Source organism: Gorilla gorilla, chromosome 8 (genome assembly GCF_029281585.2).
Source record: "Gorilla gorilla gorilla isolate KB3781 chromosome 8, NHGRI_mGorGor1-v2.1_pri, whole genome shotgun sequence".
Lineage (NCBI taxonomy): Eukaryota > Metazoa > Chordata > Mammalia > Primates > Hominidae > Gorilla > Gorilla gorilla.
Window position 1 is genome coordinate 20,757,495 of NC_073232.2, and position 71,422 is coordinate 20,828,916.

At 48.0% G+C, this 71,422-nt stretch overlaps 1 protein-coding gene across 3 annotated transcripts; it reads left to right on the forward strand.

The window, feature by feature from the left end:
- Nucleotides 1–13,142: 13,142 nt before the first annotated feature.
- Nucleotides 13,143–34,728, forward strand: ECHDC3 (enoyl-CoA hydratase domain containing 3). Of its 3 annotated transcripts, none has more exons than XM_004049056.5 (5): nt 13,143–13,497; nt 18,099–18,220; nt 20,229–20,326; nt 26,134–26,334; nt 33,879–34,728. In XM_004049056.5, the coding sequence occupies exons 1-5, from the start codon at nt 13,148–13,150 to the stop codon at nt 34,197–34,199; spliced, it is 1,092 nt and encodes a 363-aa protein (XP_004049104.5). In that variant the 5' UTR covers nt 13,143–13,147; the 3' UTR covers nt 34,200–34,728. The 3 variants fall into 3 exon arrangements, with proteins under 3 accessions (XP_004049104.5, XP_063565949.1, XP_063565950.1); XM_063709879.1 differs by lacking the exon at nt 33,879–34,728 and adding an exon at nt 26,867–28,614; XM_063709880.1 differs by lacking the exon at nt 26,134–26,334.
- Nucleotides 34,729–71,422: the final 36,694 nt, after the last annotated feature.

The window sequence follows — 71,422 nt, forward strand, 5'->3', positions numbered from 1 at the left end:
TTTTTTTATAGAGTCAGGGTTTCGCCATGTTGCCTAGGCTGGTCTCGAACTTCTGGGTTCAAGTGATCCTCCTACCTCAGCCTCCCAGAGTGCTGGGATTACAAGCGTAAGCCACCACACCCAGCCAATAGGTAATTTCTAAGCCAGTCACACCCTTTCTCTTAAAAACACCTAGAAGCTATCAACTGTGTTCCTATCCTTTTACCCAGCAACAACACTTCCAGGAATTCACCCAAGAGAAAGATCAGAGATGTGCAGAGCGATTTATGTAAAAGTTTGTCCACTGAGGTAGGAAATATTTTCCTGCAAATGACCTGAAAAGCATCACTCTATTTTATCATATAGTTTTATCATTTAGTGTCATGGAAGGATTAATAATGTCCTGGGGGAAAAGCAGGTTACAAAGCACTACACTATCTTATTCCACGTTTATATTATATGTTATAAAATATATACATTTAAAAAATATGTGGAACTTAGATATAAACTAGGGCCTCTCTGTTTTTCAAATCTAGTTATACTTGGTTCCATCCCTCCTGACCAATTCCATGGATTGTGCAAGTTCAAAGACTTTCTGGGGATGCCCATGATTTGCACGTGTGGGGACTGGAGAGAAGACGTGTTAATATGGCTGTAGTATGTTGACCGAGACATAAAACTCAACCCCGTCTTTAACGTATACAAATATATGATTATGTACAGACGCACACACACACAAGCACGAAGCATCTGGGTGGGTGGACAGGTGGAGAAAAGAAAGAAAGTTTATATTTCAACTTTGTAAACCACTTGAAATTGCACCTTACACTTGTTCCCTACATGCCTTTGAATTTTGCCAACTTCTTCGGTTTATTCAACATGAAGTTCAGTTTGTTCAAATAAATAGACATGGAAATTCTAAAATGTAAAGGTCTTACAGTAGCACAGGAAAGCAAATGGGTGTCAGGAAAGTCATGGCTTGACACGTGTAAATTCAGCCTGTCAAAGTGCCCCAGGTAGCAGCATATGTGGCTGCTGTTGTACAGACAGCCTCGTATTAATTATATTTACTGCTTTGCACATTTAGACCAAGAATTTTTAAAACTCCGTTTAGCCCAGCTGACGAAGCTGTCACAGCCCATTTCTCACATAATGTCCCATCATTACAAATAGAAAGATGGCCGGGTGTTGTAATCCCAGCACTTTGGGAGGCTGAGATGAGAGTATTGCTTAAGCCCAGGAGTTCAAGACTTGCCTGGGCAACACAGTGAGACCCTCCTCTCTGCAAAAATAATTTAAAAATTAACCAGGCATGGTAGTCAATGCCTATAGTCCCAGCTACTCGGGAGGCTGAGGTGGGAGGATCACCTGAGCCCAGGAGGTCGAGGCTGTAGTGAGCCATGATCATGCCATTGCACTCCAACTTGGGTGACAGAATGAGAACCTGTCTCCAAAAACAAACAATCAAAAAGAAAGATTACATTCAAAAATAGAAATAAAACTCTAATTCAAGCAAACTAATGAAAGAGATTTGCCACCAACACCTGCGATTGAAAGAGAATAGTAAGAGATTCGGGTTTTTTTGTTTTTGGTTGTTTTTTTTTTTTGAGACAGAGTCTCACTCTGCCGCCCAGGCTGGAGTGCTGCGGCACGATCTCAGCTCACTGCAAGCTCTGCCTCCCGGGTTCACGCCATTCTCCTGCCTCAGCCTCCCAAGTAGCTGGGACTACAGGCACCCACCACCACACCTGGCTAATTTTTGTATTCTTAGTAGAGACAGGGTTTCACCCTGTTAGCCAGGATGGTCTCCATCTCCTGACCTCATGATCCACCCGCCTGGGCCTCCCAAAGTGCTGGAATTACAGGTGTGAGCCACCGCACCCGGCTGGTAGGAGTTTTTATTACACGTAAGACAGGTCTTCAAAATACCACATGTACTTTAAGAAAAAGAAAAATCAGAGGATCTGATGGGGGAATTGAAATCCTATTGCCTGTTCCCAACATACATTTCAGCATTTTCTCAACTAAATGGCAATTTCTCTGTGAACGGCGGGGCAGGGGGGCGGGGGAAGGGGGGAGCTGGAAAAGCACCCCCTGCAACCCCCAGCCCTTCCTCCCTGGGAGGTCCAGGATTGCAGTATCACATTCACTTCTGTGGTCGCAGGGCCCTCACTCAGAGAAAGCATGTGTTGCCTTTTCCCTCTGAACAGAGGCTGTCTCTGCATTTAATGTACTTACTCTCTTACGTCGCCCATTAAATCATCCTTTACATTTCTTTCCTGTGTCATCCACAGCTGGTCAATATGACCAGTGAAACAGAATTCAAAGACGCCCCATCATCTTCAAAACAGCTTAGACACGAATCCAAACGGATACAGTCCAATACAGCTTTGCTTGTTTAGGTCACCCTCATGTGTCTCTAGAGGGAACTACTATTTCAGGTCTTTGAAACATCACCATCACTTTGAATCCACACTGCATAAGCAATTTTTGTCTACTTACAAAGAGCACCTGATGCATCTGAAGCGCCGCGGTGGCAGACACAAAAGTGACTAGGGCATTGATCCTGCCCTCAAGAAACTTGTGGTTTAACAGGGAAGAAGAGACATGTAGAAAGAAACTTAAAGACGGCAGAAAGCAACAAATGCCCTTCCTTGCCACAGCGAACATGTTAGGAACGGGGGAAGAAGGCAGAATTAATTCCAGCAGTGAGAGCATCTGAAGAGGCTCCCTGGATGTGGCATTTGATGTGGGCTGAAGACTGGGCCTGATTTAGGGCCATTCATTCACTCATGAAATAGTTTAAGCAGCAGTAAAATCATGTCATCAAGGCAGAAAAGTGCGGGACCTACAGATAAAATATAAGGAGGTTTGTGTTTCTGAAGCATGGAATTGTGAAGGGTGATAATGTGAATTTGGATTTGAAAGAAAGGTCGGGGCCTTGTGTATCAAAGGAAACAAACTGTGCTTCTCCAGGTGACGTAGCAGGAGCCAGAGAGGGTGTTTGAGCACAGAAGTGAGCTCACATATTCTTTTATGTATTCAACAGTGTCATTCAACACATAGGAGTGTGGCTATCTGTGCCAGGTACAAGGCGTTGGGTACACAGTGGTGAGAAAAACACACGGGTCCTGATGCCACAGAACTTACAGCAGAGTCAGGAGAGAGATGATAAAGAAACATGCACACTTACAAAGCAATACCTGGCCGGGCGCAGTGGCTCACGCCTGTAATCTCAGCACTTTGTGAGGCCGAGATGGGTGGATCGCCTGAGGTCAGGAGTTCGAGACCAGCCTAGCCAACATGGTGAAACCCCGTCTCTACTAAAAATACAAAAAATTAGCCTGGCATGGTGGCGGGCTTCTGTAGTTCCAGCTACTCGGGAGGCTGAGGCAGCAGAATGGCTTGAACCCGGGAGGCGGAGGTTGCAGTGAGCCGAGATTGAGCCACTGCACTCCAGCCTGGGCAACAAGAGTGAAACTCCATCTCAAAAAAAGATAGTAATACCTGATTTAAAATGATAATTAGGCAGAGGAAGAAAAAAAAGCAGAATCCTATTAGAGAATAATGAGGGGCTGGGAACTTAATTGAGATTGGGAGTTACAGAAGACCTCTCCAAGAAAATAACATTGGAACTGAGACCTGAAAGTTACATGAGTGATGTGGAGTAAAGTCTTGGGAGATGAACCGTCCATGCTTGTGTGAAGGCCCTGAAGAAGGAAGGAGTTTGCAGGGCTCAGGAGACTGGAAATTTTTGCCAGGAGCTAGGAACGAGGGGTTGGGAGACGTTGGTCAAAGGGTACAAAGTCCCAGTTATGCAGGATGAATAAGTTCTGAAGACCTAACATACAGCCCAGTGACCATAGTGAATAACACTGAATGAACAGTATACTCGAAATTTGCTAAGAGAAGAGATCTTAAGTGTTCTCATAACACACAAAACATAGCAACTGTACGAGGTGATGGGTATGTTAATTAGCCTGACTGTGGTTATACATTTATCAAAATGTCACACTGTGGCTGAGTGCAGAGGCTCATACCTATAATCCCAACATTTTGGGAAGCTGAAGCGGGTGGATTGCTTGAGGCCAGGAGTTTGAGACCAGCCTGGGCAACATAGCAAGACTCCATCTCTACAAAAACTACAAAAATTAGCTGGGTGTGGTGGCACATGCCTGTGGTCCCAGCTACTCTGGAGGCTGAGGTGGGAGGATTGTTTGAGCCCAGGAGGTAGAAGTTGCAGTGAGTTGAGATTGCAATCCCTGCACTCCAGCCTGGGTGACAGAGTGAGACCCTGCCTAAAAAAAAAAAAAAAAAAAACACTGTACTCCTTGAATCTGTGCCATTTTTGTTTGTCAATTATATCTCAATAAAGCCAAAAAAAAAAAAAGGGACTAGAAGAAGGCTGGTGTGAGGGGAGGGTAGGAGCAAGGAAGAGGGTGGCAGGGGATGCTCAGAGACAAATGGGCCCCTGTCACGGTGCATGGCAAGGAGCCTTAGTGTTCAGTGTCATAGGGGGCTATGGAGCAACTTGATCCCATCTGCAATTTAGAAACAACACTCTGGGCACAGCATGGAGGATGCCCTGGAGGGGACATGGACAGCTCTGGGACATCCATTAAGAGGCTTCTGCAGCTGCCAGGTGGGACTGTGGTGGTTGCAGCAAGGCAGGCATCAATGGGGTGGAGAGAAATGCTCCCAGAAGGTGAATGTGGTCACGGCAGGGCTTAGAGGAGAGAGCCTGGAGGCAGAGAGGCCAAATTAGGAGGCCACGGCAATTGTCTTAGTGGGGTACAGGAGCGAGACACGAGAGGGAAGGAGGGCCAGCATGTTGTTTGGAAAACACCCCAGCCAACTCCTGGGGTGGTGAGGCCCCTGTTGAGGGGGGAAGGCACAAGTCAGAAAGGCACTCAAGGGGACACAAAAGCTTTGAGCCTGCATGGTTTTAGCTGGCCACAGGATCAAAATGTGACCAGGTGAGGGCAGAGGATGGGTTTGCACTGGGACCTCTCAACATTGGGGAGTAAAGACATGACTCAGACGGAGAGATCCAGGAGCAAGAACTCAGTCCAGACGCAGGAGTTCATTAGACTGCGATTCTCCAACTCCCGACCAAGCTGCATTTCACTTGGGGAATGGAAATGTCCTCTCGTGTCCCTGCTGGGGTGGGGCTGCAGAGGAAGGACCGAGGGTATCACTGGGGGTGGGGAGGAGATTGAGGAGGGGAAATGCAACATAAAGTCACCCAGAGCCCAAGGAAGCTCCAACTAAGACACACAGAAATGCACATGCAGATTAACTTCCACCTATTTTGACATTGTATTAAATTATGTTATATAATCATCATAATAACAGCTAAAGATTTGCTCAGTTTCTTTGATGTGCCAGTTCATATTATATATCCATGTATGTGCTAGGCTGTTCTTGCACTGCAATAAAGAAATACCCGAGGTAGGGTAATTTATAAAGAAAAGAGGTTTAATTGGCTCACAGTTCTGCAGGCTGTACAGGAAGCACAGTGCTGGCATCTGCTCAGCTTCTAGGGAGGCCTCAGGAAGCTTCCGGTCATGGCAGAAGCTAAAGGAAGAGTAGGCATGTCACCTTGTGAAGCAGAAGCAAGAGAGAGAGACTCGGGGAGGAGATGCCACACACTTTTAAACAACCCGATCTTGTGTGAACTCAGAGTGGGAGCTCACGCATCGCCAAGGGGATGGCCCAAGCCATTCATGAGGGACCCACACCCATGGTCCCACCTCCCACATTGGGTATTACATTTCAACATGAGATTTGGGTGGGGACAAATATCCAAACTATATCAATGTACATGCATACATTATGTAACATTTAATATAACAATAGCATAACGGTGAAACAGCAAAAGAGCTAACATAACTAACTCCATTTGTTTAAGGGGACTTCACCCCTTCCTGCACATAGTCTAGGATGATTTTGAAGCACTGAGATAATACGTAAAAACAGCAATCGTGTTGTTTTCGAAACTAACTCTGAAATTAAAGGGAAAGGTTATAAACAACTAACTACGTTTTATTAAAAATTTATAGGAGTATTGTGACCTGACCAAGGACAAGGAAGTTCCCAACCTCCTGGGACCCTTGCTTGTACCCAGATGTCTGTGGTTGTCAGTCACACCTTGGTACCAACCCCTTGCTCTTCCCTCTGCCCTTAACATAAAAAGAGCCTAAAATTTGTGCTGACTTAAGATGGTACTTTAGGATGCTAGTCCACTATCTTCTTGATTTTGCTGGCTCTCTGAATAAACCTGCCTTTCCCTCCACCAACCCTTGTCTCTCGAGTCTGGCTTTTGAGCAGTAAGCAGACCAACCTGGGTTAGGTTACAATAGCAAACATTTCTATCGAGCTCGCCCTGGCACAGTTTTAAGTTACTTACATTTATCAACGCACTCATGAGGTAGGTGGTGTTACTATCACCATCTTACAGGCAAAGGAACTGAGACAGAGAGGTTAGGTAAAATGCTCAAGGTCACACAGCAAGTAAGTGTTGAGGCCAGGATCTGAGCTTGGCTCATCAACACGATTCTATCTTACTTTACACATCATATAATAATCTTAACTCTTGGTGTAAAAATGATGGCAGCAGTGGCCCACCTGGAGCAGCTGCTGCTAAGATGCCAGCTACAGCAGGGGAGTTGCAGCTGGGGATGCATGCTCCACAGAGCCAGTGGGAGCTGGGAACAGGCAGGAGCCATGCCCCCTTCCAAGCTGCCTCCTGGGCACAGCTGCATCTGCCCAGCCACAGCTGTGGACCCAGGCATCCCTGTGCTTTCAGGAGCCTGGGAAGCCCCCCTGCCCCCACAGGCTCAAAAGTGTCTGCTGCTGCCACCTGGCTTTTCCCTGCTCCTGGTGCCCACTTCAATTTTGGAGCAAAGTTGAGACCGAGCCCAGGCAGTGTCATGACCTGGCCGGGTGTGTGCACACTCAGGGCAGTGCTGACATGCCAGCCTCCTGCCACCTCAGCCTCCTCCAGACTTTGAGCACTGACAGGCTGTGGGAGGGAGGCTAAGGAGAGCTGAAGGCAGCTCAGTGCGGGCTGGCAGGTGCCCCTTGGCACAAACAGTCTGGGTGCTGTGGATGCCATGGATGGCAGGTTGATGGCAGCAGGAGACAGGTAGGTTCCTAGGTGGAAAGGAGTGGGTCCCTGGTGAAACCCCACTTTCAAGCCAGGGACGGCCTGATGCCTGGGGCCTAGGCTATCAATTCTGTGGATGGGAGCAAGAACTTATGGTGCTTTTCCTGGGCCCAGCCATGGCTGCCCATGCACCACTCAGCACACACTTCCTCCCCTCTGAAGTCCATAAAAACCCCAAACTCAGCCAGGCCCCAGCAGATGACAGGACAATCTGCCTGCAGATAGGAGCTACACACTCCAGGTCTCCTCTCTGCTGAGGGCTTGAAAGCCAACGGGTCAACCTGTCTGTGGAAAGGACCTACCCACTTTGAGTCTCCTGAGAGCTATACTGATGCTCAATAAAGCACCTCTCTGCCTTGTTCACCCTCTAGTTGTCCATGTACCTCATTCTTCCTGGATGTGGGACAAGAACCCAGGACCCACCAAATGGTAGGACTGAAAGAGCTGTAACACAAACAAGGCTGAAACACACACCCCTGCTGCCTCCCTTACCCCATTCACCACATTGCAGGCAACAAGAAGGAGAGAAGAAAGAAGGAGAGACCATCTGCAGCCCTTCAGGGAGCTCAGACCTAGGAGCTCCCCAGGCCAGGGCTGTGATATCCTCTTTGGGGAGTTCCTGGTATCTCCAAGCTTCCAGATGCCACCATGTTTCCTGGTGCTCACAGTGGAAGCGACCTGTGGTACGCCTGGTCCAGCCACAGCCTCACAGGGAGCTGGCACCTGTGCTGGTTCCTGGAGCTGCCCACTGCACTGCAGTAGCCAGCGTGCTTGGCTGTGCACAATGGCCGGACCCTGTGCTTACTCGTTCATGCACCCCTTGCTGCTTCACACCTGGATTGCCCTTGGCAGGTGCAGGATCCAGGCCAGTAGCATGAGCTGAGCGCAACCTGCCAGGCTGAGTGGGCAGAAAGAGCCCAGCAGGCCTAAGAAAAATTCAGGCAAAGGTGCCACTGGCCACAGAGGTTTCTGGATGGGAAAGCAACACCCCAAGGATCCTGTGGCAAAAATAAGTAGCTCAGGCCAAAATATTTAGAGTCCATCCTTGACTCCTCTCCTTCTACTCTAGACCCAATCCATCTATAAATCCTGTCCACTCCACCTTCAAAGTATATCTAGAATCAACTGCTCACGTGCACCCCACCAATGCCACTCTGTCCAAGACCATCCACTGTCATGTGGATGAGTGCCACTTCCGTGCAGCTCGTCTCTTGGTTTCAGCTCTTTGCCACCTACAATTTATTTTTAACATGGCATTCAGGAGAATAATTTGAACACGTAAGTTGGGTCATGTCCCACCCGTGCTAAAACTTCCTGTGGTTCTCTCTCTCTCTCAGAGTGAACAGGCCAAGCACCCATCCTCCCTCCCTCTACTCACCCACCCTGACCTCTCGCTGTTCCCTGACCTCACTGGGTCCTCCTGCTTCTCAGCATCTGTGCTCGTTCCCGCTGCTTGGGCGGCTGTGGCCCTAGATACTTGTGTGACTCACTCCCTCACTTCCTCTGGTGCCTGCTCAGACATGAATTTATCAGTATTTCCCCAACTCCCCCACCTTGCAATAGGGTCGCATCCCTCTCCCTCTGCCCCGACCTCCTCCAAGGTTCTTCAGAGCATCCCTCACCATCTGACACATCATCTACTCTGTTTATTTTCTGCTTCCCTGCACTAGAACTCAAGCCTTCTGAGAGCAAGGACTTGCTTTTGTTCCCTGCGATAACCCCAGTGCCTAGATCTGTACCTGGCACATAATGGGCTCAACAAATATTCTTTGAAATGAATGATAGTATTATTCTTCTCATTTGACAGACAAGGAAACAGGCACAGAAGTAACATGCTAAGGTCATCAACCTAGTAATATAGCAATTACCAGGAGCTGAGCCTGTCCCATCCCCTTCTCTCACTGACCTAAGTGTGAAGTCATTCCCCTCCTTCCAGTCAGGAAAAATGCCCTCCCATCTCCCACCCCACCACCACTACAGGAACTCTTCTGCAGAGGCTGTCTGGAATGTTCAAGCAAGTATCACTCTTTATGGTAGAATGTTTCATTTGACTGAAGGTTAACCTGATCAGTGTCAGAATGGCAACTACTTTTCCTTTCTCCTTGAATTATTATTTTTTTTTAGAGACAGGGTCTTGCTCTGTCACCCAGGCTGGAGTGCAGTGGCACAATGACAGCTCACTATAACCTCAAACTCCCGGGCTCAAGCAATCCTCCTCACGCAGCCTCCCAAGTAGCTGGTATTATAGGCACAGGCCACCATGCCCAGCTCATTTTTTTTTTTTTTTTTTGTATTTTGTAGAGTTGGGGTCTTTCTGTGTTGCCCAGGCTGGTCTCAAACTCCTGGCCTCAAGTGAGCCTCCCGCCTGACACTCCTGAAGCACTGGGATTACAGGTGTGAGCCATCATGCGTGTCCTCTTCTTGAATTATCGAAATGTAACTGAACCTTCTCTTTGTGTTGCAGGATTAAAATTATTGTGAGATGCAGGTCATGTAGCTAAGATGCCGTATTAGTCCATTTTCATGCTGCTAATGAAGACACACCCAAGAATGGGTAATTTATAAATAAAAAGAGGTTTAATGAACTCACAGTTCCATGTGGCTGGGGAGGACTTGCAATCATGGCAGAAGGCAAAAGGCACATCTTACATGGTGGCAGACAAGACAGAATGAGAACCAAGCAAAAGGGGTTTCCACTTATAAAACCATCAGATCTTGTAAGACTTATTCATTACCATGAGAACAGTATGAGGGAACCGCCCCCATGATTCAATTGTCTCCCACCGGATCCCTCCCACAACACATGGGAATTATGGGAGCTACAATTCAAGATGAGATTTGAATGGAGACATAGAGCCAAACCATATCAGATGCAGATGCAGGAGGTGTAGAAGATAGGGGTGAGTGGGTATCAGCCCCTGCTGTGGCTTTGGGACTTGGCTTGATCCTTGGTCTCCTGCTCTGTCCTCATTGAGGGACAATGAATGGTGATTAGCAGCCTGGGTTCTGCAGCTGCCCCACAGCTGTCCTTCTTTAACAGCAGTTAACGAATCCAACATTAAACATTCCTCTCCCAAGCGACTTCTTGCCCCCCTAGATGGTGTCTATCACTGTCACTATGACGATCCTTTAACTTTTCAAGCTCATTTAAAGTGTTATCTGTAACCAGGATGCCATGAAACACATACCTCTTCATCAGTTTACACAGCTCTTCCAGACCTTACCTGAAGTTACTGAGTCTGTTTTGATTTTTTTTTTTTTTTTCGAGACAGAGTCTTGCACTGTCACCTAGGCTGGAGTGCAGTGGCGCAATCTCTGCTCACTGCACCCTCTGCCTCCCAGGTTCAAGTAATTCTCCTTCCTCAGCCTTCCAAGTAGCTGAGATTACGGGCACGTGCCCCCATGCCCAGCTAATTTTTGTATTTTTATTAGAGGCGGGGTTTCACCATGTTGGCCAGGCTGGTCTCGAACTCCTGACCTCAGGTGATCCACCCACCTCAGCCTCCCAAAGCACTGGGATTACAGGTGTGAGCCACCACGCCCAGCCGAGTCCGTTTTGTTTAAGGCATGTGAGCAAACCCAAAAATCCATGCCAAGTGGGGAGCAAAGGAAGCTCATTTCACCCCCACACCCCCATTTATCTTCTAAACTAATTTTCACCCAACTCAAGGTCTGGGTCCTTGTGAAGACATTTAAGTTTGCAAGAGGCACGTGGGTAATGACTGGTGGATTATTAATAAAATACAGAATAATAAAACCAGGACATGGCCAAGCATCTGCAGCTGTGTGGACCAATGAAAATCTGAAATCTTTCTGGCTTATGGGCACTTGATCCTCCTTTGGCTTTGTGGGCTGCGGGGACAGATGTGGAGTGGAGGATGAGGGTGGGAAACTGGAATCTGATCATGTTACATGCCCAAGGGCTCTCACTGAAAGTAGGCCCCACAATCTTCCCCATTGCACCTCTGAACCATGTCATTACATGTCTACCTTAGAAAGGCCTGAAATTAAAAAATAATAATAAATAAAAATAATAAATAAAAAATAAATTCAAAAACCACTCCATAAGAAGCTGAAAATCTGTACTTCACATTTCTTTCCCTGAGCCCTGAGGTGGTCTAAGTCTTCCTTCATTCATTCCCACGGCTTCCCGGGAACCGTGTTTTCATCCTGCGTTATTTCTGCAGTGTTCCATCAGGCATCTGCGGGTCTTTAAAGGAAATGTGAAAAGGTAGCAAAGACACATCTGTGCAGCAGAGACATGTGGCACAGGAAAGAAGTGCAGAAATCAAAGCCAGGGAGAAGCCTGCTAGCCACCTAGAAATCAAATTGTGTCAGGGAGAAGACCTGCGTGGAAAATAGATTAGAAAGGCACTGAACAAGAGAGAAGAAAGAAAGGCAGCCCCTGCAAAAGTTAATGAGAAGCAGAGGAGGCCAGGAGAAGCAGCCTGAATTTGAAAAGAGTCCTGCACTGCTTGAGGAAGGACTCAAGATTCAGTAAGTTCTATCGACTTCTGCCTGGGTAATGCGGTGGCCGTCCACCTGCATGTCCCTCTTTGCTCACCACGCTCAAACTGGGGCTGCAGGCTCTGAAAGAAAACCAGGGAGGAGGCAGACATGAAAGGAATGGGAACGCAGGCCTAGGACTTCAGATGAGAGGGGACCCTCCATCCACAGCGCCATCCTTCATCTGACCTCCAGCCCCGTCCTGACTCTGTAACTACTGGGCCTGGTGCCAACAGGGCTGGTGAAATTGGGGGGAACTGCGATAATGATACCTGCCTGGACGACCCCGAACGTTGAAAGAGACGGCATAGGTACAGGAACTGGTAGAGTGGGGCTCCACAAAGAGCGACCTGTTATTATTAAATCAAATGTAGAAGCAGGTGGAAGGGGCCTCTGAGCCTTTCCATTTTCTTTTGAGACAGAGTCTCACTCTGTCGCCCAGGCTGGAGTGCAGTGGCACAATCTCAGCTCACTGCAACCTCCACCTCCCGGGTTCAAGCGATTCTCGTGTCCCAGCCTCTCGAGTAGCTCGGTCTATAGGCGCGCGCCACCACGCCCAGCTAATTTTTTATATTTTTAGTAGAGACGGGGTTTCACCATGTTGGTCATGCTGTTCTCGAACTCCTGACCTCAGGTGATCCACCTGCCTCGACCTCCCAAAGTGTTGGGATTACAGGCGTGAGCCACCGCGCCCGGCCGCCTTTCCATTTTCATCTGCGCAGTCCAGGCTCGGAGTGCTCTCGTAGCTCCTTCGTCTTCCCGAAACTCCGTGTATCAGTTCCCTCTTGCACCAGCTCCCCTGTGGAGTGGGGCCTCCTCATCTCCTCCCAGGCAGCGAAAGTCATCTTAGTAAGGGTAAGCAGTGACCCTAAGCCCTGGGGGCGGTCACTTTTATCAGGCTCTGCGACCCCCGTGCTCCCCCGTGCTCGGCCTCGTCGGTGGCACTTGGCATGACTGCGAGGTCAAGCTCAGGTGTTCTAGAAATTTAACTTTATTTTGTTTATGAACTCACTTTCCATTTCCAGATACCTGGAGGCAGAAACTTAAAGTGTGGACCCCCAGCGTCTGGATGAGAGGACACAAAGCATTAAAAAGTCAACGTCCGCGCAGCCAGGCCCCCCATGTGCTCGCCCTCCAGGCTCGGGGCGTTTCCCAGGCAGGTAGGGGAGCGGTTGCTAACAGTGCAGCGCCAATCACCCCTGACGCTCGTTTTCCTAATGCAGGCAAACGCCACATTCCCGGTGTTGGTGCAAAAAGAAATCATCCTACTCCTCCCCTAGCTTAAACTTTCCCACAGGCCTTGTCAAACAACCCCTGGAGCCGGCCTGCAGGTTTTCAATCAGCGCCTTTCACCGTGCGGGGCGCGGCGGGGAGCGGCGAGCAGGGGGAGGGTCTCGTGGGGGCGGGGCGTGCCGGGGCGGGGCGTGCCGGGGCGGGGCGTGCCGGGGCGGGGCGTGCCGGGGCGGGGTGGGGCGTGCCGGGGCGGGGCGTAGTATGGACTGGGCCTGGCCTGGGGCGTCCCCGCGAAGCCTGGGCCTGTCAGGCGGTTCCGTCCGGGTCTCGGCCACCGTCGAGTTCCGTCCCGGCCCTGCTCACAGCAGCGCCCTCGGAGCGCCCAGCACCTGCGGCCGGCCAGGCAGCGCGATCCTGCGGCTTCTGGCCATCCCGAATGCTATGGCCGCCGTCGCCGTCTTGCGGGCCTTCGGGGCAAGGGGGCCCATATGTCTCTGGCGCGGCCCCTGGGCCCAGCTCCCCGCCCGCTTCTGCAGCCGGGACCCGGCCGGGGCGGGGCGGCGGGAGTCGGAGCCGCGGCCCACCAGCGCGCGGCAGCTGGACGGCATAAGGTCAGCCCCGGGCCGCGCGGGCTCCTCGCGTTGGGACCGAGTCGGGGTCAGGGCGCCGCCATTGACCCGGGGAGGACCCGGGGAACCGGAGCCCCGTTTACGCCCCTGGGGAGGGAACTCCCCGTGTCCCGGACCCGGGCCTGGCAGCGAGACGCGCAGGTGGGATTGTAGGGCCGTCGGTGGGACTGCCCGGGGCTCCAAAGCCCTCAGGGCAGCCTGCGGGGTCACTGGGCCTCCAGTCGCTGGGCCTGCGGAGAGGCCTGGAGAGGAGGGCTCTGGGCCCCAGACCCGGCTCCAGGGGAAGTGTGGGCTTGGTCGAGCTGCTCCTTGGCCCTCACACAGAGGCGCGGGGCTGGGGGCCAGGACAGTAAATAGGACAAAGTACACAGCTTCCTGAGCGCTGCCCTTGTGGCTACAGGCCCAAAACTCTTAAAAATGTGCTTGTACGCCAACTGGAATCTGGGCGATGGAGTCATGAAGGTGGAGGGCCCTACCCCCTCCAGGCCTGAGCCGGGTGCTTGCCTGGCCGGGGCAAGGGTGCAAAGGGAGGCCTGCGTACCGTGTTTCAGCATGTTTCAGTTCTAAATCAAGCTATTAAATAAAACGTCGTCTTCTCCTACCCTGAGATGTTTACCTTCCGAAGAAGACCTAGAAGGCCGCGTGTGAACTGTTAATCCTCAGATGACCAGGTGGTTCCCCGCAGGGGTAGAGAGCCAGCCCCTGGCTTCAGCGTTTTCCTTTTCTCCTCACCCTCCTCTCATCGTTTCCTACCTTTGCACCCGTCCTTTCTGCTGCTCTGCAAGGGGCTGGGTGCACAGATCTGCAGACACCCTTCCAGCCCTCATGCCCTACAGACAGCTGCTCTTGGCCACCTTTGGGCTTGGGGTGCCCACAGCAGGGGCTAGGAATTCCAGGGTCTCAGTAATGGCCCCAGGGTTTGGAAAGGGGATGGTTCCCTTCCCTGTGGACCCCTTGCTCATCAACTACAGGAGCACAGGCCAGAGTAGGGCCCAGGCCAGGGCCTTTCTTGCCCATTGCTAGGTTTCTGCTTCTGTAAATCTGGTCACATCTGGTTGGAAGCCTGACTTCTGGGCATGGCGGCCAGATGACAAAAAGGAGGCCAGTCGAGTTCTCCAGAATTAAATATGAATCGGCAAAGGTGGTGACTGAAACACTCTCACATGAATGCTAGGGTTTGTTTAGTAGGAAAGGAAACTTCTTAACCAAGCATTAAAGCAGCATTATGTTGGGCACTAAGCAGGTGAACTTGAGCAAGAACTTGAGCGACCCGCCACTCTTCAAGTGTCCCTTTTCCATGCTCCTCCTCCCAGCAGCACTGCTGTCATGGACCCAGGGCCAGCTCTGTGCTGGGCTCCCTGCATCCATGATCCCTAATTCTTAACAGTGGCCTGCAAAGTGGATAATTTTATGCCCACTTTACCGTGAGGAAGCAAGTTCAGAGAGGTGACAGCCTGTTCAGGGCCACACGGCCAGTAGGTCTCACCAGGGTTCAGAGAGGTCCCTCTGCCCCAAAGTGGTTTCTACTTTGTTTCTACTCACCACTTGGTTTGAAAAGAGATGGCGAAAAAACGGGATGTGATGTCATTCCACTGCATTCGGTGGAATTGGCTGTGAAAAAATAGAAATGCTATTTTTTGTCATTAGGTCAACAGATATTGAGTGTCTTCTCTGTGTGAGAACATAACAGTCCCTCACTTCAGGGACCTTCTCATGGTTTACAATAATGATCTTCAGACAGCTCATGGGGGCATTTATAGGGACCATCTCTTACTTTGACACTTATCACATGCTCTGGTGGTGACCTTATTCTTAAAGAGGTTTTCTCTTCGGATAGGTGATATTGGTGGAGCTCTCGGTGCAAGGCATCGCATGTTTTGAACCAAGATGGCCACTGGGAGGGTTCAGTGAAGAGATTTTTTTAGGAGGTATTATTAACAGGTTTTGATGCCAGTTGAATCAGGAAGGGATAGGAAACTAGAATGACTTTTTCTCTCATTCAGGCAACTGAGTGGCACTGCTGAGATAAGAAAGAGAGGAGAGGGGCAGGTTTGAGAATGGGGGGATGCCCAAAGACACCTAGATGGAGAAGGCCAGTAGACATCGGAATGAACGCGTGTACCTGGAGCTCAGCTCAGAGGCAGCTGTTGACATCAAAGTCATCGGTGAAGTTGCCTGGGAAGAGTGTGGAGGACAGAATTCAGGATGGCTGGCATTCAGGGGTTAACAGAGGGCTAGTAGCCCACGAAAGAAGTCAAGAAGGACCGACCAGAGAAGTACAAAACAACCAGGAGAGAAGAAATCTGTCTCCAGAAGGAGGGAGTGATCGAGATGGCCAGTGGATTTGGATCTGGAAATTAGGAGATGGTTGGTGAGAAGAGCTTGGGTGGGGCGGGAGGAGCTGAGCCTGGTTCCTCTGGGTTGGAGAGTGGACTCTTTAGTTTAGAACACTCACAGTGTGGGAGCCAAACAGCTAACAGGACACATGAACAGATTCCGCAGCGCACGATGGCCTCGGGGGCTAGAATCTTTTTATACAATTTTGCCTGAGACCTTAGCGTTAAGATTAAGCATACGTCACCGATGGGATGGCAGCTTTTTATATTTGCTACAAGAAGCACCCTCAATATTTGATGGAGAGGTTTATAAGCAGTTCTCCCACCACCCCCACCAAATATAAGTTTTGAAGTCTATCAGCAAATCAGCGCAAGTAATTTTTGTACTTAGCAGAGAACAATGTTTATAAGAAACAACAAGGTGAATAGCACAGCCACCTGAAGACTGCAGCAACCTTGAAATGGTATTCCAAAGAAAGTGGTTATTCTTATTGAAATCAATTCAGTCATCAAACTTGTTTTCCGGAAAACCATGACACAGAATACTATTTATGGAGGATCCAAGTTGGCTGTACCGCGGAAGGAATATCAGATTCAAAAAAGATTGAGGAAGGTAGGAAACCTGTAGGTGAAAACTGATAGGAAACATATAAAATATATAATAACAATCTGGTGTTTGGCTCTTTGCCCATTTCTTGTAACAGCCAAAAATAAGACATTTCTGTGTATAAGCAGCAAGATGACAATACAGGTTATTTTATTCAGCACGTGGGATGCCTCAAAAGAGCGAACAGGCCTTTGGACGCCAGCTTTTTGTGAGAGGATATGTCCAGAAGAGCCCTCTTGCTGTGTGGCTTGTACTTTTTTCCTTCATGTATCAGCCCACTTGCAGACAGCATGAATTGTTTTGTAAACCTACAGGATGCCACTGTAAGAAAAGACGGGCCTAGGTGCAGTAGCTCACGTCTGTAATCCCAGCACTTTGGGAGGCTGAGGCGGGTGTATCACCTGTGGTCAAGAATTTGAGACCAGCCTGGCCAACATGGTGAAACCTCAGCTCTACTAAAAATACAAAAATTAGCTGGGTGTGGTGGCACACACCTGCAATCCCAGCTACTTGGGAGCCTGAGGCAAGAGAATCACTTGAACCCGGGAGGCAGAGGTTGCAGTGAGCTGAGATCATGCCAATGCACTCCAGCCTGGGCAACAAGAGTGAAACTCCATCTCAAAAAAAAAAAAAAAAAAAAAAAAAAAAAAAAAGATGGAGTGGGTACAGAAAAATAGAATGAATGAATAAGGCCGAGAATTCTATAGCACAACAGGGTGACTATAGTCAATAATAATTTAATTGTACATTTGAAACTAACGAAGAGTATCATTGCATTGGATTGTTGATTTATCCTTTGTCATCCACAAAGGATAAATGCTTGAAGGGATGGATACCCCATCTTCCATCACGTGATTATTGCGCATTGCTTGCCTGTGTCAAAACATCCCATGTACCCCATAAATATGTATACACCTACTATATGTACCCACAAAAATTAAATATAAAAAATTGGGTCGGGCATGGTGGCTCATGCCTATAATCCCAACAATTTGGGAGGCTGAGGCAAGCGGATCACCTGAGATCAGGAGTTCAAGACCAGCCTAGCCAACGTGGTGAAACCCCGTCTCTACTAAAAATATGAAATTAGCCAAGTGTGGTGGCGGGCGCCTGTAGTCCCAGCTACTCGGGAGCCTGAAGCGGGAGAATCGATTGAACCCAGGAGGTGGAGGTTGCAGTGAGCCAAGATCTGGGGAGTTATTTTCATTCTGGGCTCATTTTCTAACTTTTTTCTAAGGAACAATGGAAAGAAAGCAGTGGAAGGTAGCCACTGTTTGTCAGATTTCTCCAGCGCCTGCTCTCATGCTAAGCTTGCAGCCTCTCTGGGTGGTGTTGATTTTGGAACCGCTGTGCGTTGCCCTCTCCGTGGAGGTGGCAGTCATGTTTCTGACAGCAAACATGGAGAAAAAGAGAAACAAATCAAGGGAAGAGGGAGGAAACCCAGCCTGCATTTCAGGTCGCCTTTTTCTTGTTTTGACTTGGCTGTAACTCCAGAGAGTTGACAGACCCTCTAAATTGGCACTAAGCCCCAGCAGTTCTCCTTTCTTGTCTTTTAAAAATAGCTCCTAGACAGGAATCGCAGGGGTCCTCACTTGTTTTGACTGGTGTGTGACCCTGTGGTTGTACAATGTTCTTCACAGGAACATCGTCTTGAGCAATCCCAAGAAGAGGAACGCGTTGTCACTTGCAATGCTGAAGTCTCTCCAAAGTGACATTCTTCATGACGCTGACAGCAACGATCTGAAAGTCATTATCATCTCGGGTATGTATCTGATATCTGTCCTTAGTATTCTGCAGTGCCCAGAAGAGCTTTCTGAGTCTTTAGTTAACTGGGGCATCCCTTTATTTAACTGGAGAATTGTTTTGAAGCTCCTTTACAAGAACATTAATTATGGAAAACACCTGTGTAGTTGGTGGTTTGGTCCTAACACTATTAACTGCAGAATTTATAACAAAGGTGACTGTTCAGTGAAACTATGTCTTTTCCTTTTTGTTAGATACTAAAACATTTCTGTACTTGGCTATACTGATCTTCCCCTCAAAATCAGAGAATTGATTTCTTCATGGACCTTATAAAATGGGTTTAACCACTAATCCTTTGGGGCATTTGATTGGTCTGACTTTTCTTACCAAGCTTTCCAACTGATATCTGCAGTGCTGGAAAAGATGCCATATTCTGCTAATTTGTTTGCTTGCTCCAAAAGGAATTTTTACAGAATTATTTTTTCTTGTGATGATGGGACTGGTATAAATAATAGTAATATTAGCATTTTAAAGCGTGCACAAAAAAATATGATGATGATGCTTTGTGATGCTATGTTTGTTTGGCAAATCAAGCATCAGTGTTTCTGGAGGCAGAAATTCAGAATGTTACCATCTTATCCATGGTTAATCAAAAGTGTTCAACTGTTTTATATGGTGAAGAGAAAAGAAATTAGAACTAGTACAGTCCAGCAGCCATGTGGGATGTTACCTGGATACAGCAAAGGCAGTTAACGTCTTTTTTTTTTTTTTTTTTATTTGATACATAGTCTTGCCCTGTTGCCCAGGCTGGAGTGCAGTGGCATGATTATAGCTCATTGCAGCCTCAAACTTCTGGGCTCAAGTGATCTCCCGCCTCAGTCTCTTGAGTAGCTGGGACTATAGGTGTGTGCCACTACACTCAGCTAATTTTTTATTTTTTGTGGAGATGGTGTCTTACTATGTTGCTCAGGCTGGTCTCGAACTCCTAGCCTCAAGCAACATTGCCACCACTGTGCCTGGCTAATTTTTAAGGTTTTATTTTGCAGAGACAGGGTCTCACTATAGCTTCTTAACTACATAATTACCTCACTTACAAAAAGACAATAATATTGCCTATCAATCAAGATAACTACAACAGCCAGGCATGGTTGCTCATGTCTGTAATCCCAGCACTTTGGGAAGCCAAAGTGGGCAGATCACTTGAGGCCAAGAGTTCAAGACCAGCCTGGCCAACGTGGCAAAACCCCATCTCTACTAAAAATACAAAAATTAGCTGGGCGTGGGGGCAGGCACCTGTAATCCCAGCTACTTAGGAGGCTAAGGCACAAGAATTGCTTGAACCCGGGAGGCAGAGGATGCAGTGAGCCGAGATCGTGCCACTGCACTCCAGCCTGGGCAACAGAGCAAGACTCTGTCTCAAACAGCAACAACAGAAACAAAAGGGAAGTATGAGAAAATGTTATCAGCTCATCAGTAGGATGACATTTTCTTGTTGATGACAGCAGTGATAGCAGCCACATCTTATGATCCCTCATCTGTAAAATGAAGACCAGAAGGCTTCAGAGGTCTCTTCCTACCCTCACCTTCCCAGTTCAGCCATGACGGCTGGCCACTACTTGTAGATGAAATGACATGGACACTGCCTTCGGCATGGGGGATTTTGATGAGCTTGTGTGACTCAATACACTCAGGCCAGAGCGAGTCCCCAAATAAAGGCTCTGTATAAAATACCTTCGCCTTGGTAACTGAATCTTCTCCTTATGTAATTGTGTATTTCTATCATTTTCCATGAAGAAATTTTAGGACACGGAGGCACCTAAAAAATGTCTCGCCTTGCATTTTTCATCACAAAATTCTGGCTGGAACTTTTCAAGCAAACTGGAATTATTCTTCTCAAAATTAGGCCATTAACTTGCTCTAAGTGAAAGTTTGCTGAAGTTATTCAGTAGACAAGGAAGGGAACTAACTGCCCAACTCTGGGTGTTTACATCTTTTTGTTTTCTTTTCTCAATTGGAAACATTTGCAGCTGAGGGGCCTGTGTTTTCTTCTGGGCATGACTTAAAGGAGCTGACAGAGGAGCAAGGCCGTGATTACCATGCCGAAGTATTTCGGACCTGTTCCAAGGTAAGCCAGGACGACAGTCGACAGTGCAAACCTGCAAATGATCATTACATTAAATGTTGAGTTCGCCTTCGACCTTACAGATAAGATTTTATCCATGAGACCCAAACACCCAGAGCAACTGGAAACTGTTTGGTCATCAGATCCTTTATCCAAGCAATTATTTGTTTTAGACCTTTTTTTTTTTTGAGACAGAGTCTCCCTCTGTTGCCCAGGCTGGAGTGCAATGGTGCAATCTTGGCTCACTGCAACCTCTGCCTCCCAGGTTCAAGCGATTCTCCTGCCTCAGCCTCTTGAGTAGCTGGGATCACAGGCATGCACCACCACATCTGGCTAATTTTTGTATTTTTAGTAGAGACGGGGTTTCACCAGGTTGGCCAGGCTGGTCTCAAACTCCTGACCTCAGGTGATCCTCCTGCCTCGACCTTCCAAAGTGCTGGGATTACAGGCATGAGCCACCATGCACAGCCTAGTTTAGACTTTTAAGAAGTGACCATAATTTGCTATTGATTTTGTCTTATACCAAAGAAAGTGGAATATAGGATGGTACTCATAGTTGCCATGTCTAGCATTGTGGGAGTATGTCTTGGTATAGAAGTTTGGAGTAAGAAGGAAAAGGTGAAAATGTGTGTCTTTAGGGAAGAAGAATCTAAGATTATAATAATTTTAAAAAATTTTAAACTAAAACAACTCTATTAAATGGGAAAGAACATTAATAAATGGAATAACAATAATGGTTTTTAAAATTATTTTTGAATGCTTCTTTCAACCAGCCTTTATAATCACCACCTCCAAGTAGGAAAATTAACCTCTTCGTTGTTGCTTCTTTTCTGCCTCTTTCACCATATTAAGGAGGAAAAATACCGACAGCCACAGAGGAAGAAGAGGCACAAAAGTTTTGGATGATTTATAAAGGCATGAAATCAACCCCTTGGGTAATGAAAAATTGAATAGAGAATCCAGCTTTAAGTAATACATTGTTCATCTAATGACCATTTATTGAGCACCTATTATAATACCTGCAAGGCATTGAGGGAAACATAAGAAAAAATTGTTTTCTGCCAAACTGAAACTGAAAATCTATTTGGGAAACAACACATATAAAATGGTTTCATAACCTGCCTCTAAGATAGTTTAACCTAATTTTTTATTCATTCATCGGCTTATTCATTCATGTATTTGGTCATTAATGACTTCACAGATGTTTAATGATACAAGACAGAAGTGAGCAACAGGGATGTGAATGGGAAGATGATTAAGACATCCCCATTTGTTTTCCTTGCCCTTCCAGAAACCCATAAAGCGATCAGGTTATATTTTTCTCACTCCATGGAAGGATAAACAGGAAAAGCAATTTACTCGAAGCCTCATGGGGAAGTGGGAGCAAGTTAGAGCCGAGACCTGGGTCTTTCGTTTCCTACATTAATGATGTTTATGTAACATTCCACTCTTGGGTTTGCCAAGCCTTGGTGCTTTAAAAGTTTTTTTCTACAAATACCCAGTGTGTTTGGCTAAAGTTGAAAAGCATCAAAGAGAACCAGTAAAGCCCTTTTATCCTCCCTAAGGGTCTGCTTTTATCACTCTGCTCTGGTAACTTGGTGAACTGGGATCTAAACAGCATAGCCATGGGCCACAGGGGAGCAGGCCTTCTTCAGAGGATAAAGCCCAGATTTCTTGGAAGCCCCTAACCCTTGGAGGCCTCTGACTCCCTGAAAAAGACTCAGTGCATAAACAGGGCCTACCCCAAAGTAGTAAAATAGGGCTGAAAGTGTATTGATATCTTTAAACCATTTCTAAGAAAATAACATTGTCTTGGATAAATATGAGTGCCATGAACTTGTGCAAGATTTCCATTTCCAAGTGAAATCAACAGCAGATTGGAACAGAATGAGCTAGATATTTCATTGTTCAGTTCATGCATGAGAAAATTTGATTTTAGAAAGGAGGATAGAGGTATCTGAATTAGCTAAGCATCTAAAAACTATACCAATTGGTTATAGACGACAAGTACTGCATGATAGTTAATTGTATACAAACCAGGAGTAGGGCAAATTAAGAATGAGTAGAATGAGAATGAGAAGAACTTGACTCTGGAAGAGTGAAAATGACCTGCCATGGCGCTCAGGTTAGAGACTTCTTCCTTGTCTCTCTACTTATATCCTGTTGAAGTTTGGAGATGGAAACTCTAGTTCAGGAGAAGATTCTGCACTTTGCTCTCATACCCCGTCAATCAAATGACAATGGGACAAGGTTTCTTGCTTTGGGGAAATAACGTGAAACCCTTAGCGATGCTGTTAAAGGAGGTTAGGGCAGAGTTCTATTTATGTCACATTTTGGAGTCAGCAGACCCAAAACAGTACCTAATTCAGGAAGGTCAAATAGGTATAATCAGTTCTTGACTATCAAGTGTTTGATTATTCTAGCTTGTTGATTATTTAAATTCCCTTTGTCTTTTCTGAACTTCTCTCTAACTTTATATTTTAAATAGTCTTTTTTTTTTTCTTGAGACAGGGTCTCGCTCTGTCGCCCAGGCTGGATTACAGTGGCATGATCTCGGCTCACTGCAACCTCTGCCTCCCGGGTTCAAGCAATTCTCCTGCCTCAGCCTCCTGAGTAGCTGGGACTACAGGTGTGCACCACCACGCCCGGTTAATTTTTTTTTTTTTTTTTTTTTTTTTAGTAGAAATGGGGTTGTACCATGTTGGCCAGGCTGGTCTCAAACTCCTGACCTCAATGATCCGCCCACCTTGACCTCCCAAAGTGCTGGGATTACAGGTGTGAGCCACAGCACCCGGCCTAAAATAGTCTTAATCATGAAAGTAATGAGTACTTGTAAACAGTTTTGAAAGTCTAGAACAGTAAAAGATCACCGATGTCATACCATAATCATACCACCCAGAGAGAACCGTGATTAATATTTTGCTGTATTTCCTTTTAGATCATTTTTCCATGTGAACCTGTTTTTCTAAATAATCATATATAGATGAGATTACAGTATAGAATTACATAATATGATTATAGCATTGATTGCTTACTATATGCCAGATAATATTTTAAGTACTTTAGATATGTTAATTTATATAACTGTCATGTTCTATAAGGTTGGTGCTATTATCATGTCCATTTTACAGATGTGAAAATTGAGGGGTTAAATGACTTGTCCAGGATTAGGCTGAGTAAGTGACAGACTGGGCGTCAAACCCTGGCAGCCTGGTTTCAGACCACTGCATAAGCTCCAGACTGCCATGCTGGTGTTTCTCTTGGAAATTTTCATTTCATTGAGAATACAGCATCCTAGTCAATGGATGTAGTTTAGTTTCCATTGCCATTTATTTATTTTGTATATTTATATTATTTATAGTTTGTTACTATTATAAAATAATGATTTGGTGAGCATCTTTGGCATAGAGCTTTTTACCTATTTCACATTATTTCTTAGAAGTAGAATTCCTAGATCAAAGGTGAATGTATGCATTTTTAGGCCGGACACAGTGGCTCACATCTGTAATCCCAGCACTTTGGGAGGCCGAGGTGAGTGGATCACTTGAGGTCAGGAGTTTGAGACCAACCTGGCCAACATGGTGAAACTCTATCTCTACTAAAAATACAAAAAAGTTAGCCGGGTATGGTGGTGCACACTTGTAATCCCAGGTACTCGGGAGGCTGAGGCAGGAGAGTCACTTGAACCCGGGAGGCGGAGGTTGCAGTGAGCCAAGATTGTGCCACCGCACTCCAGCTTGGGTGACAGAGCAAGTCTCTGTTTCAAAAAAAAAATTAATAATTATATGCTTTTTTAATGCTGAATATATACATATTACCTATTTTTCTGCCAAGTTTTATGAAATCCTAGCCATTCACAGATGATGGACAGGACAGGTAGACTGTTCAACTCTAATCCCAGTCAACTGGCTTTTCATTAGTAACTTCACTTCCTTGGGTGGTGCAACAACACTCAGAACGAAAACGAAATCTTTTCTTTCTTTGCAGCAAGACTTTAGAAGTTCTTGGGATTTCTTCCCCTTGTTATTCATTCCAGTTCACTGGTAATGAGCACTCTCACTAGCCCATCCCCAGTCTCACCTTACAGTGCATGAACCCCCTAAATCCGTGAACAGTGTTGTGTACAGGTGTTTACTTATCTGTGCATTCTTCTTCTTTTTATTTTTATTTGAGACAGAGTCTCACTGTGTCACCCAGGCTAGAGTGCAATGGCGCGATCTCAGCTCACTGCAACCTCCACTTCCCAAGTTCAAGCAATTCTCCTGCCTCAGCCTCCCAAGTAGGCTGGGATTACAGGCACGCGCCACCACACCCAGCTAATTTTTGTATTTTTTTTTTTTAGTAGAGACAGGGTTTCATGATTTTGGCCAGGCTGGTCTCAAACTCTTGACCTCAGATGATCCACCCACCTGTGTTCTTCTGAGGAGGATGTATTTCCTCATTTATCCTAGGGAAGAGAAATGTCATTAGCGTTTATCAGGTTCTCAAAAGGAGACCTCCCCCCAGAAAAGTCAAAAAGCACTAATATAGGATATGATACCATAGCCTTAAATATATAATTGGTTATTTTAGAAGAAAGCTAACGAATATCAAATGTTTATGGATATAAAAGATAAGCTTCTTAGACAAAATCTTCAAATCAATGAAGGTCATTTGTCTTTGAATACCTGCCTTGGGGAAAGTAACCCAAATTTCGTTCCCGTCCTCTCTCCCTGCCAAGGTTCAAAGAGCAGCACTTTAGAAATTGAAGTTACCATAGCAACACACTCTGTGGCATGAAAACATAAGCTGCAAAAATAAGTTAAAGTTCTGGAAATGTATTGGTTGGAGGGGTCACATTAGCACATTTTTGTCTCTCCTCTCTGTGCCAATGGCTCTATTTTAGGAATTTTGTTTAATTTGATGACAGCAGAGTCCCCCCACCCCCATTTTAATAGAATTGGGAGCATCTTCATGGTGGTAATTGGAGAAGTAATTATTAAGAAAACTGCCTTCAAGGCCCTTTTCCACCTCAGTTTTTCAAGGAAGCACCAAATACCAGCTTCAGACCTTTAACACAAGAGCGTCACACAGGCACAGTGAGAACAGAACTGTCTGTGAAGGGTTTGATTTGTTCCCCAGAGAGAAAAATCCACACTCTTCTTCAGCACATTTGCCAGGAAGGCAGGCGGGGGTCTGTCACTACTCAAGAGCTGAGCTTGTGGCCACCCCCTGCGGCAGCCCCCACCAAGCTTAGTGTCCTTGTTGTACAATAGGGCTCTGCCCCCATGGGGCTCTCAGAAAGACCAAATTACACTGCCTGGTTCAGAGTAGATATTTAATAGGAGTTAGTGCTTTCTGTGCCTTTTTTCACCTTTCTTCCATAGAATCGGATAAACTCACGCTTATGAAAAGTGCTCTGGAAACAGGAAAGTCATATAAAATGATAGACGTTGGCTGGGCGTGGTGGCTCACGCCTGTAATCTGAGCACTTTGGGAGGCCAAGGTGGGTGGATCATTTGAGGTCAGGAATTCCAGGCCAGCCTGGCCAACATGGTAAAACCCCATCTTTACTAAAAATACCAAAAAAAATTTAGCTGGGCGTGGTAGCCCGTGCCTGTCGTCCCAGCTACTCAGGAGGCTGAGGCAGGAGGATCGCTTGAACCCGGGAGGAAGAGGTTGCAGTGAGCCAGGATCTTGCCACGGCACTCCATCCTGGGCAACAGAGTGAGACTCTGTCAAAAAAAAAAAAAAAAAAAAAAAAAAAACAATAGGCGTTAATGTCGTGCCTCCCTCTGGGTGGAAATGAAGTAGGTGTGTTTGTCCCGCAGGTCATGATGCACATCCGGAACCACCCCGTCCCCGTCATTGCCATGGTCAATGGCCTGGCCACGGCTGCCGGCTGTCAACTGGTTGCCAGCTGCGACATTGCCGTGGCGAGCGACAAGTCCTCTTTTGCCACTCCTGGGGTGAACATCGGGCTCTTCTGTTCTACCCCTGGGGTTGCCTTGGCAAGAGCAGTGCCTAGAAAGGTAATTTAACTCCCCCCACCCACCTCTGCCTCCCAGCCTTCTCCGGAGTTCCTCCTCCAGTGCATGCGATGATTCAAGATCCGCTTGTTAAAAGTGCCTGTCATATCAGGACGTTCTGCCCAGAGTGCCTCTGGCTAGATGGGCCAGGATGTTCCCTCTAATGGCAGGGAGGGAAGAGCCGACCGCCTGCCTGTTCCTCTGTAGCTTCTGACGCCAGGCGTCAATTTGTGAAATCACTGCATTTCCATCATGCGTACCCTCAGTACCACTGGGTAGGTTTGCCGATTAGTTTTGTTTGTCTTCCTAATGGCACATATTTTGTAATCTTATCTGAAATGCAATTGAGACTCAGTTTTGTTGCACTGAATGGTTGCCCATGAGATAGAATAGCGTGCTGACATAATGCCAGTATCCAGAGCCTAGGATAGTAGTGTCGCTGGCTCACTCTTCATCAACAGTCTGTCTTGTTCCAGAACGGATTTAGAGTAGGTGATTTCTGGAGTGTGTTGGGTTTACAACGGTTGCATTTCAGGAACACGAATCTCCTGTGCGTGGTATGTTGAATCTGCCCAAGAAGGAGCCGTGTTGCAGAGTGGTTTTGTTAACTACAGTGAAGTCTGTTTCCGCCACAAAGCTTTCTTCCTTCCTATAACATCATAAAATAATATTTCCTAAACTTCCCTCAAGTGTAAACCAACAGTGTTCTTGTTGCGGAAAAAGTGCATCCTTGTACTTAATTGGAAATCTGTAAAAAAGGGGGCAGAATCTTAGACCACACCAAGTAAAGAAGCTAAACTGCTTTCTAATGTATGTGATCTACTTCAGCATCAGCTGTGAAAATCAGCAATTGCTCACATGCCTAAGACGCAAAAGAAATAAGATCCAAGGGAAATCCAGTAGTAGGACCAAGAAGTTTAGGGAAGTATTCCTTTCTTTTGCAGTGCCCCTTTGTTGGTTTTTGCAGAAATGTGTGTTTGTGGGGAAATTCTGAAGACAGATACCTGCGAACACACACACTTAGGACAGTGGGCTGGAAGTGGGCTTCGCGCTACAGTAGGTGACGGCTGGCTAAAGTGTCTTCAGACTAAGAGGATGTTTTCGATTCTGTCAAGATAGACACTTACCTTAAACTCATTCAGTAATTTTTTTTTTTTTTGAAACAGAGTCTCGCTCTGTCACCCAGGCTGGAGTACAGTGGCGCTATCTCAGCTCACTGCAATGTTCAAGGGATTCTCCTGCCTCAGCCTCCATAGTAACTGGGATTACAGGCACGTGCCACCATACCCGGCTAATTTTGTATTTTTCGTAGAGATGGGGTTTCACCCTGTTGGCCAGGCTGGCCTCAAACTCCTGACCTCAAGTAGTCCGTCCCCCTCGGCCTCCCAAAATGCTGGGATTACAGGCGTGAGCCACCGCACCTGGCCCATTCAGTAAATATTTCTTAAGACTCTACTTTGTGTATAACAAATTGATTGTCAGAGCTTATTCATAAACTATCTTATAATGGTGCAAATCAACTCACAAGGCCTTTGTCTAATAAAAGACAGCTGTGCTGACAGCTGCTTGTCCTCTTCAACACCTGATGTTCTGGAAGGTTCCACAGTAAAGCACTTGAAACCTTGAAGTCAGCCCTACTGTCTGGATAAGAACCCATTCTCTCTTAAACTTTTGAAATCAAGGCTTATTAAATTTGATTCCTAGAAACTTAACGCTAGACCATATTTATCAAGTTTTAAATTGATAAAATTTAAAGTTTTTGAGAAGAAAAAGGGGAAAATATGACAAAAACAGGCCTTAAGTTCCAAGGAAGCCCAGTCTTCAGAAACCCCATTTCATAATCACCCAGTTGGATGAACCAAAGTAGCTTTTACCTTCCAAGGACAGACCTTCTCAGAAAATGGGGCAAAAAATCTCCGGACAGCCCTGCTCAGGTTCCTGGTCTCTGTTCTCATGTTCTGACCCCCAGAAGGCCTCTAAATCACTCGACCGGAGACTCGCCAGTTTCTTCTAATCAGCTGCCTGAAAGCAGTTCAGAGTTCTGTCAACAAGTCCTTGCACGCTGCTGGGCCACTCAGAGCCGTGACTCAGGAACATGGCTTGGGGTCAACACTGAAAAGCAGAAATCACAGTACTGATAAAGGGAATTTTGTAGGAAGAAACAGTCTTTTGGAACTTAAGGCCTTTGTTAGGTTTCTGGATTTGCAGATCTAATTGTGTGGGCCTGCTTTAGGAGGAAAAACTGGGATTCATAACAATCTAATAAACCTGACCCAAACCACCTGCCCGTTGTCTTTGCTGATTGTGCGCATGTGAACCCATCCACGGACATCCATGCACAGGCCCACAGAGTATTTTGGGGGGTGGATGCGTGTCCCTCATACACCCACAGGGAAGCTAGCAGGTACTTTGCAAACTGGCCTGGGCAGGAAGTTGGGCCTGTCTCCCACTGGATAAGACAACATGTATGGGTCACTAGTGCCCTCTCCTGGCCGCCGCAGGGACCTGCTTGGCTGTGCTGGAGACTGGGGCAGAAACCATGCAATCAAGCCTGTCTGTTCAAATCAGACCAAGCCTGGACATGAATAATATTCCCCATTTGTAAAGAGCTTCTCTCCTTGGGCATGATCTAAATAATGCATCTTCCTGGCATCCTATAAAACACCCTGCCTGGCGCAGCTGCTCCGTTCCCAGGCAGAGCTGGCCTTGCTCAGACCCTGAGCCAGTGCCTCAAACAGCCGGCCTCACTGGAGAGCATGTGGGAAATGAGAAGCCCTTCCTCCCAGAACAGTCATTTTCCTGAGGCAGGCAGACTCTGATTTCCTAATCAGCTAATGAGAACAGAGTGGGGTTTCCAAGCTGGAAAGATGGTTAAAGCCCGCTGCTCAAACTGGTGCAGATGTTAGAGAGCCTGGGAGAAAGGCTGGATCTCCAGCCTGCCCCAGACAGGCTGCGTTTTAGCAGTGATTTGTGTGGCCAGAGGTTGGGAGTGCAGTTTTAGAGGACGCACAGTTCCACACCCAGTTTGCAAGAGGGTCTGGGAGTTTCAGGGCCTCGTGTCCTGTGTCCGGCCAGTGAGATGGGACTCATGACCCTTACTCCAGTGTGCTTCCCTCAGAGCCTGGCCTTGTGGCAGCCCCAGGGACAGACCCTGCTGGTGCCACGGTGCCAGTGCGAATGCATGTGTGTGTGTGCACAGGTATCCCATGGGTTCTGTTCAGGCCTGACTCTTTCCATAGTGCTCCTCCTGCAGCTCCTCACCCTGCTGCTGGTGCTCCCTGGGAGACAGATGCCATGTGCTGTGGTCTCAATGCTGTGTCCTCCCCAAATTCCTGGGTTGAATCCTCACTCCCAAGGTGATGGTGTTGGAAGGTGGGGCCTTTGGGGGTGATGAGATCATGAGTATGGAGCCCTTGTGAATGAGATCAATGACTTTATGAAAACAGCCCCAGGCTGGGCGTGGTGTCTCATGCCTGTAATCCCAGCACTGTGGGAGGCCGAGGCGAGTGGATCACCTGAGATCAGGAGTTCGAGACCATCCTGGCCAACATGGCGAAACCTCGTCTCTACTAAAAATACAAAAATTAGCTGAGTATGGTGGCGCATGCCTGTAATCCCAGCTACTCGGGAGGCTGAGGCAGGGGAATTACTTGAACCCTGGAGGCGGAGGTTGCAGTGAGCCGAGGTCGTGCCATTGCTCTCCAGCCTGGGCAACAACAGCAAAACTCCATCTCTTAAAAAAAAAAAAAACCGCAGTCCCAGAGAGCTGCCTTACCCCCTTTTTCTCCATGTGAGGACACAGCTAGAAGGCCCCGTTTACGAACCAGGAAGCAGGTCCTCACCAGTCGCTGAGTGCTGGCACCCTCACCTTGAACTCTCCAGCCTCCGGAACTGTGAGATATAAATGTCTGTTGTTTATAAGCCACCAGGCTGTGGTGCTGTGTTCCAGCAGGCTGAATGGACTAAGACACCACACCCATGCAAAGGGGCATGACGTGGGGAGAGTCCCTTGTGGGCTGTGGCACACGGCTCTTGCCACTTGGGTGGCCTATGAGATCCAGAAGACCCCTCTGCTTTAAATAATCACCCCCGTTCCAAGGCTGGGGTAACCATTTAAAAGCCAGCATTAGAGATCATGGACCATCTGCAGTTGGCCTAGTTGTGTTAAAAAATAGGTGTTGCATTCACTGGGTGCCTACTGAGTGCCCAGGACTGTTATTATACGAGCCTTGCACCTGCTATCTCTAATCCTTGCAATACTGCAGGAGGCGCTCGTTTTTGTTTTCCAGATGAAACAAACTCCAAGGCATTAGTTGAAGGTCTTGTGGTTAGTAAGTGGCAGAGCTGGGGTTGGAACTCAGGTACATCTGGCTCAGCCAGGTCCCTTGAGCTCAAACCAGGTCCCTGAGCTTTTCTTCTGCAAGCAAAATCGTCACAGTGACCTCCCTGATTTATGTCTGGCTCAGATGGACCATTTTTCCCCCAGCCTTTCCATTGTACTTGATGTGACAGTGTGCCCTGCTGTCATTAGTTAGTGGCTTCTTCACTGTGTCCCTTGGTGATGGTCATTTGTACCCGAGCGTGCTGGCTGTGGAAGTGAGAGGTGAGAAATGGCTTGCTCAGAGGTCCCAGGAGGACCAGTGCCCAGCAGGCTTGGGACCAGGCCCCGCCTGTGAAGCTTGGACTCCAAAGGACTCAACCCCAAAACATCTGGGGCATTTGGAATTCCGTGCAGTTCTGCAGCTACACACTGCCGGCCCAGGCTGCAAGCCCCCCACCTGGGATGAATACTTGCCCATCTGCTGAGCCGGCCAGGAAGGAACACTTACTACTTTGGATTTACTCTTTCCTCCTTCCAGCTGTGACTCCATTCTTAACGACTCTGAGAGTCATCTAGGACTTGATCATTGCAAGTGACAAAGGGATCGATAAGGTTGACTTGGGTGGCTTTCGTTGTTTTTTCTTGTTGCATCAGTTTTTCAGCCTTGGCCACTTCCTGACACTTGGTCCCTCTGAGTTCCCCAAGAGCCGCCTGTGTCAGTGGAGGGTAAGTGGCTGGGAGGAGCTGTGACACGGTCTCCACCTTGGCTTCTGATCCCAGCTGACACGCAGTTCAGGGGCAGAGATGGAGCAGGGTACTGTCCTGGCCCCGTGCTGTGACACAGCTGTTCACAACAGGATCTGCTTTTTAGCTCCTGGTTCAACCAGGGCTTCAGACACGCTTTGGCATGAAGTGCTCTTCCTGGTCAACTAAAAATGGTCTGCCCTGGAACCCCCATAGCTGTCACGTTCCTGCTCCCTCCAACGTAAAATCGGTACAGTTCCAAAACAGAGGTGGTGATTTAGTCCATGCCTTTAACTTTACAGAGGAGAAAAGGAGGCCCTGCATCACCCGTCCCTGGCTGCCAGCCCAGTGCGTGTGGGCTCCATCTCCACCCATGGTGGCAGGAGGGGCCTTGGGCCAGGCTTCTGGTCTCTCTATCCAAGTTCAATTCTGGGGGATCCAATCTAGTCCTGTGGCTTAAAAACCTTCTAGATCCGTGGTTCTAAACTGGGAGCAGTATTGGCCCAGGGATATGTGGCGATACCTGGAGACATTCTTGATTGTCACAGCTTGGTGGGGGGTAGGTACTACTGATAACTAGAGAGTGGAGGTCAAGGATGCTGCAGAACATCCTGCAATGCACAGGACAGCCCCCACCCTCCCTGCAAAAGTTATCCAAACGTCAGTATCACCAGGGTTGAAAAACCCCACTCTACATGCTGATGCCTCCCCTGTGTGTGTCTCCGGCTAGTCCAGCTATCACCAGGCAACAGGCCACCCACAGTATAGTAGCTCAAGACAACAGAATTTGCAATTTGGACAGGGCTTAGCGAGGAAGGCTTCTCTCTGCTCCAGAAGGTCGGCAGCCTCAGCTGGGGATTCATCTGAAGGCTGCTTGCTCACGTGTCTGGCTGTGGATGCTGCCTCTGAGCTGGGCCCCCGCAAGGGTGGTTGGCGGCACACTGCACCCGGCCTCTCCATGTGGCTTGGGCTTCCTCACAGCATGGAGGCCAGGTCCCAAGAGCAAGAGCCAGAGCCAGCTGCAAGCTGTATCACCTCCTTGCCCTTGTCTCAAAGGAACAAACCTGCCACTTGTGCTGTACTCTATTTTCCTGCCTGCCTGCCTGTCTTCCTCCCTCTCTCCTTCCTTCCCTCATAAATATTTGATAGGTTGCTTGCTATGTGCAGGACAGTCTTCCAGTGCTGGAGATACAGAAATCAACAGAAGACTAAAAAAAATGGCCAGGCATGGTGGCTCACGCCTGTAGTCCTAGCACTTTAAGAGGCCAAGGCCGTGCGGTCACTTGTGCCCGGGAGTTCAAGACCAGCCTGTGTAATATAGTGAGACCCCATCTTGGAAAAATAAAAAATCCTGTCCTACTGGAGTTTACGTGCTACAAAGGACATACACTATAAAAAAACATGAAATATATAGGGTGTTAAATGGAGAGAAGTGCAAAAGATTTAAAATGTAGTCAGACGGGGGTCGCATCAGGGTTTGTTTTACACTTGGAGCAGGGCAGCCATGGAAGACCTCAGTGATAGCGGACGCAGGACCAGAGGCCTGCAATGAGGGCGTGTGTCAGGATGACACCCAGGGAAAAGTCACCTCAGGCAGAGGGACCAGCGAGTCCGAGGACCCTGAGGTGACAGTGCATGGGCGTGTTTGAGGAACATCAGGGATGCCACCAGGATTGTGAGAGCCTGAGTGAGGGGTGGGGAAGGGAAGGGCCCCTGCCTGTGTGTCCTTGTGCACCTGGGGACCACTCTTTTCCATTTTGACTTTAGAGGGGCCAGGCTTGGTAGCGTGCGACAGAATTGGTTGGTGCAGCACGCAGTGTTTGTGAAGCAGAGGACACGGTGGGGAGGGAGGGAGCTGGGCTCCCCCGCTCTTCACCAGCCCTGGAACCTCAGGGGAGGGTAGTAGGAGGGGAGAGGGCATCCTTTCCTTGCCACATCTTACCAATTGGTGAGTTAAAACCATGCTGGGCTCTACGTCTGGTCCTTGAAGACATTGTCTGTAAATCCTTACCTCTCCAGGAGGCTGGGTCTGCTCTTTCCAGTCAGGCCAAGGTGACAGCCCCGTGACTGCTTATTGTGGGAGGTGGCCCCAGTGGGTTCTGAGAGGTACTGGAACCCCCACTCCCCGCCACCCCACCCCCACACTGCAGTGTCTGTGGGGCATCCCATCTGATGTGGCTGGCATCCTGTGCCTGGCCCTCAAAAGAGGTAGACGAAATCCCCAGCCGTGCAAGGCTCAGTGACCAGATCTTTGCAGGAGCAAGAGAACACGGGACAGCCACTGCTCCCCTGGGCCTGGTGTGATTTCTTTGCTCTTGGAAAGATCCGCTCTCCTCTCGGGCAGGAGTTAGGGCACTGAAGACGTCAGGACTGGCGGATGATGTGGTATTTGAGGAAGCAGGTCATTGAGCCGAGGCGGGACTCAGGTGGCGGGGGCGGGTCACAGGAGAGCACCTCAGTGACCTCCCGTGTCTCCCCGTAGGTGGCCTTGGAGATGCTCTTTACTGGCGAGCCCATTTCTGCCCAGGAGGCCCTGCTCCACGGGCTGCTTAGCAAGGTGGTGCCAGAGGCGGAGCTGCAGGAGGAGACCATGCGGATCGCTAGGAAGATCGCATCGCTAAGCCGTCCCGTGGTGTCCCTGGGCAAAGCCACCTTCTACAAGCAGCTGCCCCAGGACCTGGGGACAGCTTACTACCTCACCTCCCAGGCCATGGTGGACAACCTGGCCCTGCGGGACGGGCAGGAGGGCATCACGGCCTTCCTCCAGAAGAGAAAACCTGTCTGGTCACACGAGCCAGCGTGAGTGGAGGCAGAGGAGTGAGGCCCACGGGCAGCGCCCAGGAGCCCACCTTCCCCTCTGGCCCAGCCACCACTGCCTCTCAGCTTCAACAGGTGACAGACAGGCTGCTTTTGTGACTTGATATTGGTGTCACAGCATTTGGCCTACATTAAAAGCCACGATTTCATGGGGAAAGGACAAAATGGAGAGTGACTGAGGTGCTGACCTCAGTGCAAGGCTGGTGAACCCTGCAGCGGGCCAGCTATGGTGGGAAGCCTGGCATTTGGGGTGCTCCTTGCAACGTCTTAAGCAAGTGACCCCCCTGACATAGCAGAAGGTGGCAACCCATGGAGGCAGAAAGAAGGACGCCAGCCTGACCCTTATCCGAAACGTCCTAAGCAGAGTTAATCCCGGCTGCTCAGGAGAGGCGACACATTTCAAATCTCCACGAGATATTCTCCACACAGAAAATCTTCTTGATTCTATAGAGACTTAATCATGCCTATGGCTTTGAATAATCTTATGTGATTTAAATAAATTAAATCTTTATAGAGACTGGTATGTTTTATCTCCCCAGCTACACTGCAAGCTGTCTAAGAAAAGAAAAAAAAATCAATTAACTGTTTTTGTATGCTCACGCTGATGGCATAGAGTAGGTGCCTCCTATTTCTATAACAAATGCCCTTGTTATCCACATTTTTGTGAAACCCGGACTCCAGGCTCAACCTGAGGATGAAAACACTGGGGAGAGGAGGTGGGGTGCACACATCCTACGCATTAAGAGCACCTCCTCCCGGCTGGGCGCTGGCTCCCGCCTATAATCCCAGCACTCTGGGAGGCCGAGGCAGGTGGATTATCTGAGGTCAGGAGTTCAAGACCAGCCTGACCAACATGGTGAAACCCATCTCTACTAAAAATACAAAAATTAGCAAGGTGCAGTGGCGTGTGCCTGTAATCCCAGCTACTCGGGAGGCTGAGGCAGGAGAATCGCTTGAACTCAGAGGCGGAGGTTGCAGTGAGCCGAGATGGCGCCACTGCACTCTAGCTCTGGGGCGATAGAGCAAGACTCCGCCTCAATTAAAAAAAAAAAAAAAAGGAACACCTCCTCCAGACACACTTCCAAATGATGCTCGGCTTCCAGGAGAGATCACAGACCAGAACCAGGTGCAGTGCATGAGTTTCCCACCTGAGCAAGGGTTTGACTGGGGACCTAAGTCTATGACCTGCTGGCTTCAGGTCAAACGTGGCCCAAGAAATGTCCCAAATCTCTTGTCCTCAAGATTGCCGTAAGGCTGATTGTTTAAAACCAGTTTATTTCACCTGTGAGTAGAACGTGGCCTTTCATGGGATGAGTACCACGCTGGGGATGAAGAGCTGTAAGGCTCTAGCCTGTGGTTATTCAAATGGCCGGGGCAAGGGTCTCATGGTATGGGTGTCCCTGAGTTGTTTTCACAGGTTTCTGTTGAGAAAGACCATTTGTTTCTTTTCTAGATTTTAGAAAACATAGAGTGTGCTCTTGAAAAAAAGGAGTTTGTTACCACTCCTTACGCACAGAAAATTATGAGAGCTGCCACTTCCTGGACAAACACTGTGTGCTGAGCACCCTCTGTACATTCTAATTTCATCCTCATGCCAGCCCAGTGGTGTAGGTACCGCAGCGACCTCCAGCTCATGGGCGAGTAGTTGAGGCCAGCTTTGTCCAAGGTCAAACAGCTGAGATTGTAGAGTGAGGATTGCAGACACCATCTGCCTGATAAAGCCACAGATAATTGTCCCCCTGGCCACACTGCCCCAAAGGGGGCCACTGGGCTGGTGTGAGGTTAACCTGGGGTCAGCAAGCCTGAAGAAATGGCCGTCCTACCCCGTGACAGTTTCCCAAGACAAAGGAATGGCCCCAGCATTGAACCCCTTGCTACAGAACACTGCCAGTGTGCAAGGGAAGGGACACCAGCTTTGCTTATCCACAGACCACCAGTGGAGTTTTTACTGCCAAGCTCATAAACACCGGGCTGAAGCTTCTAGATGAAGGCGTGATGCACTGGCTGTCGTGGGCAGCTCAAGAATCCTGCAGGTCCGTGGGACCACCTGCTGTCTCTTCCCCTTCAGGGGACCTGCTATGGAAGTCACCACCTTGTGGTTGCCAGCCCGCACCATGTAGGGGAGAGTGTGATGTCAACTCTCAGGGCCTTGGAGAAAGTAACAAACCCTTCTCAAACACTTGACAAAAGAAAATCAAAAGTTGACTTTCCCATTTCCTTATGAGCGCTATGCCCTCAAACCATGGCCTCCAGTCTGACTTCCCGGCCCCAAGCTGATGCGCACTCAGGGACTAGCTATACATTTTAATGGCCGCCTGTGCAGAAAGTAATCCAGAAAGAAAATCTGCTCCCCACCCTGCAATGTCATATAATTTATCCCCAGGCAAATATCAATTCTGGGTTTATTTGTATCTCTGCTTCCTTCCCCTGGGATAGTGAATACAAATTTTCTGATAACCACACATGATAATTGCTTTCGGAAAGCCTGGAAGGTTTATCTTTCCCTCTGCGCTGTTTACTTCTTGGGGTAGCTGAGCTGAGCTCTGCCCGGTAGGTCATACTCCATCAGGTTCGGGGGCCATGCAGTAACATGGGTATCCATTTCTGTCCACCCTGGCTGAGAGATCCTTGGAGAGCTGGCTTGACCCTGGAAAACAAAAACAAATGAAGTGAATGAGAGAACACCAGCTTCCTGACTGATTCTACACCAGTGACTTTAGGTCTGTTACAATGCAAAAGCACATGGTGATTTAGGCTGAAACTGTGCCAGGCAGCCCTAGGAAGTACGTCATCGTTGTCGTTTTTTTTTTTTTTTTTTTTTTTTTGAGATAGGTTCTTGCTCTGTTACCCAATTTGGAGTGCAATGTCATGATCATAGCTCACTGTAACCCCCACCTCCTAGGCTCAAGTGATCCTCCCACTTCAACCTCCCAAGTAGCTGGGACTACAGGTGCATGCCACCATGCCTGGCTAATTTTTTATCTTTAGTAAAGACGAGGGCTCACTATGTTGCCCAGGCTGGTCTCAAACTCCTGAGCTCAAGCGATCCTCCTGCCTCAGCCTCCCACGGTGCTGGGATTACAGGTGTGAGCCACTGTACCCACCCTAGAATCAGTTTGTTGATATCCACACAGTAACTTGCTGGGATTTTGATTGGGATTGCGTTGAATCTATAGACCAAGATACCAGCCCAAGGAGGTGAGTCTGTGTCCACATTTTTATGATCAAAAATGTTAGAAAGGTTGAAAAAAAAATAGTACAACTGTCAACCATAGCCACCATCTAGAGTCAATTAACACTTAATATTTTTCCATATTTGCTTTAATCCGCGTGTGTGTGTGTAAATAGTTTTTGGCTAAACTATTCAAACATAAGTTGTTGAGATCATGATATCTTAGTCCTAGATACTTCAGTATACATCTTCTAAAATATAAGGATGTTCTCTCACACAGCTGTAATACTTCTGTCTCAACTAAGAAAATTTAAAACAGTTCCTTAATATTAATTATCTAGTCCATGTTCAAATTTCTCCAATTGTTCCTGAAAGAGACTTTATGCTAGACTTTTGAACCAAGATTCAGTCCAGGTCCACACATTGCATTTGGTTGTTAGGTACCTTTTAAAAAATGTTTTAGTGTTAAAAAATTCAGAACAGTCCAATTCACTTTTTTAATGACATTGGCTATTTAAAGTGACCAGGCCAGCTGTCTTGTAAATATACAAGTTTTTGGATTTGCCTATGTGTCACAGTAACACTTCACTATTTTCCGTATGTATTTATTTTTAGAAGTAAACCTTGATTAGTTTGTGCCAAATTCGGTAATTCTATTCCCTTTCCCAGTGGCTAGATTAAGAATGACCCATGATATAATTCCAAAAAGATGACGGGGAGGCTTCTTGAAAAAAAGTACTCCCAGCTTGGGCAACACAGCAAAACCTCATCTCTACAAAAACACACACAAAAAATTAGCTGGGCATGGTAGCGCACACCTGTGGTCCCTGCTACCCGGGAGGCTGAGGCAGGAGGATCACTTGAGACGAAGGCTGCAGTGAGCAAAGATTGCACCACTGCACTCCAGCCTGGGCAACAGAGCAAGACCCCATCTCGAAAAAACGCACTCAAGGAAGTTCAATTCATTATTACTGTGTAACCATATTACCACAAACTTAACAGCTTAAAATAACCCGTTTTTTGGTTTTGGGTTTGTTTTTTGAGACGGAGTCTCACTCTGTCACCCAGGCTGAAGTGCAATGGCACAATCTTGGCTCACTGCAACCTCCGCCTCCCGGGTTCAAGCGATTCTCCTGCCTCAGCCTCCTGAGTAGCTGGGACTACAGGCACGTGCCACCAAGCCTGGCTAATTTTTTGTATTTTTAGTAGAGACAGGGTTTCACCGTGTTAGCCAGGATGGTCTTGATCTCCTGACCTCATTATCTGCCGGCCTCGGCCTCTCAAAGTGCTGGGATTACAGGCGTGGGCCACCGTGCCCCGCCCCACCAGTTTTTTAATCTTACAATTTCTGGGGGTCAGGAGTCCAGGGACAGCTTAGCTGGATCCTCTGCTTCAGGGTCTCAGAAAGATGGAATCCCAGGGTCAGCCAATGCCGCAGTCTCATCCAAGGCTTGACTGGAGAAGGGTTCACTTCCAGTCTCACATGGCAGTTCCTTGCAGGCTGCCAGACTGAGGGCCTCAGTGTCACACTGGCTGCTGAGCAGAAGCCACACTCAGTTCTCTAACGTGTGGCTTTCTCCATGTGGCAGCTCACAACATGGAAGCTGCTTCACCAAAGCCAGCAAGGGAGATAGAGGGTCTCCCAGTGACGTGGCTATTACGATTGTATGTAACATGAGCACATGTGTGTAATCACAGAGAGCCCATCACCTTTGCCATATTCCATTGGTGAGAAGCAAGTCACAGGTTCCATATCACAACAAGGGATGATGCCAACAGCTGGGGCTCATGAAGGCCACTCTAGACGCTGTCCTCTGTAGAAGTAATGGCTTCTCTCTGGAGTTGTGGCTGCAGACACCTGTACTCAAAAGAAGACAGGGCAGAGGGCAAAAGCCTTCCCAATGAAGGTGGCAGAGTGGAAAGATGGAAAAAAGCCAAGTCTTTGATAATGTGACTGAACCACTGTATCTTTGGACTCCTAATTACGTGAAATAATCCTTATGGCGTAAGCCATTTTGAAGGGCGTTTTCTGTATTTTCAACCTAAAGCATTCTCTATCGTAGACGCTTTTGGTGGAGGTAATAAAATCATAAATAATTAATGAACCCAAGGTAGAATGTCCTCAGAAGCAAAGAGGTACACGGTGCTGTCTGAGTCCAGACAAGGAGGAGTTTCCTTCCAGCTGGAGAGCCAGAAGAAACTTCGTGAAGGGCATTTTGAAGAATAGGTAAGTCTGGGCCAGGCGCGATGGCTCATGCCTGTAATCCCAGCACTTTGGGAGGCCGAGGTGGGTGGATCACCTGAGGTCAGGAGTTCAAGACCAGCCTGGCCAACATGGTGAAACCCTGTCTCTACTTAAAATACAAAAAATTAGCTGGGCATGGTGGTACGCACCTGTAATCCCAGCTACTTGGGAGGCTGAGGCAGGAGAATCACTTGAACCCGGGAAGCGGGGGTTGCAGTGAGCCGAGATCGCACCATTGCACTCCAGGCTGGGGGACAAGAGCAAGATCTCGTCTCAAAAGAAAAAAAAGAATAGGTAAGTCTGGACCAGGGGAGATGTGAGAGGACATTCCAAGGGGAGAAGGCCGTGAAAGAGGTGAGAAGAGGTTGCTGGAGTGTTCGATACGTGATGGGCAGTGAGAGAAAATTACGCTGGGGCCAGATTTCCAAGGCAAAAGCCAGGGAGTTGAAGCCATCTGCTAGGTAGTAGGGAGCTGCCTGAGATTTTTGATTGACAGTTGTGATCAAAAGAGGGGGAATCCCAATGTTTGAGAGGAGGACTACTTTTCCTCAACCCAACAGACAGGAGGCTTATGGCTTCATCATTTTTCAGTAAAAAGTGTCTGAGGTGAGGAGTTGGAGACCAGCCTAGCCAACATGGTGAAATCCCATCTCTACTAAAAATACAAAAAAGTAGCCGGGCATGGTGGTAGCTGGACTACAGTCCCAGCTACTTGGGAGGCTGAGGCAGAAGAATCGCTTAAACCCAGGAGACGGAGGTTGCAGTGAGCCGAAATTGTGCCACTGTACTCCAGCCTAGGCAACAGAGCGAGACTCCATATCAAATATATATATATATATCTTAGATATATATATACATATATATATTTGATAATCTGAATGGAACAGATGCTTTCCTGGGAGAATAAATTCTAATTTTGGTTGGTATAAGAATTAGAAAATATAAATAGACCAATATCACAGAAGAAAAGTATGTCACAGTGATGCAAAACACATGAGGCCTCGCTTGTCCTAACAGTAAGTTCTAGAAAACCTTTATGGAAACAAACAGGCAAGAGCACATGATGAACTAGAATCTCACGTGAAGACAGATGCAAGGTTTGCCTTATGAATGAAAGGATTGTTTATAAAATCGGGTCATGTAATTTACTGCAATATGTTGGTATTATCTCTGGGTAAGAGAGTGGGGATATGAGTGGAGAAAAGGGTTTTCACTATTATCATTTGGGTGATAGGATTACTCTGGGGGAAGGAATTACTGGTGCTTTTTTTTTTCCAAAATAATAGCTTTATTGAGATATAATTCAAATACCATACAATGTACCCACTTAAAGTATACAATTCAGTGGTTTTTAGTTTATTTGCGGAGCTATGTGATTTACCACAATCAATTTTAGAACATTACGGCTGGGCGCAGTTACTCATGCCTATAATCCTAGCACTTCGGGACGCCGAGGCAGGCAGAACAACTGAGGTCAGGAGTTCAAGACCAGCCTGGCCAACATAGTGAAACCCCATCTCTACTAAAAATACAAAAATTAGCCAGGCATGGTGGCGTGTGCCTGTAATCCCATCTACTTGGGAGGCTGAGGCGAGAGAATTACTTGCACCCGGGAGGCAGAGGTTGCAGTGAGCTGAAATTGTGCCACTGCACTCCAGCCTGGGCGACGGAGGGAGACTCTGTCTCAAAAAAAAAGAACATTTTCATCACCCCCAAATGAAACTCTGTACCCATGAGCAGTTGCTCCCCATTTCCTCCCAAGCCACCCAGCCCCAGGCAACTACTCATCTACTCCTCATCTCTATAAATTTACCTCTTCTGGACATTTCACATAAACAGGATCATGCCATACATGTCCTTGAGTGTCTGGCTTCTTTCACTTGGCATAATGTTCAAGATTCATCCATGTTGGAGCACGTATCCACACTTCATTCCTTTTTATTGCCAAATCCTATTTGATTATATGGCTATTCCAGATTTCATTAGTAATTGGTTGATGGACATTTGGGTTGTTTCCATGTTTTGGCTCCTATGAGTAAAATGCTGCTGTGAACTCTCGTGCATGGGTTTCCGTGTGGATGTCAGTTCTGCTTTCTCTTGGGTAAACGCCTAGGAGAGGATTCACTATCATGGGTGACTCCACGTTTAACATTTTGAAGAAATGCCAGACTATTTTCCAAAGTGACTGCACTGGTGCTTTTAATTTTCTTTATATGCTCAAATGTTTACATTTTTCTCAAATTAAATAGTTACCATTTCTACACCCAGGCTGGTTTTTTTTGTTTTTGTTTTTGTTTTTGTTTTTTTGAGACGGAGTCTGGCTCTGTCGCCCAGGCTGGAGTGCAGTGGCGCGATCTCGGCTCACTGCAAGCTCCGCCTCCCGGGTTCCCGCCATTCTCCTGCCTCAGCCTCCGGAATAGCTGGGACTACAGGCACCTGCCACCACGCCCAGCTAATTTTTTGTATTTTTAGTAGAGATGGGATTTCACCGTGTTAGCCAGGATGGTCTCGATCTCCTGACCTCATGATCTGCCTGCCTCGGCCTCCCAAAGTGCTGGGATTACAGGTGTGAGCTACTGCACCTGGCCACCCAGACTGTTTTTTACAGTATTTTTTGGTGGTATAAAAGCTCCAGAATGCTCAGGGAAGGTAAAGACCAAGAGGAATCGTGGACAAATTAAATAGTTAACAACCAAAAGCCAACAATTTGCAGATTGAAGCTGAAAAATGGGTAGCATCGGATAATATACCCACATCTCTCAGGCCAGTGTTTCCCAGCCTGGGGTCCCAATTCTGAGGCACACAACAACCTTAGGTGGCACAGAGGAGAATCTTTTTATAAAATATTTTCTAATTATTCTAACACAATCAGAAAAATCAACTAACATGTCAAACTCATGATTATACAGCTCTAATTTCTTGCAAATGAGGCTTTTATAAGTGGGTCAATTTAAGGAAAAAATATTATAAATAAAAATGTAAGCATTACACAGATATGACCAAAATATCATGAAGGTGGCATGCAAAGACCTGAAGTTTGAGAAACACTGTCCCTGGGATAGTATTTTAATAAAGGATTCTTGAATCCCAAGTAGCTGGGACTACAGGCATGCACCATCACACCCTGCTGATTTTTTTAATTTTTAGTAGAGATGGGGTTTTGCCATGTTGCCCTCAAACTCCTGACCTCAAGTGATCCACCTGCCTTGGCCTCCCAAAGTGCTGAGGTTCCAGGTGTGAGCCACTGTGCCCAGCCAGCTCACCAAGTCTTTATGGCCCAAGGGATGGACAGTTGCCTGGGTCTTTGTGCCCCCCACCCCAGCCCTCACCCCACAGGGACCCTCACTCCCCTCCTCCTGCTGACACCAGTGAGGACCTGTCCTTCATGGGCTATTATGTTCCCATGAAAGCAAATTTAACTTTCTTTATGTTCGTTACATGGATTTTTTTTTTCTGGTCTGTTTCCAAAAGAATCAGTCCTGAGATGATTTTTCAAATGTAAAATCAGATATTTATTGAGTGTCTACTACATTGCAAAGCAATGTGCTGGGCACTATGGGATGTTTTTTTTGTTTTGCTTTGTTTTTTAAGTATAAGGCAATCCCAACCCTCCAGAACATAGTTGAGTAGGTGAGATAAATCAGGCCCACTTTCAAATTCAAAACAGTTGTCCTGAGATGAGAGACAGGATTGCCCTCGAAGCCTGTGCTGAGGACTAGCTGTGTGATGCGGGGTGAGTCATCTTAGCCTCTTCACAGTTGCACTCTGGATGATGATAATGCCTCCCTCCTAATCGGGTGTGAGGGCTAAATGAGACAAGATGGAGTGAAGTGTGTAGCAGATGTTGGTGACCTGCTGAGAGCCCCTTGGCCACGTCCAAGTTCACCTGCAGCTTCCACAGGTGGCAGCTCTTCCTCCGCTGAGCTTCTGTCTTTCTGCCTCTGGAAGGTGTTTGGTGTTCCTGGCAGGGCTTGCTCAGACCAGGCCCACTTAGAGGAGGGAGGAGGTGAGGCCTCCAGGTGCATCCTCGGGCAGCAGAAGACAGAGTCCATGGGTGGCGCCCCACCTCCGGTGTGCTGAGGGAGCAACGCTGAGGTGTTGCTTGTGTTTTCTCAGAAGATCCCCAGCAGGACCGAGCCTTATCGCCCACAGCCATGACCTGCTGGTGTATGCAGGCTTGATTGGCTTTCCTCCTTCCCTTCCTTTCCCCGTCCCACTTTCCAAATTAACCACCTTCCCACCAGTCCTCCATCCAATGTCTGCTGTTCAGGGAACCCAAACTAAGTGGAGACGCTGGTTCGCATTTGGCACTCAGTAGACATCCCCTCCCTCAGCAAAGAAGTGAAACAACTTTAGCTGCAGAAGATGCTCCCATGAAGTGATGGGATTGGTTGCTAAATGAAGAGCACAGGCCGTAAGTATTGCAGAAATCAAGAGGGAAAAAATCCATTTTGGCTCATTAGCAAGCGAATGGCACCATCCACAGAAAGCTTTGACTTTTCAAGCCGTTGGGGATCTCAGCTCTCAGTTAACTTACAAATTGAGACACTGCACAGTGGAAAATGACTAGAAAGACCTAGACTCAGCCAGTCCTGGTACCAAGCACAGGCTGCCCTGACCAAAGGCTGGAGTGGCCTCTGTTGACATCCCCTGACAACTACCTGTGTGAGCTGCCCCATATATGTTCTAGGATTTCTGGAATTGCATTTAGCAGCATTCAGGGAACAGGCAGAGCAGGTGCATTTTCCAAAAACTCCCCTCCAGAGGCGCCTGGAGAAGGGATTTATGAGCCGCTGCATCTCGGGTTCCTTCTTTGGCATTTATTAGCTTTTTGATGAATGTTAGAGCAATTTTTCTGTCAACAGCTTCTCATTAGGGGCCTGGTGATGTTCTTTCTGAGCATTATTTTACTCAATATCATGCCTGGTCACCATGAGGAGAAGAGGTTCCACTTAGAAACCATCCATCTTCACAACAGCAAAGGCCCAGATAATCCCACTCCAATACTCCTGCTCCGACAGCTGCCCCGGGGCACACACTGAGCGTTCAGACAGATGCGGGGCCCTAATGAAGGCTTGTCGGCAGGCAGTGTGCCCCGCCATTCCTTTAAAGACCTATTTCAAGTTTGATTCTGTTTCTTTTTAAAACAAGTTATAGGGAACTTGTTGGTGAAGTTATCACTAGGACTTTTTAGAGATGACAGATGCTTAAGACAAATGACAAGCCTGCCTTGGAAGAGTCCGGAGCTAGCAGGTGCTGGAAGGAGGTGTCCAGTGCCTTAATGAGCTGTTTATTTCCGCTCTCAGATGCACCGTCTTAAAACAGCTATGGTAGAGAAAGCGTATAGAGGGGGTTCCTGAAGTCTCTGCCATTCTTTAGCATCAATGTCAACTCTTCAATATCATCAATTCTTTCTTTTTGTTTTGGAGACAGGGTATTGCTTTGTCACCCAGGCTGGACTGCAGTGGCATAATCACTGTAGCCTTGACCTCCCAAGCTCAAGTGATCCTCCCACCTCAGCCTCCTGAGTAGCTGAGACGGCAGGTGCACACTACCATGCCCCACTCATATTCTTATTTTTTGTAGAGACGGAGTTTCACCATGTTGCCCAGGCTGGTCTCAAACTTCTGGACTCAGGCGATCCACCTGCCTCAGCCTCCCAAAGTGTTGGCATTACAGGTATCATCAATTCTTTTTTTTTTTTTTTTTTTTTTTGAGACAGAATTTTGCTCTTGTTGCCCAGGCTGGAGTGCAATGACGTGATCTCAGCTCACTACAACCTCCGCCTCCGGGGTTCAAGTGATTCTTCTGCCTCAGCCCCCCGAGTAGCTGGGATTACAGGCATGCACCACCACACCCAGCTAATTTTGTATTTTTAGTAGAGACGAGGTTTCTCCATGTTGGTCAGGCTGGTCTCAAACTCCCGACCTCAGGTGATCTGCCTGCCTCAGCCTTCCAAAATGTTGGGATTACAGGTGTCAGCCCCCGTGCCCGGCCAATTCTTTAGCATCATATCAATTAATATGCCCTCCTCCACCTTGCCATCAGCAGACAAAGGAATATAACCTAGAATGACACTTTTTTTTTTTGAGACAGAGTGTCACTCTGTCACCCAGACTGCAGTGCAGTGGTACAATCTCAGCTCACTGCAATCTCTGCCTCCTGGGTTCAAGCAATTCTCCTGCCTCAGCTTCCCAAGTAGCTGGGACTACAGGCATGTGCCAGCATGCCCAGCTAATTTTTGTATTTTTAGTAGAGATGGGGTTTCGCCATGTTGGCCAGGCTGGTTTCGAACTCCTGGCCTCAAGTGATCCACCCACCTTGGCCTCCTAAAGTGTTGGGATTACAGGCGTGAGCCACCGCACTCAGCCTAGAATGGCACATTTTCAAAGACGTTTTTATTGTAAACAATTTTAAATGTATGGGAAATTCAAAAGCATAATAAATCACCACTTAAACATTACCCAGCTTGAACAATTATCAATTTATGGCCAATCTTGGTTCATCTGCCCCACCCATCTGCACCTCCTCACTCTAGACTATTTTGAGGTGAATCCCAGACCACATTTTAATGTTATTTTTATAAGAGATTACTAACTCTTGACCACTCTTCAAGTATAGCTTAACGATAAGTCTCTACCAGAAACAGTTTCTGAAAGGGCTGCCTGTTGAGGCCTTGAGACGTTCAAATTATGTCATTGTTTGGAGAGTAATTTTGGCTAAGGACCTGGAGGACTCCTTCGGCCAGGGACCCAGATAAGTTATGTTTTATAGGTCAGCAAGTGAAAGATGCAGGACCCTAAAAACGTAGGTCAAAGAGTTTTCAGCAAACACAGTTTATTTTCCACTCAAGCACCTTTTAAGTAATAATCCTGTTATCTGCCCTGGTTTCTCAGCCCTATGAGGATGAGGTCTATGAACACGCCCAGTCTAATCGTGGCTTCTCTCCCAAGTGATGTTGTCTCCTTTTATACCTAAGAAGATTCACATCAATAACATCCGATTAGAACTTTGACTGTGCCACTCAGAGCCCTGAGAGGTAGGCTTCCTTTTTATCTACCAGATCTGATAACCAGAGTTCTTGCTGGGGGAATACCAATGCTAGGGGCCATTTTGAAACTTTGTGGGAGCATTATTTATGGTGAAAAAGAATTGGAAACACTGCAGGCATTTAGCAGTCAAGGGCCAGGAATGTCAGATGTCTCATAAACCATGAGATAGTTCTGCAAACGCAAGTATCTCACATTCCACAGGACTGCGTACTCAGGTAGGTGAAAACCTGCTTATAATGATGTAAGCCTAGAAAGTCACTCCATTTTGCAAATAAACACAATGTGTATTTGCACAGCTGTGCTGTACACAGACTGTTTCAGGAATTTAACTCTGTTAAGTTGAAACAAAATGGTTCTTCTTCTTGTTCAGAACTTTACCAAGAATTGTTCACTATTTGGAAAACTGTGTCCCCAAAAGCATTTCCTCACTGAGTCAAACGCATTTTTTTTCCTCTTCTTTTTTTTTTTTGGTGAGCGGGGTGGGGCGGGTGCAGGCAGAGTCTCACTCTGTCACCCAAGCTGGAGTGCAGTGGTGCGATCATGGCTCACTGCAACCTCTGCCTTCCAGGCTCCAGCGATCCTCCCACCTTAGCCTCCCAAGTAGCCACAAGCGTGCACCACCACATCTGGCTAATTTTTGTATTTTTGGTAGAGATGGGGTTTCACCATGTTGCCCAGGCTGGTCTTGAACCCCTGAGCTCAAGCAATCCACCTGCCTCCATCCCCCCAAAGCGCTGGGATTACAGGTGTGAGCCACCTTACCAGGCCCCCTCTTGATTCTTATAATACTTATTGCCTAGGCTTTTTGTTTAGCAACCAATACTATTGCTTCATTGAAACATGCCTTTCCTGCTAAAGTGTGTTTCACCTAAAACATCCGACCCATCTGTGTTTGTAGTTATGGATTCACGGGGATACTCCATGTAGGTACAGCATCTGACTACATCATTTCTCCTCAAGTCACGTGCAATCAGTTATGTATTGAAACACGCATCACTGTACATTATATTATACATTATACAGTATTATACGATCCTTTCCTTTATTTCTCAAGGACTCAGAGGGTCCCAGTCAACCAAGAATTGCCAGACATTTGAGGAAAGTCTCTAACATGGAAGGTAAGTATCAAAACAAAGTGATCTGGAAGAAACAGAAACTACACAAGGAGAAAAGAACCTTTTCTTTTTAGAGACAGGGCCTCATGCAGTGGCACAATCATAGCTCACTGCACCCTTGAACTTCTAGGCTCAAACAATCCTCCCACCTCAGCCTCACAAGTAGCTGAGACTACAGGTGTGCACCACCACGCCCAGATAATTTTTTATTTTTTGTAGAGACAGGGTCTCATTATGTGGCCCAGGTTGGTCTTGAACTCCTGAGCTCAAGCGATCTTCCTGCATTGCCTCTCAAAGCACTGGAATTACAGGCATGAGCCACTGCACCCAGTCTAAAACAACTATCATTGGCACCTGTAGTCCCAGCTACTTGGGAGGCTGAGGCAGGAGAATTACTTGAACCCAGGAGGTGGAGGTTGCAGTGAGCTGAGATCGCACCTCTGCACTCCAGCCTGGTGACAGAGTGAGACTCCGTCTCAAAAAAAAACACAAAAAAACAACTATCATTGGAATAGTCTCAAAGATATAAGAAATGGCATTCATGAAACACGAACAGGTTGACATACACATATGTGTGACCACGAGTATACATATGTATGTATATATAATCGTATATGTTATGTATAATACATTTCATATATTGTTATATACAATATATGTATAAAAACATACAAACAAAAAAAAGAGCATTTAGGGCATAAACTCAATAAAGGAATTTGTATTAAAATTGAGGAAAATCTCCTAGAAAACAAAGCAGAAACAGACACCATGGAAGAGAAGTATTCTAAAGAACCAGATCAAGAGAACCAATAACTAAATAACAGGAATTCCCAGAAGAAATAACAGAGAAAAGGGAAGGGAAGAAAGCATTAGTGAAATAATTCAAGGAAATGTCTCAGAACAGAAAGACAGGTGTTTCCAGATGAAAGGGGCTCATGGGCCAGACGTGGTGGCTCACGCCTGTAATCCCAGCACTTTGGGGGGCCGAGGTGGGTGGATCCCCTGAGGTCAGGAGTTCGAGACCAGCCTAGCCAGCATGGTGAAGCCCCGTCTCTAATAAAAATACAAAAATTAGCTGGGTGTGGTGGTGCATGCCTGTAATCCCAGCTACTCGGGAGGCTGAAGCAGGAGAATTGCTTGAACCTGGGAGGCGGAGGTTGCAGTGAGCTGAGACCGTGCCATTGCACTCCAGCCTGGGCAACAAGAGTGAAACTCTGCCAAAAAAAAAAAACAAAAAAAAAAAAACTGACTCACAGCAAGGCCACATCATTGTGAAATTTCAGGACACTGTCCAGCAGGCAGTTGGGTGGCTTAAGAAGTTGCCATCACTGTACCCTCTGTCACCATCCCCTCTTTTGAACCAGATGAAACTGCCTGAAAACAGCTCCGCCAGAACAAATGCACAAGCCACGAGGAAGAGAACCCGCATCCATCACAGACAACCTCTCTTCCCAGGCCACCTTCTACTCTCCCCACCACTCTGTCCAGGCACAACCTCACAGTGCCAAGTGTGGGCGTCTGTGAAACCCCACACGTACATGCTCATCACAGAAGTGCAAGGGATGTACGGCCCCTCGAGGCCAGCCTTGGCCATCAGGGAACAGGAGCAGGTGGATACAAGCTCCCCACATGGTCTCTCAGGCATGGAATTCAGGGGACCCTTCTACTAAGCTCCTTGGAAAGCCCCATCAGGATGGAGCCCCAGCTGCCCACAGCCGTGACCAACTCAATAGCCCACCCTTGGGTTACATTTCCCTTCTCCTGTCTCCTGGGATCACCTTCTAGAATAAACTACGAGCATGCAGGCCTGGGTCTCAGGCTCTGCTTTCTAGGGGAAACCCAGACTAAGATACCATATTAGTCTGTTATCATGCTGCTAATAAAGACATACCTGAGACTGAGTAATGTATAAAGAAAAGAGGTTTAATGAACTCACAGTTCCACATGGCCGGGGAGGCCTCACAATCATGGCAGAAGGCAAAGGAGAAGCAAAGGCATGTCTTACATGGCGGCAGGCAAGAGAGCTTGTGCAAGGGAACTCCCATTTATAAAACCATCAGATCTCACGAGACTTATTTACTACCACGAGAACAGTATGCTGTAAACAGCCCCCATGATTCAATTATCTCCACCTGTCACCACCCTTGACACATGAGGATTATTTACAATTCAAGGTGAGACTTGGATGGGGACACAGCCAAACCATATCAGATACCAACCCGGGAGAGGGGCAAGGGTGGCCCTGGGGCAGGAGGCTTGGAGAGTGACCAGCCCAGGTAGGAGGAGGAGGGAGGTCAGGAGATGTCTCCAGGAAATAGACACTCGCAGATTTGACATCAGAAATAACTGAGCTTGTGGAGGTTTGTCCTGAGAGGCAGGGGGAAGGGGACTGGAATAGCATAGGACCTATTTAGGCTGAACCGAAGGTCATCCTGCCGACAAGGCGACCCAGGGATATGCTCCTGGTGTGAAGGCACAGCTCTGTAGGAGAGAGATTTGGTAACATAAATCAATAGACTTAAAAGTGGCTATCCTCCGTACTCTTAGGAAAGAATCTGAAATTGAGAGAGAACTTCACAAAAAAACTGTGAATCAGGTAATATTTATAATATCATTAAAAAAAAAAAAAAAAAGCAGGTCTGGCGCAGTGGCTCACGCTTGTAATCCCAGCACTTTGGGAGGCCGAGGTGGGCGGATCATAAGGTCAGGAGTTTGAGACCAGCCTGGCCAATATGGTGAAACCCCGTCTCTACTAAAAAATACAAAAATTAGCTGGGCGTGGTGGCACGCACCTGTAGTCCCAGCTTCTCGGGAGGCTGAGGCAGAAGAATCACTTGAACCCAGGAGGTGGAGGTTGCAGTGAGCTGAGATCGCACCACTGCACTCCATGCTGGGCGACAGAGTGAGACTCTGTCTCAAAAAAAAAAAAAAAAGACAGTAATTCAGCCTGGGCAACATAGTGAGACCCCCATCTCTATAAAATAAAGATTAAAAATTAGCCAGTTGTGGTGGCATGCACCTCTCGTCCCTGCTACTCGGGAGGCTGAGATGGGACAATCACTTGAGTCCAGGAGTTCAAGGGTATAGCAAGCTGTGATTGCACCACTGTCCCCCAGCCTGGGCAACACAGTGAGACGTTGTCTCTTAAAATTTTTCTTTTATCAATTTTAAAAGCAGTACTGTTTTCACCTGTAATCCCAGCACTTTAGGAGGCCAAGACGGGCGGATTACCTGAGGTCAGGAGCTCGAGGCCAGCCTGGCCAACATGGTGAAACCCTGTCTCTACTGAAAATACAAAAATTAGCTGGGCATGGTGGCAGGTACCTGTAATCCCAGCTATTTGGGAGGCAGAGGCACAAGAATCACTTGAACCTGGGAGGTGAAGGTTGCAGTGAGCCAAGATTGTGCCAATGCATTCCAGCCTGAGCAACAGAGCGAGACTCTGTCTCAAAAGAAAAAGAAAAAAACAGTACTGCTTTGAGTCCAACACAAGTGTAGTAGCGATTCCAGGACATCTACTGGAAGGGGTATCACCACGCAGCCACTGTAAGTGATGTGTGAGGCTGGGCGTGGTGGCTCACACCTATCATCCCAGCACTATGGGAGGCCAAAGCGGGTGGATGGCTTGAGCCCAGCAGTCTAAGACCAGCCTGGGCAACATAGCAAGACCTCGCCTCTCTAACAAATACCCAAAAAAATGGGATTATGGGGGCAGAGAAATCCCGCAATCTGCCGTCCGCAAACTAGAGACCCAGAAAAGCCAGTGGTGTCATTTACAGGCCTGAGAGCCTACGGTGTAGACTCCAGTCCAGGTCTGAGGGTCTGGGAACCAGAAGCACTGAGGCAGGAGAAGACCCATGTCCCAGCTTCAGCAGCCAGGCAGAGAGCAAGTTCCTCCTTCCTCTGCCTTTTTGTTCCTTTCAGGCCCTCAGTGGATTGCATGACACCCAGCTGCACCAAGGAGGGCCATCTGCTTTAGGAGCCCACCGATTCAAATGCCAAGCGCTTCCAGAAACACCCTCCCAGACACACCTAGAAATCATGTCTAACCAGCAACAAGCTGGGCATCCTGTGACCCAGGCAAGTTGTCACATAAAATGAACTGTCACAGTGTCTATGCTGGTAGAGGCACAGCCCAGCCCTGGAAAGAGACACAGAAGACAGTGGCGCTCACCTCTGGAGAGCAAAACCCCTGAGTTCTGGAGCTGAAATGGCCATTGGAATGCCTCCATATTGGGCCGGAATGATCAGGCCTCCATCTCCAGCCTCCGTCAGTCATGGCACAGCTGGCACCCTGGAATGGAGACAATCCCTGAGGGGTGGCAGCGGAGGCAGCAGCTGGGCTCACAAGTCCTCCCCTGGAAAAGGCATCGGTGCACCCCTCAGAGTAAAAAAAGAATGCCCATGATAACATGGAGAGATGTTTAGAGAGAAAAAAAGCGGAACACGTATTTTTTTGGCGGTAGTGGAGGGGACAGAGTCTCCCCCTGTCGCCCAGGCTCGAGTGCAATGGTGTGATCTCCGCTCACTGCAACCTCTGCCTCCTGGGTTCAAGTGATTCTCCTGCCTCAGCCTCTGAAGTAGCTGGGACTACAGGCGCCTGCCACCACACCTGGCAAATTTTTATATTTTTAGTAGAGATGGGGGTTTCACCATGTTGCCCAGGCTGGTCTCAAACTCCTGACCTCAGGTGATCCACCCACCTCAGCCTCCCAAAGTGCTGGGATTACAGGCGTCAGCCACCGCGCCTGGCCAGCAGAACACATTTTTATCTATAGTACAATAATGATTATGTGAAACAAATTTTTAAAAATCATAGAAAAAATATTCCATAATTTTATTTATTTATTTATTTTTATTTTAGAGACGGGGTCTTGCTCTGCCACCCGGTCTAGAGTGCAGTGATGCGATCATAGCTCACTGCAGCCTCAAACTCCTGGGCTCAAGCATTCCTCCTGACTCAGCCTCCAGAGTAGCTGGGACTACAGGCGTGAGCCACCACTCCCAGCTAATTTTTTAAAAAATTTTTGTAGAGACAGGGGTCTCACTTTGTATCCTGGGGTGGCCTCAAACAATCCTCCCACCTCAGCCTCCCAAGGGTGCTGGATTACAGGCATGAGCCACCGTCCACTGTGCCTGGTCTATAATTTTTTTTTTTTAAGACAGAGTCTTGCTCTGTCACCCAGGCTGGAGTGCAGTGGCGCAATCTCAGCTCACTGAAACCTCTGCCTCCCACATTCAAGTGATTCTCCTGCCTCAGCCTCCCGAGTAGCTGGGATTACAGGCTCCCGCCACCACGCCCGCCTAATTTTTGTATTTTTAGTAGAGACGGGGTTTCACCATGTTGTCCAGGCTGGGCTCGAACTCCTGACCACAGGTGATCCGCCTGCCTTGGCCTCCCAAAGTGCTAGGATTACAGGCGTGAGCCACCACACCCACCGTGGCCCAGAATTCCTAAGTAATCAAAAATCTAAAAAGCACCCCCTAGGATCTGCTTCTGTTGTTTCTCTCATTAAGCTTTGCTCTTGTTTCATGACTTCTGTGCTTACAGAGAAGGAACAGGAATAACTAATCATTATCAAATAACCTCTGAATGTATAGGGTACCACAACAGAAGGAAATTGGTCATATAAGCCAATACACTCCCCGCCCTTGTAATCAATCACATGTTCAAAGGAAAAAGTCAGTGGTCCCAGACATTCTGTTAAGTTAGAATGACCTGGAACAATTATTTCTCAACACTTAATGCAGCAGTTATAAAATTCTCCAGCAGAGGGCAATGGGTATTTATCTCTAGATAAAAAAGTTAGCTGTGTAACTCGCTGCTGGTTCCTTTGACTGGAAAATGATACTGACTTTTCAGCCCTGAAACTAAAAGTGACTCGTTTAGCAACTTACACAGCAAAGTTAGCTAGATGTCAGTTCAGCTGAGGCAGTGGAGAGAAAGAAGTTCCTGTGTAACTGTTTGCATTTTATTTTTTGAAATAGACCCGGCTGACCTCATAGCCTGCTATGAAATCGCTGATGGTTCTGTCCTGGGCTCCAGGGTAGGGTTTCTCAACCTCGGCCCCGTGGACCTTTCAGGCCAGATGGTTTTTTGTTGTGGGGGCTGTCCCAGGCCTGGTAGGATGCTGAGCAGCGCCCCTGACCTTTCCCCTCACCAGCCGAGACAGCCACAACTGTCACCGGACATTGACAAAAGTCCCGTAGAGAGACAGGCTCCCCCGCAGGTGAGACCACTGTCCTAGACGATTATCTGGGCAGGTGAGTTTACTGTTACACATTGCACAGACCGTGCAGGTGATGCCGGAGTCCCGCTTTATTCCCGCCTTGGGCTGTTTTTGGGAGTTCTCAAGCCCTGAGCTAAGAGCTGCTTACAAAACTCAGACGCAATCAATCACAAGTGTTCTAGACCCAAGGCCACCTCAGGGCGGAATCAGCACCTGGAAGCTTCCCTGACGAGACTCGACTCTCAGGAAGCTCGAGGTAGCAATGGGTGTATGACTCAGGATGTCCTGGAACAGGAGAGAGGCCTCTTAGTAAGACTCTCCCTCGGACATTTCTGTTCTCAACGCCCCCAATTCCGCCCAGCCTCTGGCAGGGCGGGGCGGAGGAATTCTAGCACCTTCCTTCAGATCCTGCCCACCCTGCCCCGCCCACAAGGCACCTTCATGTTCCTCCGGCACATCCCATCTTCAGAAGCTTAGTAAAGTCTCCCCCCCATTCAAAGAAGTTTCTGGCTAACAAGGAGGCTTTCTCTCGAGTTCGTTTTGCTGCATTTCTGTCGTTTTTATAGCTAAGGATACTAAGTGGTTGTCCGCACATCTCACAGGCAACGCATGATGCCGGATCCTGCTATGATTTCAGGCAGGACTCAGGCCCCAGAAGCAGGGAGCGGACCTCTGCCTGGGCCGACCTCCCCTCAGGCCCTGAGGCGCAGTGCCCAGGGCTCCTGATACTTTCATGGGCTCGTGAAGACGTTTTCATGTTTCTTTCTTTTCCAATCAGAAGAATGCAGTCGTCAAAAGATCATTTTTAATTTTTTTAATGGAGGAAGGAGCCCTTGAAGGCAAAGGTTCCCAGGGCCCACTGAAGTCACCCTTCAGCCCTCGTCTTTGTGCTGCACCGCCTTTGGGTGAGGCTTCATACAGGCCGGGTCTTGGTTGGTTAAATATAGAGTTAACCTCAACACCAGGGGAAAACCGGCAGAGTACAGGTCTTCTCTGTTACAGGGTCCATTGCATCATTTCCATATATTCGTTTATTCACTCATCGAACATTCAAATGGCCAGGTATAAATGAAAAAAAAAGAAAAAATTTAAATATATTGCTAAACTTTAGGTTTAAATAATACATTAATTCCAAATTATGAAAAACGGAGAATTGTTTTTAATTCTATGTTAAATCCTTAAGCCACCACAGCTACTTTTCCAACACTGGATTTGGAGGGGAGGGAAGAAATCAAGTTCCTTTCTTTCCTCATTTTACTGCAGCCTCTCTGTGACAACTAAGGTGAGGTGACATCTTAGTCAGCTTGGGCTGTCAAAACAAAATACCATAGACTGGGTGACTAGAACAACAGACATTTATTTTCTCACAGTTCTAGAAGCTGGAAGTCCAAGATCGAGGTGCCAACATGGTTGGCTTCTGGTGAGGACTCTCACGTAGGCTTGCGGACGGTCACCTTCTCCTTGTGTCCTCACATGGTAGAGAGTTCATTGATGCTCTTCCTCTTCTTATAGGGATACCAGTTTTATGGGATCAACGTTCCACTCTTTTGACCTCATTTAACCGGAACCATCTCCTGAAAGGCCCCCTTTCCAACACAGCCACATGAGGGGTCACGGCTTCAACTTATGAATTTGGGGAAGGACACAATTCAGTCCATAGAAGGTGAGTTGGCCAAACAATGGCGTATTTTTAGCCTTTAATTGCAAGCCTGGTCTAAAAAAACAATCAAGGAGGAAGGGTGGAGTCCTTTGAGTCTTCTTTCCTAAACCTCACCTCCTCGCTGATCTTTTGCTCCAGTGACTGCAGAATATAATGACGTGATAGCCTGATGGCCATTGCTCCTCTAATCGCTGGAACTGGTGAGTAACAGTGGTTATTTGTTTGAGGTTGGGTGGATATTTGGAGTTTGGTTAAGTTTCTTGGTTTGAGTTTGATGCGTTTGGTTTTTTTCTTCTTCTTTCTTACCCTGAGAATAGGAAGAGGAATTATTCCTGCCTGGAAAAGATGGCAAGGTTTTTTTGTTTTGTTTTTTGAGACAGAGTCTTGCTCTGTTGCCCAGGCTGAAGTGCAGTGGTGTGATCTTGGCTCACTGCATCCTCTCCCTCCAGGGTTCAAGTGATTCTCCTGCCTCAGCATCCTGAGTAGCTGGGATTACAGTTGCACACCACCAAGCCTCGATAACTTTTTGTATTTTCAGTAGAGACGGTGTTTCACCATGTTGGCCAGGCTGGTCTTGAACTCCTGACCTCAGGCGATCTTCCCACCTTGGCCTCCCAAAGTGCTGAGATTACAGGCGTGAGCCACCACGCCCAGCCTCGATGGCAAATTAATTGCCTAGGAAAGAAATGTCATCTGCGCTGACTCTTCCATTCAGTAGCTTAACATCCCTCAGTCACGTGTGTCACTGCTAAGCTGTATCTCTCCACAGTTGACTCTGACTTTGAATAGTCCATTGAGTGAAGATATGAATAATAAGGTTTCTTAAAAATGTATTTGGTAGGGCACAAAATTTTAGTGCTAATTACATTATGTTTGGTGGGATCTTGAATTTCTATTCCCTGAGCACATCTTCCCTCTTGCCTGAAAACCCTCTGCCTTCTGATGTTCGCGTTCATGATTTCTTGACATTCAGAGCTCAGATATTTAATCTGGGACAGCCCTTGCCTAGTGGCCCAGTGTAAAATCATATGGTCACCCCATCACATTTTTCTTTTTTTCTTCTTTTTTCTTTTCTTTTCTTTTTTTTTTTTTAGATGGAGTCTCACTCTGTTGCCTAGGCTGGAGTGCAATGGCTCAATCTCCAATCTCGGCTCACTGCAATCTCTGTCTCCCGGGTTCAAGGGAAAGTGATTCTCCTGCCTCCGCTTCTTGAGTAGCTGGGACTACAGGTGTGTGCCTCCACGCCCAGCTAATTTTTGTATTTTTAGTAGAGATGGGGTTTCGCCATGCTGGCCAGGCTGGTCTTGAACTCCTGACCTCAGGTGATCCGCCCACCTTGGCCTCCCAAAGTGCTGGGATTACAGGTGTGAGCCACCGGGCCCAGCCCACTCCTATCACAGTTTTCACTCAGTGGGTCCGGGACAGCCAGAATCACAGAACCATGGGACCAGAGTAGGATGGTGGTAGTTTGAATTTCTCAGGTGGAATAGAAGGTGTAGGAGATGGTGGGATCCTGGGTGTGACTGGAAAGTGGTGTGGACATGAAGGTCATTGGGGATAGATAAGGAGTTCAGGGTTATGAACTGGACTGTCTTTACAGATGGGCTCCTAGGACTATGGCAGGAGCAGAAGTGGAAAGAATGAATGGGGTCCCCATGAAAGAGGACGGCTGATAGGCCAGGTGCGGTGGCTCACATCTGTAATCCCAGCAATTTTGGAGGCCGAGGTGGGTGGATCACGAAGTCAGGAGTTCGAGACTAGCCTGACCAACATGATGAAACCCCATCTCTACTAAAAACACAAAAATTAGCTGGGTGTGGTGGCGCATGCCTGTAATTCCAGTTACTCAGGAGGCTGAGGCAGGAGAATCGCTTGAACCCGGGAGGAGGAGGTTGCAGTGAGCTGAGATCGCGCCACTGCACTCCAGCCTGGGCGACAGAGCAAGACTCTGTCTCAAAAAGAAAAAAAAAAAAAAGAACAGCTGAGCAGGTGGAAGAATCTTGCGGGGAAGCAGGAAGCATCATGCAGTTAGAAGGCGGAGGAGGAAGACAGAGACCTCCTGCATCTCATCATATGCCGAAGCTACATGTTACAAAGAAAGATGTTCAATTTTTTTTTTAATAGAAGGAATGACAAAGCAAGACTCCAGGATGGCGCCACTGCTCTCCAGCCTGGGTGAGAGTGAGACTCCATCTCAAAACAATAACAAATAACAAAAAATAAAAGGAATGCTTTGGAAGTGATCATGAAGAAGACAGGAGAACCCCAGTTCCCTTTTCCTGGACCCCAAGGTGGGGAAGAAAACACCTTCTCCTTGCTGAAGGGCTGCACAGGGAGCCCATCCTCAGGGAAGAAGGGAGTTTCTATCCTACCAGGAAGGTGGATCAAGCCCAGAATTAGTATGGGAACTGCCAGAAGGTAAACTGAGGCCCATGAAAATATTAAACAGATTATTTGAGCAAACAGTGATTCATGAATCGGGCGGCCCCAGACGGCAAGTGGTTTGAGGTCTGAGGAAGGAGCGCGCAGGGCAGGCTCCCAGAGGTGAACGCAGAAGCAGAGTACATTGATCAATCACAGTAGAGCAGAGCCTTATACAAGCGTCCCAGCGCCCGGTCCCTAGTTACGGGGCAGCAGGCAGCTTCTGATGGGCCTAAAGTATAGCCCCGAAAGCTGAGTTGGGTTTGGGTTTGCTGACATAGGAACCCAGGGCCCTGCTGCAGCCTCAGTCTCAGCCCCCCGATTAGTTATTCCAACAGAATGTAAGAAAGACTGCGGAGAAAGAGGCTGGGTGCATGGACAGCACTGGGAGGCAGCAAGGCTGGGGCAGTGTGACATTTGCCCTGCCCAGGTGCACCTGGCTCTGAGAGACAGAGACAGAGGGATACAGAGACACAGAGACAGGTCCCACCTGCCACTCCAGCCGAGCTCGCGCCCTGGCACAGAGCTGCACCTGCTCAGAGGAGGGAATGCCGTGAGACCAGGGCCTTTGCCCAGAGAGTCAGCTCTGCAACACCAGCCGCTCCCCTCCATGTAGCCCAGCAACATGGAGTCCCCCCCAGACCCGGGGGCTGACAGCGAGAGGAACCGGAGAAGGCGCAGAGCAAACAGAGCTTCCAGGCTGGAGAGGGTGAGCAATGGGGACACGGGGTGTAAGCGTGGAGAGACCAAGGCTTAGTACCAGGACGTAAGCCACTTGCTGCAAACTCAGAATGTGTCCCATGCAGCCTGGTGCACCCGTGGCCAAGTCCTGGCAGCCCTGCATAGGGTGGGCTGCGGGAAGGAGCCATGGGAAGGAGCCATGGGAGGAGAGGCTCTGGAATAGTCGAAGGACAAGCAAAGAAATCCGACTGTTCTCTCAACCTCACCTATGTTGGCATCGGGGAAATATGTGAACCTGTGACTCCTCAAGCAATTTTTATTTTTATTCATTCATTTGTTCTGGAGATAGTCTGGCTCTGTTGCCCAGGCTGGAGTACAGTGGCATGATCACAGCTCCCTGCAGCCTCAACCTCCAAGACCCAAATGATCCCCCCACCTCAGTCTCCTGAGTAGCTAGGACTACAAACACATGCCACCACACCTGGCTAATTTTTTTTTTTTTTTGACTTTTTGTAGAGACAGGATTTTACTATATTGCCCACGGTGGTCTCAAACTTTTGAATGCAAGCAACCCTCCCACCTCGGCCTCCCAAAGTGTTGGGATTACAGGCATTAGCCATCATGCCCAGCCCTCCTCAAGGAATTTGATATGGGCAGAGAAAACAGAGGGCTTGTTAATTTCAGAAATAAATGATTTAATTGGATTACAATATGTTGAGAGCTAATGCCACATAACACTACACAACATTAACAATAATTACTTTTGTTGTGATGAGAGAATGATTATGTATTCACCTCATAAAACTTTGTGGAGGGAAGGCATTGCAGAAAATAAAAAGAAGCATTAAGTCCCTGGAATACTCCTGTCTTCACTTTGGCAGCTCAAATACAAGCCTCAGTGCCTGTCAAAATTTCTCTCCGGAACCATTCATATTAGAACCACCTGGAATGTCTCAGGCCCGCTTTGCTGCAGTAGAATCTCTGGGTTTGCAGAAATACAGGAATTTGCATTTTAACAAGCCCCTCCTTGATGCTTAGTATATCAGCACTAAGGAGAAAAATATATATATATATATATATATACACACACACGCATATACATATGCTTTCATTTTGCTCTCTGCAATCCTTCATGAAGTGAGCAAGGAAAAAAAAACCTTCCTGTACAGCACAAATTGACATTTAATAATCCTCCTCCAGTTCTGAGTTTGTTTTGTCTAGTCCTAAAGTTGCTTTTAATAAGGGAGTAGCGATCCTAGCCCATTGAGCTTGTTTTTTAAATGACGCTTTGATTTCTCAGGCAGGCTGGGTTGATGTTACCCTTGGCATCCTCCCAGATAATTTTAGTGTCAATAAAAAAACTGGGCATCTGCCGCCCTCCTTATTTTACCCTTGGATGATGTGAGCAGGATGTCTTAGGATGTCCCCAGCTTCAGACATCTGAACTCAGAGCTGTGTAGAGATCCGTGAGTTTGCACCCTGGCTAGACTTCAAGAGCAACAGGAGAAAATCAAAAGGAAAAGTCCATGCAAAGAGGACCTTCACCAAGGACACTTTGAGGTCTCAAGGAGGCTATGAAAGTCAATTTCAATAACATCTGGATCTTGCTAGATGTTAAAACCAGCTTGCGGCATTCATGGCTGTTCACTAGAGTCAGGAACACTAACTTCCTGCTTAAGCTCCCAGAGGCGAAGAGACATGAAGATCCTGGCAGCAACAGAAATGTCTTGAAGATGAGGTCCATTCCTAGGAGTTGTACAGAACACCCCAAATAAAATGCACCAATAAAGCCTCATTCCTAAGAACAGCAGATTAAATTCTACTCAGTTCTATTGAACTCTTTTCGGGTCAGAAGGTGCCAACCAATCAAATACGCCATGCCCGCCTTCCCTCTCAAAAGCGGGCACTTCCCTCTCAAAAAGAAAGTTGGTACCACTAGCCTGGGAACCCAGCCCCGCCTCCGCCAGTGCCGCCCCTGCCTGCTCTGCTGAGCAGCGGATCCCCAGCTTCACCAACGAACGCCCCCTTTGCTGTTTCACATTGGACTTCCACAAGTGATTTCAACTGATGAAAGCATCCTGCTGCTTTAAATTTTTTTAAATATTTGAAAGCCAACCAAGTCCAGTGGCTCACTCCTGTAATCCCAGCACTCTGGGAGGCCGAGGTGGGAGGATCACTTGAGCCCAGGACTTCGAGACCAGCCTGGGCAACATAATGAGACCTTGTCTCTACAAAAAATCAAAAAGTGAGGCAAGAGGATGGCTTGAGCCCGGGAATTAGAGGCTGCAGTGAGCTATGATGGTGCTACTGCTCTCCAGCCTGGGCAATGGGGATGAGACCCTGTTTCAAAAGAAGGAAAAATTTGAAAGCCATTGTGTGTGGCACTTTCCAGAATAAAGAGGAGTATCTTAGGCCAAGAAGAATGACCTGCCCAGGGGTCACATAGCTCATCCATGTCAGAGGTAGGACCCATTAGCTTCCCAGGGTTCTTGCAACAAATTACCACACATGCAGTGGCTTCCGACAACTCAGATGCGGTACCTTACAGCTTTGGAGGTCAGAAGCCCAAAATGGGGCCAGGCTCAGTGGCTCATGCCTGCAGTCCCAGCACTTTGGGAGGCCAAGCTGGGCAGATCCCTTGAGTTCGGGAGTTCGAGACCAGCATGACCAACATAGACTCCAGCTTTATAAAAAATTAGGCAGGTATGGTGGTGCACGCCTATGGTCCCAGCTACTTGGGAGGCTGAGATGGGAAGATCACTTGAGCCCAGGAGGTCAGGGATGCAGTGAGCTGTGATTGTACCACTGCACTCTAGCCTGGGCAACAGAACGAGACCTCATCTCAAAAAAAAAAGAAATCCAAAATGGGTCTCCAAATGGGCTAAAATCAAGGTGTTGGCGGGGCTGCATTCTTTCTGGAAGCTCCAGGGGAGAACCTATTTCCTCACCTCTTCCAGCTTCCTGCCGCTTCCCAGGTGGTTTTGACCTGTGGTCCCAGCCAGCACTCTGATCACTCACAGCCTCTTGTTCTCTGGCTCTTTGCCTCCCTCTTGCAAAGGCGCTGGTGATTCCATTGAACTCACCTGGTGAATCCAGGCAGTCCACCAGCTAACGAGCCTTCACTTAATCACATGTGCAGAGATCCTTTGCCCACGTGAACCAACCTCCCACAGGTTTTGAGAATTAGGACACCAGCATCTTCAGGGGACCATTACTCTGCTTACCACGTAGAACCAGAATCCAGGTCTGTTAACCCCCAACCCAGGTATCCCTATGGCTCTCAGGTCCTCACTACCGCATTTGTCGTCTTGGGCTCCTCGAAGTTCAAGGTCACCTCTGTGGCTCAGAGACAGCAGCAGAGAATTGCCCCTTGAAGTGGTGGTTTGGTATTGTGTGTACCGCATATACCCCTAGAGACTCCATAGCACCCACCCCCCCGCCATATTACCTAACTCCTCAGAAGGAAGGGGGTTTGCCCCTTCGGGTTAGGGTGCATCTTGGTGATCCACTGAGAAGGGTTAGAGGGAGGACCCTTTATCCAGGAATAAAGCAAGTGCTGCTCACCTGCTGGTGACTTCTTGGGAACCTGGGGAAGGGGGAACGAACCACCCCAGTGTCCACGAGTCCCTGAGTGCAGGCTGTAAATGAAAAAGTGTCTGAGACAGGTCTCAATCCGTTTGCATGTTTGTTTTACTGAGGTTATAGACGCGTGCTCAGGAAGCAGGTCTGTGCCTTTCCCCAAAGATGATTTTGAGGGTTTCAATACTTAAAGGGGGCCGGGCGAGGTGGCTCCCATGTGTAATCCCAGCACTTTGGGAGGTCGAGGCAGCCGGATCACTTGAGGTCAGGAGTTCGAGACCAACCTGGCCAACATGGTGAAACCCCGCCTCTACTAAAAATTCAAAAATTAGCTGTGCGTTGTGGCGGGCACCTGTAATCCCAGCTACTTGGGAGGCTAGGGCAGGAGAATAGCTTGAACCCAGGAGGCAGTGAGCCGAGATCATGCTACTGCACTCCAGCCTGGGTGACAGACCAAGACTGTCTCAAAATATATATATTTAAAGGAAAAGGGGTGTATATTGGGGAAAGAGTAAGAACTTTTAAAAAGTGTTGGGTAGACAAGAGGTAAATGGTTGCATTTTTTTGGGTCTTTGGTCGGCCGTTCACATGTGAGGAGGGATAGAGGAAAAGTGTTAGGCATTCATCTAGCTCAGTGAATCTGCATTTTTACATGAGATATGATCAAAGCAACAGGGCAGAGGAAGCAATCAGATATGCATTTGTCCCAGGTGAGCAGGGGGATGACTTTGAGTTCAGTCCTTTGTCCCACACCCGTGTACATAAGCTATCCATTTACATTAGCAGGGTGAAACGCAACAACTCTTTCAGGGTAAAGACCTAAGGGCCACAGGGAATTTCTAGTGGGCAAATTGTGAGAGAGGTATGTGTGGGCAGCAAGCCACCCAGGCGCCAAGGCAAGAGACCAAGGACACGAGCTGTTCCGGTATAATAAAATACAAAACAAGAATAGTTATACCAGATGTAGATCTTAGAGATATATGCATATCATTAATCATTAGTTTGTAGTAATTACTCTTTATCCCAATATTGTAATAATCCTCCCTCTACAATCATAACCTAGGAAAAACCAGGCCATACAGAGATAGGAGCTGAGGGGACACAGTGAGAAGTGACCAGAAGACAAGAGTGCGAGCCTTCTGTTATGCCCGGACAGGGCCAGCAGAGGGCTCCTTGGTCTAGCGGTAACGCCAGCATCTGGGAAGACGCCCGTTGCCAAGCGGACGGTGGTCTAGCAGTAGCGTAAGTGTCAAGGAACAACACCGGCTACTTAGCAGATCGGGAAAGGGAGTCTCCCTTTCCCCGGGGGAGTTTAGAGAAGACTCTACTCCTCCACCTCTTGTGGAGGGCCTGACATTAGTCAGGCTCGCCTGCAGTTATCCGGAGGCCTAACCGTCTCCCTGTGATGCTGTGCTTCAGTGGTCACGCTCCTAGTCCGTCTTCATGTTCCATCCTGTACACCTGGCTCTGCCTTCTAGATAGCAGTAGTCAATTAGTGAAAGTACTAAAAGTCTCTGATATGCAGAAATAATGGCGTAAGCTGTCTTTCTCTCTGTCTCCTCTCCCTCTCTGCCTCGGCTGCCAGGCAGAGAAGGGCCCCCTGTCCAGTGGACACGTGACCCACGTGACCTTACCTATCATTGGAGGTGACTCACATTCTTTACCCTGCCCCTTCTGCCTTGTATCCAATAAATAACAGCGCAGCCAGACATTCGGGGCCACTACTGGGCTCCACGCATTGCTGGTAGTGGTCCCCCCGGCCCAGCTGTCTTTTCTTTTATCTCTTTGTCTTGTGTCTTTATTTCTACACTCTCTCGTCGCTGCACACAGGGAGAGACCCACCAACGCTGTGGGGCTGGTCCCTACAGGTGTGTAGCTTTTTTTTCTTTTCTTTTCTTTTCTTTTGCAGCTACCTTCTTTAGGAATAAAATGAGAGGCAGGTCTGCCTGACTGCAGTTCCCACCTTGACTTTGCCCTTTGGCTTAGTGATTGTGGGTCCAAGATTTATTTTCCTTTCACAACCCCAAGGCTTGGTACAAATCCCCACCACTTGTGTTGATCAGAAACCAGCAAACACGGGAACCAGGATGAGAAGAGGAAGGCAGGCTGGGCCGATGGTGTCCGTGGGTCTGTCTGATACCAGGATCAGGGAGGCTGCAGGGACAGGCTGGGGCTCCCAGGAGCAGTGAAGGGCTGGCACCCGGCACCACCCAGCTGAGTCACCTCTGTCCACGCTTCAGAGCCCACTAGGCCAACAAGGATGAGCTCAAGAGGAAACGCAAGGGGCTTCTGACTAAAGATACACGCACCAGGAATTCCTGCATGCTTTGATGGGTGTGCCTGAGAGTCATTCTCCCTCCCGCTGCCGGAATGATAACATTCCAGAGGTGTCACTGACCACTGTCCTACAACCAGCAGGGGCCAAGAAAGCTGTGAGCCTCCGAGAGGAGCCAGGTGGGAGAAGCGGTGCCAGAGCACATGAACTGTGACCCCTAGCCAAGCCTCCCCTGTCCCTCCCCAGCACTGGGCAAACTAACAAGAATAATGGCAGCAGCACTTTGGCAGGCTGAGGCGGGTGGAGTTCGAGACTCCTGGCCTGGCCAATATGGTGAAACCCTGTCTTTACTAAAAATACAAAAAAATTAGCTGGGCATAGTGGTGGGCGCCTGTAGTCCCAGCTACTCGGGAGGCTGAGGCAGGAGAATCTGCTTGAATCCCGGAGGCGGAGGTTGTAGTGAGCGGAGATCGCGCCACTGCACTCCAGCCTGGGCGACAAGAGCAAGACTCCAACTCAAAAATAAAAAAAAAGAATAATGGCAGAGCCTGAAGTCAGAGCTTCCTGAGATCACCAAGGACGTCTTTGGCAAAGCCAGTTGAGAAAAGGCTTCGTGATAACTAGAGGTTAATGAAGACTCGTTAGTCATCTAGGAGGGGGTTAATAATTAACCAAGAGAGGTCCTCTTCAGTCTTAGCCCTGCAGGGGCACTAGCAAGTTCTGAGGGCCGGTTTCAGGGGCTTGTGACCCATGCGGTCACAGGGCCTCAAGCTTGGTTTAATGGTCTGCTGTTGCCATCTTGAAGTAATCAATTATTTTGTTTGTTTTTAAAGACAGGGTCTTGCTTGATACCCAGGCTGGAGTGCAGTGGCGTGATCACAGCTCACTCCAGCCTCGACCTCCCAGGCTCAAACTATTCTCCTGTCCCAGCCTGTAGCTGGGAATACAGGCATGTACCACCACGCCCGGCTAGTTATTTGGTTTTTGTGGAGATGGGGTCTCAACATGTTGCCCAGGCTGGGCTCGAACTCCTGGCCTCAGGTGATCCTTCTGCCTTGGCCTCCCAAAGTGCTGGGACTACAGGCATGTGCCACACTGCACCCGGCCAGTAATTAATTTTGAACAAGAGGCTCAGCATTTTCATTTTGCACTCGGCCGCACAAATTATGTAGCCGGTTCTACAGGTCTGTCGTTGTGTTTGTGTAGGACTGAGGGTTAGCAAGGCAGTAAAATGCTCAGTCTCTCAGCTTCCAAGGCAGATCACTCATCTAGTCATGAAATCAGATTAAACTTGGCAGAGAACTCCCTCCCACACACGCACCCCACACACACACCCACACGTTCACCCACACACACGCACCCACACGTGCACCCACACACACGTGCACCCACACACACACGCACCCACAGATGCACCCACACGCACACCCACACGCGCACCCGCAGACACCCACACACACCCGCACGCACCCACACACGCATGCGCACCCACACGTGCTCTCACAGGCGCACCCACACGCACACCCACACGCACACCCACACATGCACACCCACACACGCACACATACGCACCCACACACACACACGCACCCACACACACACACACACACGCACAAATATGTGCACACATAGGCACCCACGTACACACCCACATAGGCACCCACATATGTACACACACAGGCACCCACATAAGCATACACAGACGCACACATATGTACTCAACAGATCACACCAAGCTGAAGTTCGGTGATGAATGTAGGTGGGATCAGGCCATGGCTGAGAGTTGCTCGAGGGTATTTCAGGGAAATAATTTGGTACTCAGGTGATGGGCTCCTATCCATTTCTACCATGGCTCAGTGAACTGAAGAAAAGAGCTGAGGCCAGGCAAGGTGGCCCACACCTGTAATCTCAATCATTTGGGAGGCTGAGGGGGGAGGATCACTTGAGCCCAGGAGTTTGAGACCAGCCTGGGCAACATAGCAAGAGCCCATCTCTGCAAAAAAATTAGCCGGGTGTGGTGGCATGCCTCTGGTTCCACCTACTGGGGAGGCTGAGGCAGGAGGATTGCTTGAGCCCAGGAGTTGGAGGTTTCAGTGAGCTATGATCTTACCACTGCAATCCAGCCTGGGCAACAGAATGAGACACTGTATCCAAAAAAAAAAAAAAAAAAAAAAGAGGCTGAACTTCAAAACTAGTTTGAATGTTTGGAATTAAGTTCTTTAACAGCCCCAACCACCACCATTGTGACTGTACCAGCACACAGGGATGGGGGAGAGCCCACCTCGGTCCCCTGGAGGCTCCTTCATCCCAGGAGTTTGTGTTAAATGTATGGCTGGCCCACCACTGACCCCACCAGGAGCACATCCTCAGACTCCCAGAGCTGTGGGTTCCTCCCACTTGTTTCCTACTGAGTCCTCTATTTTACTGTCAACACTGTGCCCCAAATCAATGTGCCCCCTTCAGCAGCAAAGTTGATATTTTTTTTCCGGTCAGCCCCTTGCTAATAAAACCATTGCCAGAACTGGGGAAGAGGGAGGGGCTAGGAACAGAGCAGAGCAAAGGCTGCAGACTCCTGCTGCCGCTGTCTGAAGCTCAAGCTCGTTTTCATGAGTAAATGCTTCTCAATTTCTTTTCTGCTTCTGGCCAATCTCCAAAACTCTGAAATGGTTGTTTTTGACTTTTTTTTTTTTTCCCAATTTGATCCTAGTCTTTTTGGGGAAGGGGGAAGGACTTGCTGACATTTTCATGCCTCCATAGCTGGATATTTGGCTGCTAAAGGAATTTTTTTTTTAATTTTAGGGTGGAGAGGTCTGACACTGTCACCCAGGCTGGAGTGCAGTGGCATGATCATAGCTCACTGCAGCCTCAACCTCTGGGGCTCAAGTGATCCTCCCACCTCAGCCTCCAGAGTAGCTGGGACTACAGACATGCACTACCATGCCCAGCTAATTTTTTAAAAAAATTTTGTAGACACGGGGTCTCACTATGTTGCCCAAGCTGGTCTGGAACTCCAGGGCTTAAGCGATCCTCCTTCCTTGGCCTCCCAAAGCACTGGGGTCACAGGCGTGAGCCACTGCACCTGGTGGGCTTTCTACATTTTTTAATGTGATGAGTCATGAACTTCCCAGTTTTCCACTGTTTCCACCACCCCTCTGGCCCTACCCTTGTCTTGTGTCTTTAATGTACGTTACCTGCCCGGCCCTGGAAGGCTTTTGAGCTTATGAACCGTGGCCCACAGGAGCGGCACCGGGACATTGTCTTAAAACTGTACTGCAATTTGTAATTAGCGATAATCCTTCCACGAACATCCACCATTCTCCAAGGCCTTTGTGCTAGATCCCCGCAGAGAGAAAAGCATAGAAGATCCTTGTCTTCAAGGCCTCTGAAATCCTGGGGGAAATGAGGGGCGGGAACACATAGCCATAACTGAGTGCAATGCCTGCAGCATGTGATCGGCACAAATGTGTTCTCTGTGGGTGGGGAAGGATGGGATTCCTCCAGTGAATACATACAGACCCTGCAAATGGTTTGGAAAGTTCTTTTCCAACTACTAAACATGAGTTAGGTACTTAAACACTTGGAATGAAATCGCTTCTGTTACAGAAAATAAATAGGTGCATCCTACAAAAGAGAATTTGAGGTACGGAATGTTCTGGAGGGCTAGATGGCATCTTGTTGGTTGGAGGTAGAGAGTGAGAGGAATACTGGATGGAGAACCCAAAGACGTGGGGTTTGGTCCTAGCACTGCCACTATGATGCTATGTGACTTTGGGCAGACCATCTACCATCCTGAGAAATCAGTTTTTGCATCTGTACAATAAGGAAGAGGTGAGGCCAAGTGTAGTGGCTCATTCCTGTAATCCCAGCACTTTGGGAGGTCCAGGTGGGAGGACAACTTTGACCCCTATGATTTCATCTCCACCCCAGCCAATCAGCAGCAAGGCCTAGCCACTCCCACCCCTTCCCCCAAACTGCCTATGCTCTCAAGAGCAAACACAGAAAAAGAGACCACAGGGAGCTTTGGATTATAGGATTCGGCTCTGCTAGCAGGCTTCTCATTCTTTTTAGAACAGTCGGAGAGAGAAAAGTGAATGTTTGGATTAAAAACTAGACCTAGGGCTGAGCATGGTAGCTCACGCCTGTAATCTCAGCACTTTGGGAGGCCGAAGCGGGAGGATCACTTGACCCTAGGAGTTCGAGACCAGACTGAGCCACATATCAAGAACCTGCCTCTATAAAAAATACAAAATTTAAAAATTAGTCGGGTGGTGCTGGTGCATGCCTATAGTCCCAGCTACTTGGGAGGGTGATGTAGGGGGATCACTTGAGCTCAGGAGTTCAAGGCTGCAGTAAGCCAAGATTGCACCACTGCACCCCAGCCTGGGCAACAAAGCAAGACACTGTCTCAAACAAAACAAAACAAAACAAAAAAACTAGACCTACAAATGTGTTTTAGAAAACAAAAATGAGCTGGGCACAGTGGCTCACACCTATAATCCCAGCATTTTGGGAGGCCGAGGCGGACGGATCACTTGAGAACAGGAGTTTGAGACCAGCCTAGCCATCATGGTGAAACCCATCTCTACTAAAAATACAAAAAATTAGCCGGGCGTGGTGGTGGGAGCCTGTAATCCCAGCTACTTGGGAGGCTGAGGCAGGAGAATCACTTGAATCTGGGAGACGGAGGTTGCAGTGAGCTGAGATCACGCCACTGCACTCCAGCCTGGGTGGCAGAGCAAGACTCTGTCTCAAAAACTAAAAGAAAACAAAATGGTTCCACACTAAGAAAGGCTGTCTAGAAAACAAGAAAATGTCACTCCTAACAGAATCCCAGGCCCAAAGAAGGAATGGCAGATTAAAGGCATTCATATTTATCATAGCCAAAGAAGGAAAAACTGCAGGAAATGATTAACAAGGCTGCAAGACCAATTATAACCAAAGACAGGAAGCTGAAGCAGGAGGCTTATCTCATTAGCTAATTTGAATGCAAAACTACAGGGGATGTTTCCTGTGCGCCTCCAGGGAACCCTTAATCCCTGCATAGGAAGGGCCCTCAGAGATCGGGGAGGAGTTATTGAAGCTCTCTTGGGCCCCTTCCTTATGCTCTCTCTCTTGGAAAGTGGAGAAGGAATTCACCCAGGATGAGTGAGCATTTTTATTTGAACTCCTAAAACATTTGTGTTTGGTGTTCATTTTGAAATTAAAGCATTTTACCAAGAAGCAGCCCCAGGGGGCTAAGGTAGCAGGGCCCAGTGGCCAACAGGGCCTTTCAGCCTCGACCTCCTGGGTCAAGTGATCCTCCCACCTCAGCCTCCCTGTAGTTGGGACTACAGGCATGCGCCACCATGCCCGGCTAATTTTTGTATTTTTTGTAGAGACGGGGTTTCTCTATGTTGCCCAGGCTGGTCGCCAACTCCTGGGCTCAAGCAATCGGCCCGCCCCCACCTCGGCCTCCCAAAGTGCTGGGATCACAGGCATGAGCCACCTCGCCTGGCTGGCCTCGTGCTTAATGTGCTTATGCTGCCTGGAGCAAAAGGATGGAAAGACCTAGGTTACCAGGGTTACCAAGCACCCAGGCTGGCAACTCTCACATTCCACAGTCACAGGCGCAAGACTATCATCATCTCTCCCAATGCTACTGCTGTGTTTATGAGCTCCCAAGTCACTCAGCAGGGACGGTGGCATCAGATGCAGAGGGTGGAATCTATAGCACTAAAAGGACTTTGGAGAAGAAAGACAAAATCCAATGCAACCACCCTGTGTGCCCAGGTCTGTGCTTTTGGCTGTGCACAGGCTCGCCGAAGCCAGCAGCGTGGCAGGTCGGTTTGAGTCTCGCCACACCAGGAGTGCGTCTCAGAGTCTCTATCACATCCATTTTCTCTCCCCCAGTGACACGGTTTCCTGATCAAATACCAAATGAGTCCACTTGAGACAGCTGCCTTTGAAGTATTAGAGGCACTACGTTTTGGGCATTGTAGGAAAGACCCCTGGTAATAAAAGTTTTCATCCACTTTCCTTATTATTTTTCTTCTTTTCCACCAGTCGCTGATAGGATAATCAATGGTAAAGCTGACCAAAGCTACTCTAAACACTGACGGGTGTTCCCTGAAATCTACATTGTACATCCGACTGCCTACAGGAACTTAGTCTTGCTTTTTTTTTTTTTTTTTTTTTTGAGATGGAGACTTGCACTGTCGCCCAGGCTGGAGTGCAGTGGCGTGATTTCGGCTCACTGCAGCCTCCACCTCCCGGGTTCAAGCGATTCTCCCGCCTCAGCCTCCCAAGTAGCTGGAATTACAGGTGCCTGCTACCAAGCCTGGCTAATTTTTTGTATTTTTAGTAGAGACAGGGTTTTGCTATGTTGGCCAGACTGGTATCAAACTCCTAACTTCGTGATCTGCCTGCCTCAGCCTCCCAAAGTCCTGGGATTACAGATGTGAGCCACCGCGCCCGGCCTTTTTTATTTAGAGACAGGGTCTCACTCTGCCCAGGTTAAACTCGAACTCCTGGGCTCAAGTGATCCTCCCACCTCAGCCTCCTGAGTAGCTGGGACTATAGTCGTGCCCACCATGCCCAGCTCTTAGTCTTGCCTATTTTTTTTTTTTTTTTTGAGACAGAGTCTCACTCTGTCGCCCAGGCTGGAGTGCAGTGGTGCAATCTCGGTTCACTGCAGGCTACGCCTCCTGGGTTCACGCCATTCTCCTGCCTCAGCCTCCCGAATAGCTGGGACTACAGGCACCCGCCACCACACCCAGCTAATTTTTTTTGTATTTTTAGTA

What these genes read in the sequence shown, in the direction of transcription:
- ECHDC3 (XM_004049056.5), top strand. Translation starts at nt 13,148, where the DNA reads ATGGACTGGGCCTGGCCTGGGGCGTCCCCGCGAAGCCTGGGCCTGTCA. An exon ending in GAAAGTCATTATCATCTCGG is followed by an intron (nt 18,221 to 20,228) that starts GTATGTATCTGA and finishes AAACATTTGCAG; the next exon opens with CTGAGGGGCCTGTGTTTTCT. An exon ending in CAAGAGCAGTGCCTAGAAAG is followed by an intron (nt 26,335 to 33,878) that starts GTAATTTAACTC and finishes GTCTCCCCGTAG; the next exon opens with GTGGCCTTGGAGATGCTCTT.